The sequence below is a fragment of the Amborella trichopoda genome, chromosome 4 (genome assembly GCF_054954075.1).
Source record: "Amborella trichopoda isolate Santa Cruz 75 chromosome 4, AtrichopodaSantaCruz75HAP2 v2.0, whole genome shotgun sequence".
In the NCBI taxonomy this organism is placed as follows: Eukaryota; Viridiplantae; Streptophyta; class Magnoliopsida; order Amborellales; family Amborellaceae; genus Amborella; species Amborella trichopoda.
The window spans coordinates 40874460-40946548 of NC_142339.1; the positions used below are offsets into that span (position 1 = coordinate 40874460).

Genomic DNA, 72089 nt, shown 5'->3' on the forward strand with positions numbered 1-72089 from the left:
TTAAAATTCTAAAAAATAAAAAATATGCCAAAGCCATCAATAACTAATCCATTCATAAAAACTTTACTAGATTAATATAATTAAATCAATTAATTTAGATGTCTCATTACTCTCTTCCTATCATCCAATATTAATTATAAAATTAACTAGAGATATTTAAAATTAAACATAAGAAAAAAAAAAAAAAGAGTTTGGAAATATGTAATCCCCAAGTCATGTAGCTAGGCATCATCATCATCATGATCACCATATGGGGAGGTGTCCTCATTTTTCACCTCTTTGGAAACCTGTTATGGCAAAAAACCAAGTAGTTCATGACTAATTGCATTACAATCACGAATTTCATTTTCACAAGATACAACCATCATCTTTGAGTTCACTTTTATGTAAACCAAATCGGTTAACATAATTGGTGTCAATCTATTCATTTTTTTGGTTTGAGTCGTCTTAAAAGCACTCCAATACCTTTCGTATGCTTATGAGCTGCATGGTTGATTCAAAATCTGAATGGCAACTATTCAAACTAATGGAATGTTTTTTTTACATACTACCCACCAAACTCTTACATAAGGAAGAATTTTAGCTACTTATTTACGATACAATTAAAAGTGAAATAAAATTTATTTTTTTAAAATATTAAAAAAATAAATAATACAAGAAGATACAAAAAACTAATAGTCAAGAAGATACTTACGAGGATGAGTTATTAACAATAATCCCATTTCAACACTATCAAATATATTTGAATCCCGTGTATGGTACTTTAACAACTCTTAAAAGAATACATTTTTATGTTCAATCTGGATCATTGTATTTAAAATCAAGGTAAAGCAAACCTTCATTTTAGGATTAAGTTTAACAAACCCATCACTCATTAAAGTTGAATTAAGAAATGCGGCTGCAGCATGAATTAGGTGAATTATATTTCTTTTTCGTTTTTTTCAAACATCTTCAACAATTCAAGATATCTAGATTCATTGTCATTACAATTCCTCTTTAGTTCTTCCCTTTCCCTTCACATTGCTTCATATAAATATCCCATGTTGGACCCCTCACTATCATCGAAATGAAGCACTTTGATAAGAGGCTCTAATGTAGTGATTGTATCGGTTACATCATTTCAAAATTTGGAGCTTTGAATTATTTATGTGATTTTTATCCCATTTTTACTCTTGCTATAATTTATAGCTCTCCACTCAAAGGATGCAACCATCAATATCGATTCCTCTTCTACTTGCGATACGGATTGAACCATAAAAAAGTTAGTGGCAAATCTACTTGTACCATATTTTTCAATTCCCTTCCATTATATGTATTCTTATTTTATCTAAAACCATGGTTTGCCGATACATGAAATACACTATTAGCTTAACATCCTTAATGATATCTTGTACCCAAATGACATCCTTATCAATGTCTTCTAAATACCAATCCAACCCATGGGTAGTACACCATGATTTTATGAATACGAGGGAATCTCGATTCTATTAGATCACTAGCAAGTATATAATTTAAACTATTGTCAGTTGCAAGATGAACAATATTATGTGGTCCTAACTCCTCAATGACTTGAATAAGAATTTTTCAATAAATAATTCAGTTATGTTATGCTCAGATACCTCAAATACATTTTTTAAAATTGATCTATTAGGACACGATGCAACAACATTGAAGAATGACTGGTTTTTAATATCTGACAAGTGATCTGACATAAAAGTCCATTATGATTGAACCCATGAATCTTTTATTGAAGCTACATATGTATCGACTCTATCTTAAGTTGTTGTATCAATTTAGTGTGAACAGATGAATAACTTGGCAATGTGTAACAAAATACCAAAATTGATACATATATTTATCATATTAACAAATGATTATGTATTAATAACATTGAAAGTTATATTATTCATGATAAATGCGCAAGTAACTTCTTTGTCAATAAAATCTTTAATTTTCTTATTAAACAATGATGGTAAATAACTTTATTGTAAACGAGAACTAGTAGTAAAGGTACAAAGTGATGCATTATAATTACCTAGGTTTATCGAATCTTGATCAACATTTTGATCATATGATGTAATTTAGTTCTCCTTCTTTGGGGGCTTTGAAGATACCTCGTGTGTCGCAGTGACAGCCAAAGCTTGTACATCATCAAGTACATGAGGGCAAGCTTTTATATCAATCCTTAGTTCTCTTGGCAAGTGATATTTGAATCGTGTTATAGAAAGCATTGAAGGTAAATGTGTGTTGAATTTGCATTATATACAATTTAAATAAAGTTAAGTAGAAATAAAAATAAAATAATAAGTTCATGATAAATACACCATATGAGTTTTTTCATTAAATGCTTTAACAAACATCACACCTATTTAGTACAAAGTAAAACAAAATACACCATATAAATTTTTTCATTAAATACTTTAACGAACATGGAGCTACTTAAGTACATAACCAAAAAAACGTACACCATAAAAATTTTCTCATTAAATACTTTAACAACCATCACACATACTTAAGTACACACCAAAGGAAATACACAATTTTTTTTTCTTTTAATGGTCACTCTATAACTAGGCTAACGGTTGGGTTTATGCTTAATTGAAAATAGGGCTCGTAGCATTTGGGTACTCTGTTTCTAGAGAGAGAAACATTCCATTTGGGTACTACGTTTTTAGAGAAGAAAAACACGTATGTCATTTTCCTCTTTAATTTGCAGGAGCAGGAAGATTCAAAGCATGCGGTTCAATGTGATGTATATGAATTGGGTACAGTGGTTTTGGCAGGAGAAAAGAAAATGGGGGATACACGAATTGCAGGGAAAAGAAGACTCCAGAACCCTAAAATCTGTATGGTTAGGCTTTCTTCTGTAACATCACTCTATTTCTAGGCTTTTCTTTTCCTCTGTAATTTGCAGGAGCGAGAAGATCCCAAAACCCTGAAATCAATCTGGGTATAACCCGTGGGAAGAGTTAGTTATTACTTTGCAAGAAGAATTTGTGATTTCCTCTTTAATTTGCAAGAGAGAGAAGCAGCACGCACGGAGGAACAAGGATTATGTTTGCAAATTGTTTAAGCGTTTTTTTTTAAAAAAGATTTTATATTAAATGCGTAATATGGATGGTCTTTGAGCCTTAATTTTGATTGAAGTTTTGGTGGAATTTTGTCAAGCCAAAATTTTATAATTTTTTATTCAATGGTTTTCATTTTATTATATTCTAATTTGATTCTAATTTGTGATAATCTGGATGGTTTGAGCCCCAATTTGTGATAATATGGATGCTTTTGAGCTGTAATTTATGATAATTTGGATGGTTTCATGCCATAAACAATATTTACATTAAGTATTATCACAAATAATTACATAAATCTCCATCCTTATGATTTTCTTTACACAATGATTTGCCATAAATAGTGTTTCCTTTACATAATGATTTTTCATAATAAATATTGAAATCTGCATCTATATGCTTAAGTTAAAAAAAAGAAAAAAAAAAATCATTCATTCAATCTGCAACTGTGGCTTTGAAGAAGAACATGATTTCAACACAAACCCTAACGATACACAAACCTGTTGGTGATAAAAATTTATATTCTAAGTTTTTTTGGAAATAATATGCTTTTTTAAAAAGTATGAAAATAGCAATACACAAAACAGGAAAAAGTTACTGTTTCTTATGTTTCAAAAAAAAATTTACAGGTAGAAAAAGGATATGCTTTTTTGGTCCAGCTTAATTTGTTTATCTTAAATTCGCATTTTAAATTTTTTTCTAAAAAAAACACTTTTTTTTTGCCGAATTTTTAAAGAACGGTCGGTTTAAAAGTTTTTTTATAAAAATACCATTTATTTATTTATTTAAAAAGCACGTTTTAATTGCCGATTTGCTAACTATGGCTTGAATACACAAGGATAAACTTATGACATAGACAAAGATAGAGCATGCAATAAAACATACTTACACCACCCCATATCTCTCTCTCAAATGCACTTGCAACCCGTAAAAATTTCCCTTTACCCTTGATTCTATTCTTTGTATTTGTCAACCATGCGGGCAGGACCTGCCGTCAACTTTTCCAGCCCTTTTCTCTCTCCACCTTGTTTTAAGCATGGAGCTCTTAAGCCTATAAATTGGCCTGTCTCTCTCTTCACCTTTTTTTAAGCATGGAGCTCTTAAGCCTGTAAATTGGCCTGAATTGCTTCTTGGATCAAAACTACATTAGCAAGGAGACAATAAGGCGAGTAAAGATTCAAATAAAGAAGACAGAGAACAAAACAAACAGGCAAGTGACCTACTTACTCAATGAGAAAGAATGACCTCCTCAACAAGGCCAATGAGCTCTCTGTTCTTTGTGATATTGATATTGCTCTCATCATGTTCTACCAAAATGGAAAGCTCAGTGTTTTCTTTGGGAAAAGTAGGTCACTAAACTCACTCTTTCTTTATTTTCTTATTACATTGAATATTTAGTAAAACATTGGGAAAAATAGGTCACTAAACTCACCCTTTCTTTATTTTCTTATTACATTGAATATTAGTTTCCTCATGACTAAATCTCTTATCTTTATCTTTCTTTTTTTTTCTCTTTGTCTATGCCCTGGGTTGAAGAAATTTTTGGCAATATATGAACATTCCTGTGCATGTATGGGTGAGGTAATAGTTTAATATTTAATGGGTTCTACTTGCTTTTTATTTGTGTCATCTATTAAGCTCTAATGTTTCCTTTTTGTTTTACTCCTAAGTTCATCTGAAGCGCCATTTTTGTTAGATATGCAACTTCAAACACAGAAAGAAAAAACTTCACAAAGGCTTCAGGATGAACAAGTAAGTATCATATCTCTCTTGTTATGTGATTGTGTGTATTAAAATTTGTGGTTTGGTTTACTCTTGAGTCGCACTGATAATGATGTAGAAAAGTATATAAATATGCCATTTATTTTAGGGGAAATGTTTCTTTGGAACCCCACTCACATATATAGCACATGTGACCCTAATCTTAGTTGTCAGATCTGAGTAGATGGCTGAGATATCTTGAGTCACAATATTACAAGCTAGCTCTTAACCATTAGATCTTGATCAGACGACTCAGAGTTTTTTATTTTTAACTTTTATTCTATAAATCATTTTAAGCCAAAATTTGTGACATGCATAAATCTAACAAGGGCGCACATGATTTTTTAAAAAAAATCCGATTATAAAAAATTACTAGAATACCCCTAAAAATGTCTGGGGTATTTTGGTCATTTATTTTTATGAAAAATATTATTCTTAATTTTTTCCAGCTTCACCCTAATTTTTTGATTGGATGCCCAAAATTTTATTAAAAAAGATTTTGTAGAAAAAAATAAAACAGTGTTTGACATGACATTGTGGTATAAACAACCAATGCTGTTTGATTCAGATCAAACGGCTAAGAAGTGGGGTCCCATATAACTTATATGTTCTTGGGGTCACATGGAAAGTTCCTTCTTATTTTAGTACAAGGAGGTCACACTCAATCTTTTCTATCGAATTTTAAATCGGATGGTTGTATGTAATTGACTAGACTCAAAGCTATAAAGAATTTCTCATACTTCATGACGCACTTCAAGCTATCCGATTGATAACTAAGAGCTAGGAGTACTTATAACAATAGTAAACGATCTTATAGTACACAGTCTCAAATGATATTTGCGCTGCTATCGACTTTGTAAAACAACGTGTCCATGAAAACCTTTGGAAGCTGAGGTTTGAAGATAATCTGGCCTCTAAGATAAGCGGGTATCTCTTTCTCTCTCTCCCACTCTCTCTCATTTGGAAATGAAGGGCTTCATTTGTGCTTATCTCATTTGAATGTTTTTCTTTGTTTCCTAATATTGGATTCCTTGTGGACTGAGTTGAATCATCTCAAACAATCTTGACCCACGTATTCAGGTACGCTCACAACTTCTTATCGAAAATTATAGAATATGATTCTTCACTTGTGTTATAACAACATCACAATTCTTCCTAGTTATTAGATGTGAAGTTGGACTTTTAGGAATTTGCATTGAGACTTGCTAAAAGTCCAACAAAAATGTTCTTAAACTTATGATTCATCTTTATTTGTTTGATTTCTAATTTGATGGATATTCTAGTCTTATATTAAAATGATGCACGCCAAGATGCCTAGTACATTTTTAATTTTTATTAAATTTTTTGAATATATTTTGCGATGTTGTAGGTTTTACTATTAAAAATTTTCAATTTATTAGGAAGTTCAAGGCCTTTTAGTGTTTGGAATTTTAGAGGCATTCAACTAGAGTCATTATATAATTATTTATGCTATCAAGGGTATATTTTAATCCGAAGTTATAATTATACTAGAATAAAGATATCTTGAGGGTTAAGGTTTAACAATAAATAGAAGTCTGAAGAAGATTTTGAAGCAGAGTAAAACATTGTTTGAAAGTCTGTGTTAAATTAGAGAACTAAGAAGCTTGGCTTATTATTTCATGATTATTTTTATTCAAATTTTCATTTCTTTGATTTCTTCTTATAAATTATACTGTGTATTATTAAGCTAAATGGTCTAATAACAGACAATCTCTGTAACACACATTTGGTCTTTAATTTTTGTTTGCAATCGTGTGATTCTCATTCCATCTTGTTTTTCTTATGAGAACCAATTACTTTGGAAATTTCAGGAGGTTAAGCGAGAAATTAATGGGGTTCTGTGACAATTGCAAGAAGCACAGAGAAAATTAAGGTACGCCTTTCTTACTAATCGGTAAACAAATCATTAACCAAACAATTAAACTAAATAGCAATAAAAGAAAACAAAATTTTACCTAGCCAAGGGAGCAATTGCAAAGTAAATCTCAATATACATAGCAATCATTATTTGTTCTTATGAAATTTGTTGTCACAGTCTTAATATACCCAAAAAGAAAAAAAATTTAAGCTATATCTTTTTGTTTTGTGCACTGTGAATTTGTATGAATTGGGCTTGCACCTTAAAACCCAACTAATTCACATGTAAAACATTGTTTTCTCAAGCAATAATTCCAAAAACTGAAATAGAAACCCTTTCTTCTATGATTATCGTACTTGCTTGACTCTTGCGGTATAAAAAAAATGCAAACGTACTTTCACGGAGAGAGTTTGAATGCTAATAGATTCTTAACAGTCGATTCGACTCACATTACAAATTGGTTCTCACTTGGGGAAACACACTTCCGACAACATAATTTCATTGATTCTAACTCCCTACTCTCCTTGAAGTACTTTTATAAATAATTGAGAAAGAAATAACTTGTTAAATAATATAAAGCCTAAGAAAAGAACAATATTATGAGTAAAAAAATCAGGGCCAACTCTCTATAACGAATAAATGAATACACAAAAAAAAATGTCATGCCCCAAATAATTTTCTTCCAATACTCACAAAATTTTGATTGACAGAGGCCATTCACAATCAGTGGTTGAATGCTTAGCCAGTTCATTTGTGAGTTCTTTAAATGATGAATGTAGATGCATTGAACCTTGCAGATCAAGTTGAGTTGAACAACGAGATAAATCGAGTAGAAGCCGATGAAGATTTCACTCATGTTCATATTACAACATGTCAACAGCTTGAAATTTACTCCACCACAACACCTGCAATTCATACTCTAGCAATCTCACCCACATATACAGTGAACTGGGTATTGTATTTCATTCCATGCGGCTCGTTTCTCTTGAGGCATTTGATATTTATAGGTTAAGATAGAAGGTTTGTTTGCAATGTTTAGAGTAATACCTTGAAATGATCTCTCGTGAAAAATAAAAAAAAGGCAACAAGATCGAACTAGTCAAAATGATTTAAGGGACACACATAGAGGGCAAACATATAAACAAATGGAAGCTCCAAAATATATATACTTATCTTATTAATTGGAGATCCATATTGTAGACCGGTTACCTATAGTATAAAAAGGTTACAACTATCGTTAGTAGTTAGATGTGGAATTGGGTGGCTAGGATGTGCAATTCTTTTACACAAAGTTCAAAATAAAACAATAAAAAAAATTCAATCGTTGAGGGTTATGAAAGCACACTCATCACGTCTAGATTTTTATATTTGAGAGCTAGAAGTGATTATGACTATCTTATGCAAAAGGTAAATAGTATTGTCGCAGACTTATTCATTATTAACAATATTGTTGTACCTTATCTTATCTTAAACACTTGGATTCTAACAAATTGTTCTTTCTTTTTGGTTAATTACTTCCACAAAATGCTAATAACATGAGACAAAAACTTCTTTGACAAGGAACTGGAGAGTTTAACTTTGGTTCGCCGGTCCAAAATCAAGAGAATTAAATCTCTTCGAAGTTTTATATTGATTATAAAAAGTAACGATAGTAACCCTTTTTGGTTTTTTTATTTCGTAATTTTTTTGGATGTTTGGGTCCGAGAATGAGCAATAGACTTTCTTCTTTTCTATTACAACTGATTCACCAATATGAGTCCGTTATTTTACATTTAAGAAGGGGAACAAAAGAAGCTAGTGTGTGTTTAAGAAAAAAGAAAAAGTTACTTGACGCCACCTCTTAAATTATAATGATAATTGAGAGCAATGGGGCAAATTTTAATAGGAAAAGTATATCGCATATTATTGAATGAAATGATGTCTAATAATTGAAAGGATTTGACTTGCCATTGGGATGCTGCAACCACCTTAAAGTTTCTTTCACTCCCATGAGCTATAACTTTCCTTAGTAATTGAAGCATACGATGCTTATCCTGCTTCAAATAGGTGTAAAAAGTTTCGCTCCCCTGCTCAAGCTATAACCATGCCTCTTGTGCACTTTCGATTGCTCTCTCCTTCTCCAACGCCCCATAATTCTTTTCATATTTTGGGGTGTGTATCATCACCAATAACATTTGAATATCTTGGGTTGAAATCCATGAGATAGGAGAAATTGAAAAAGTCATTTATATGATTAAAGCTGGGTGGATGAAGTAGAGATGTGCTTCTGAAGTCTTATGTCATGGTCACATACGAATGAAACTAAAGGGGAATTTCTATGGGATGGTTGGAAGGCCACCATGTTTTATGGGATGGAATGTATGAGCAGTCAAGAAAAAAATATCCATATAGTAAGTGTAGCAAAGATGAGGATGTTGAAATGGATGAGTGACATGATAATAAAAAATGAAATTCGAAATGAATACATTCGAGGATATTTAAGAATAGATCCAGTAGGTGATAAAATAAAAGAAAGTAGACTTAGGCAGTCTTGGTCATGTGTAGTGTTGACCTAGGACGTAGTGGGTTTGACGGAGAGATTTAGTTCAAATGGAAGGCACTAAAAGGACAAGGGGATGGCCCAAATAGATATTGATGGAAGTGATGAGATTAGATCTAGTGACTAATGGTTTGACTAAGGATATGAAATAAGATTCGTATTGCCGACCCCAAATTATTGGGATAAAACTCAGATGATCAGGATGATTCTTACCATTAACAAGCTCATGCACAACCTTGTTTAAATTAATGAAGCGACTCAAAAGTGGATCTCTCTCTCTCTCTCTCCAACTTTTTCAATATTTTTTCCTAAGTCTTACCTCCTCCTACATACACATCGCTAAGAAGTACTTATCCCCCCACATCTTGGGTCTAACTATTTGGAAGCAACACCCCTTCACCTCTACGTACATGAATGAAAACCAACGACAAAATAGAGAAAAAAAAACATGCAAATACAAATTATCCACAATATAAAAAGAAAAATTTATTAATATATAACTAATTTATCAAATTTTTAATATTTTAAAATTTTTTAAATATTCCAAGATTTGCATTTTGATGAGTTTTTAAATTTATATGAAATAGGTAAAATGTTAAAGAGTTTTGATAAATCTCCCTAGAAAAATTAAACAAAAGAATGGGTAAAGAAGATAATTTTTTTTTAATAAAAAACCTTCACCACTAAGTTGAAAGTAAACTTTTTTTAAAGTGTTGGTTAACAAACACCAGCCAGTTCATGGGGAGTACTTGGAAATGACATCATGTTTGTTAAAGTCCAAAGTTTCTCTGAAGAGAAACTTGGGTTATACGATAGGAATGGAAATGAATCATAGACACCTAGAAGATATTGAGACCTACCATAAAATACATAATATTGCACCTACCCTTCCCATGCATATTAATAACATACACTTTTCATAGTAACCCGGCAGACGTTGTACACTTTCTTGAATAATGTTCATGGGTAAACCATGGAAGTACTTCAACTTTAACTTTGAAATTCTAACCAAACCAAACCTTGTTGACACTTTGTGATTTATCCTATATTTTTTTGAAGGAAAACAAAGCGAAAATTTTATGTGTTGCTATTGTGGTCCTCTTCCCAAAATCTCTCTTAGAGAATGACTTTTGGACTAAACTTTTATAGGCCAATAATCTCGACCACTTTGATTATGAATCTTAAAAATAGAATTTAAATTTGAATTTAAATTTAAATTTAAATTTAAATTTTATGATATTTTATTTTAAAAGAATTAAAATGCATAGTCTATGAAAATTTTAAAACAACATGTTTGTAAAGTTTAAAATATATTTTTAAATTTATGCTTGTGCTAGTTGAGATTATCAACCTGTAGAATTGGAGTTGATAAGAGAGAGTTGGAAAGCCCTCTTTTAGCAGAGTCATTGATTTGAGTGAGTTGTAATGAGTTGGAACCCTCTCTTTCTCTCTCTCTCTCATCAAATAAGTTAAGAGCTGGAGCTTAGCGAATTTATTTTGCTTAAACACACTAGCTTTTCTTTTCCTTGCATAATGGACTTATATTTGTGTTCAATGCATTCAAAAAAGGAAAGAATTTGGGCTTTCTTAGACCCGAGTCATCCAAGAAATATCAAAAAAAAAAAAAAAAAAAAACAGAAAAAGAAATGTCATCCTTATTTTGAGTCGACGAACCATACTCTCCACTTCCATCTAATTTTGAGTCAACGAACTTGAGTCTCCAATTCCCTGTGAATATAATCCCCATGGCATCCAAGTAAGATCGTATATTAAGAGAATTTTGTGAAATAAATTAACCAAAAAGGAAAATACAATATGTGAGAAGTAAAATATTTATGGAGAGACTACGCACACATGTGTTAATAATGAACTACCTTCTGCACAGGAAAATCACAATTATTCTTAGTCATCAAATATGAAATTGGTAAGTTGAAGAGTGTGTCATTCATCACCTTCAATGATTAACATTTTTCGAACTGTGTAAAAAAAGAGTGACACACTCCTTTGCCTGCCTGGTTCCACTTTGACAACTAGAGTTGTAGCCTTCTTATAGCATAGATAAAGGGTCTCACAGTATACAAATCACGAATGAATGAGATAAGTATGGGTATGTTTTAAATTTTAGTTTTATTGAATGGATGGCTATTGATCAATGAAAACTACCTACATTATTTTACATTGGTTTACATATTTTCTTGTACTTATGCCCTTGAGTATGCATATGCATGTCTCCTGAATCATTTAACATAAAATATTTTAACATTTAAGTACAATTTTTTCTTTTTTCCAAATTCATGATCATAGTGGTTGAGATTATTTTCAATGTATAATTTGAAAAAGTTGTAAAGAAATCCTATATCTGAACTTAAAAGTATTGACTGGCCCAAGAGAAACCTTACTAGTATATATAAACATGTAAATTGTATGGAAAGAAAGACCATACCGGGTTCACTGTATTTGGGCTTGAGATTGTGGGAGGATGGATGGCAAGTGTTGTAGCAGTGCAAGTTTTAGGAAGCTCAGATGTTATAGTCTCAACTTGAGCAAACTCTTCATCCACTTCCGCTCGATTGCTCTCATTGATCAACCCAACTTGATCAGTAAGGTTCAATGCATTTACATTCATAATTAAAGAATCTACAAAGGAGTCCGGTAAGCATTCAACCATTGGATGTGGATGATCCTTATAAATCAAAATTTTACAGGTATTGGTAGAAGATTATTTTGGCCTTTTTTTTGTGGTATTTTTATTCGTTCATCATGGAGAGGGTGGTATGGTAGTAGTGATTACCCATTAATTTGGTCTTTTATTTTGTTATATACTTTTTAACCGGTCATTTATTTCTCAACTATAGATGAAAACTACCTCAAGGACAGCTTGGAGTTGGAATCCATGAAATTATGAAGTGGGGAGAGTATTTCCCATTATGAGAACTAATCCTTAATTTGAGTCGAATAAGTTTCTAGTTGTCGATGAGCAATCTGAAATCTCTCCATGAATATATGTTTGCATTTTTTTAATACCACTAGGGTCCAGCAAATCAGCCCAAGAAGAAAAGGTTTATACTTAAATTTTGACAATTTCGGCTTGAGAAAAAAAAAAAAACATGTAAATTAGTTGGGTTGTAAGGTCCAACGCTAGTTCCTTTCAATTCATGCTGCATAAGGCAAACAAATCTGGTTGAGGATACTTTATTTTTAAAATAATATTACTTGAAGACAACAAATTTCACGCAACATAGAAAGAACAAAGAAGGGTAGAATAATTTACTATGTTTTCTATGATCTGACTTTGAGATTGATTAATCACTCGAGTGTATATTGAACGATATGCTCATAGGGTTCTGCCTCTGGTAGTGATGTTATACTATTAGGTTCACCTTAAAAAAGCCTGAAAGCGAAGATAGAGATGTAAAGAATATTATTTACTTTGCTTCTTATTCAAATATAGTTTGGTTAATGGTAAGTTTACCAAATAGTGAAATATGAGTACCTTAATTTTCTCTCTACATCCTCAAGTTGATGTTGGAACCAGTTAATTTATTGTAGAAGCTCCTGATGTTTAAGAAATAATTAGTTCTTGAAACAAGAATCACAAGACTGTAGAGGAAAGGGACATGAAAGATCAACAGTAAGGGGATTGTATATTATAAGGTTATTTATCTTTGCAATGCATTGGATAATTTATATAAAGATCTCCATGAAATAAAAATTTGATTGAGAAATATGGTGAAAGAAAAAGCCAAGCGTCTTAGCTCTCTACTTTAACTATGATACTATGCTTCTAAAATCATATATCGACCTCTATTTATATCTTGAACCTCAACCCTCGTGTTTATATTCGAAATTGCGGGCAAGGGACTTCGGCCCCGCTTTGGTTTCAAGTGCAAACAAATCGATGAATTGGTAGAGTATGAGTTCTGTCAAATTACGCTCCGAGGAAGAATCAGGTCTTAAGACATTCTCCCTCTCGGATCGCCGACAAAGCCGACTTTCCTACTATTTTAACCTTGAAACGCAACCAAGAAAGCTTTTAAAAAGGGGTTTGGGATAAAAAGAGGGTTTTAAGAAAATAGATTTAGGAAGCGAACAAAGAAAGAGAACCACAAATAAACAACTAAACTAGGGAGATGCACATAAACATGGGTGGAGAATCTAACTACAAGATGCAGTAAGAATAACAAATTAGAGAGCATGGAGACAAAGGAAGTGAGTTTAGTCTACACATGTGTAACATAGAATGAAAGAGTATTATGGAAATGCGAGTATGACTATGAAGAAGAAAAGAGATGATGTCCTCATCAACAAGGTAGAGAGATATGAGTATGAAATGCGAATAAAGATAATAATATAACCTGAGAAGAGATAAAATGAGAGAGAGGGACAAGAAAGCTAATACTAGTAAATAACATGCATTGAGAGTAATAAAACTAAATACAAGAAAGAGATAGAAGGAAATAGTATTTGAAAGAGTGTTAATATAAGTGAGATAGAGAGAAATAGAAAATGAAGCATTGAAAAAGAGATAGAGAAGTAGATGAATACAAATTACTAATAAGACAAATAGATACAACAAGAAGAGAATAAGAGATGCTAAACTATTGAACAAAACATAAGGGGAAGGGGAAAAATAAGCATATGAGAGAATGAAGGATGAGAGGGATGAAAGAGATGATAGTTAAACTATGAGATGGAAAAGGAGAGAGAATATATCATTAATAGAGAAAAATAACCATAATAAAGAAAAAGAAATGAATGTTTGATTGAGAGGGTGAAGAAGAAGGCAAGATCTATGCTATCAAGTGAGAAAATGGGAAAAATAAATAAACACAACAAACTAAAAGAGGTAGATATAACGAGAAAAAAGAAAACAACCATGTAATAAAATAGATGAGAGATTGGGGTGAGAGGAGAGAGCCTATGCTATCAAATAAAGAAAACTAGGAGGAAGCATCAATATAACAAACAAGGAGAATAGATACTCATGAAAGATAAATAAAATAAATCTACACTAAAGAGGATGGGAAAAAGGGGGAGATCTACATCACAAAAGAATAAAATGAGAAAAGGAAAAAATGCACCAAACTTAACAAGAGGTAAATGTTACTACGAAGAGAAGTGTGATTATTTAATGAAGAAAATGCGAAATAGAGAGTTGGTGAAGAAGAGAAGATCCATGATACTGCATAAGGAAGCAAAGAAGATGAATAAATACAACACAATAAAAGAAATAAATGCAAGTTATCAAAGGGAAAATGATTATGCAATGAGAAGGAAATAAAAGAGATGATTAAATATAACTTACTATGCATATTAAATACTACATTGAATGACAAAGCAAGGAAATGTAGGTAGGATCATGAATAAGGGAAAATAGGGAAAAACATATATAAAAATAGCTAAGAGAGAAGTAAATGCAAGAATAAGAGAACAAAAAAATAGAAGTTAAATCATGAAATAAAGAAAGGGAAGAAGAAAGCCATCACTTTAAAATAAATGCTAGAAAAATCAATGAAAAGGTAAAGAAAATAATATTTAAGCCGGGTCCTCAGACCTGATGCTCAGAATCAGCACTAATTTAGATTGTAAGGTTGCATAGTCAATCCTGAACTTTCTTGGTTTTTAACGGGGTAAGTAGAAATAGGAAAAAGAGGGCCCGAATGGCCTGATTATCTTGACCGCCTTTGGTTAGTAGTGCAGTTTGAAGGAGTTATAGTTATAATTTTGGATTGAAGGGTTTGGATGGAATCGGGATTGCTCAAGTGGGCTCACCTTGGGGCTTTTCTCATAATCTCAAGTATAATCTTAAGATCAAGAGATTTTTGGGCATAGCCTAGGCTCAAGATTAAGGGAACTCTGACAAAGTTTCGGCTCAAGATTCAGGCAGCTCCCCCACTAAACCTGAGGCAAAAGGGGTTATTTATAGGCAAAATGGACTCATGACAGCCTGTAGGTTGGTTTTGTGCAATTTTTGGACCATCAGAACCTTAACGATACTTGGATTGGCATTGACGCTGGTTGGAATGATGCCATGTCATTAATGTTACAATAATTACGGTCAGCAAATATTAATTACTCATTAATGCGGCTTTGGTATGAGTCTGTCTCGCCTTGTTTGATCTCTTGATGCCTTTAGTCCCATTAGAGCAATAAGGTTGGTGGAGGCTAGATTTACAGAGAAGAGGTTCTAGTGAGGTGAATGGTTTAAACTATTTGCATGGTCTGCCTAGACATTTCAACCTATCCATAACTTCTCCAGTCGTTCTCCAGTCGAGATCAGAGTGTCTATACATGAAGAAATCATAATTCTAGTATAACAAGTACTTCTAATTAAAATAAGATTTGCAATAGAAGTTTTACCCCAAAAAAATTAAGTACAATCTATCAAAATACATATAAAGTTTGAAGTACTTAATACCTACCTTATGTGTAGTTTTCAAAAATTTGAAACCCATTTTGATGTGTCATTTTGAAACCCATTTTGATGAGCAATTTGAAATTAGATAAAAATATATTGGTAAGACGCTAAACAGTCCAAAAATAAGTGTATTTTGATTACATTTCCTTAATATAAATAACTCCATAAAGAAGCATCATTATGCTACAAGAAGATCATCATCACCCCAGCCATTAGATTCAAAACCGAGTTGTTATGGATGTCTTGCAAAGTTCAATAGTTTTTTTCTTGGAATTTGTTCTAGACCAATGGCACACCCCTCGTCTGATTCAACATGTAGTGATTTGGAGTTTTCATGACCTTCTTACATCAAAACTAGACAATCTTAGTATATACTTTCCGATAAATAACTTGTGAGCATACCTCGATGCGTGGATGATGACTATTTGAGATGCTTTAAGACAATCCATAAAGAACCCAACATAGGAAGACAAAACAAAATATTCAAATAAGGGAAGCACAAATAAAGCCTTTCATCTACAAACATGAATTCGCATTCATGTGTTTGTAAGAGAGAGAGATACCCACTTAATTGAGAGGCCAAATCGTCTTAAGGCGTCAGCTTCATGAGGTCTTCTAGGAAACTTTGTTGCAAAGACAATCGTTGTATAAAAATTGTATAAAAATTATAATCAGTCTGAATCAAAAGGTAATAGAATCACAAATTTGAATGCACATAGCACAAGAGAGAGCATACACTTCTTTATTTTGAAGCCTTTAGAGGTTGCATATCAAACATAAATGGTAGAGCAGAGGAACCCAATTGAGAATAAACCAAAAAGTGAACATGAAAACTTAATAAAACACACCATTGAGAAACAAGAGAACCATTAAATTTTAAACTCTTACCTCCCTTGTACAGGCACATCAAGGTTCATATAGCGTTCAAAAGCTTGCTCAAGCATGTAAAAAAGCACAAATAGCACAGACAAAAACAACAAAATATAAGAGACCAAGTCATGATCAAGATCGATGAATACCTCAAAGTAAACAAGAAAAATGTTAGTCTAATTACCTCTTTTTCCTAGAGAAAAAGCAGGCTTGTTATTTTTCAGAGAATATGATAAGAGCGATATCGATGTCACTAAGAATGAAGAGCTCATAGGCTTTCTTGAGGAGGACATTCCTCCCCTCAGAGTAGCTCACTTTTGGTTCGTCTTATTCTCTATCTTTTTAATTGGAAGCTTTTTTGGCCCCATTTTCTCCTTGCTAACGCAGGTTTTATCAAAGAAATGAGAAATTTAGGCTATAGGCTAAAGAGCGGGGTGTTTCTTCTCTTTAGACGTGTTTGATTCTCCAAAGATGGAATTTACATGTTACCATTCATATTCTGTATTTGATAAAAAAAAAAGATAAGACAAAAATAGAAATTCATTTCCTATTCATGTTCCCACTTTTACACATAGAAAAGTTCCATGGTAAACCATGGAACTTAAAAATAGAAGTTATTCCCACCTCGATAACACACCCCTCTTCACACCTGTGCCCTATTTTTTCACCCGTAAGCCGCTCGCTTGCGACAGCTAGCCGCTCACCATTTCTTTGCAACAGCCAGCCGCTTGCCCTTTCTTCGCAACAGCCAGCCGCTCGCCCTTTCTCTTGCTCTCTCTCTCTCTTCTCTTCTATATAATTTACGTTTGCCAATCTCCTACCCTGATTATTTATTTTTGCTTTGTTCGCAATACGAAATGAATTATCATGACCACCTCTAGGTTTTCATTTAGGTGGAAGCAGCACTCCCTCTAGGAAAAATGACTAGATTACCTTTTCCTCTAGCCACTTCATTACATTTCTTTGTCGGTACAAGGGTAAGAACTTTCTACTTATTCCAAACTGGACTATTATATTTAATTAGTTGGTACGTATGACTCAATTAGAATGCACTTATGCCATCGCCTTAAGCTATAACTTTGAAATTACAACAATAATATTAGCAAGAAATAGAAACTATAGACATTGATGATCTTTCAGTATGCAGGCTAAAAGTTGAACCTTTAACCTTGTGTTCCATGCCTTGCCATGAGATGAAAACACCAACATAACTTCGTTACATTTCTTTGGCGGTCTTTTTTCGTAATTGTAGCCGGCTACTATTACGAACAAAACCGCAAACAACTAATCTATGGTGTTCGTCATTAATGTCTTATTAATAACCAACAATGAGCATTTTGGCCACATACCATGGATGTCATAAATAGCAAATATATGGAGTACTTTCTTCGAACGAAAGTTCAACCATTGTGTTAGTTACGATATATAAAAGAGTAATGAGAGGAGAAAAGCATTATGGTCAGTTACTACTTTGCTTGCTTGGCATGCTTACATAGTAACATGTTGTGTAATGAAATTTTTGTATGTGAATGTTGCACCAAAATGCACCTTAGTCCTCTATTGTTTTTTGATGAAACAAGGTTCTACAGTGCTATGGGAATTTAGAATTCATGTGAGAGCAAGTAGAACTATCGGATCGAAAATTGTTGCCATTGAAAATGCAGCTCAATTGAATCTTGGTGCATCTTTTTATTGAAGGGATGGAAAAGATGCATCTTGGCACAATGTGATTGAAGAACAATTTTTTTTTTATTATTATATGGCCTCAATATTGGAATGGCCTAAATAGAACAGAATAGGCACCAGGATTCATGTAGTTGACCCCAATTAGTTAGAAAAAAGTTCCCATGATGATAATATGAGTAGGTTTAGTATGATTATATGATACAATGAAAAATAAATTATGAAAAATAAATATCATTTAACAATGAGGGTAGCTCTGGGTGGTTAAGGGGGGCAGATGTCTCAACGTAATGTCTCATACCCTCATTCCTAGCATCAACATATCATAAACAGAAAAGGAAGAAGAAAAGAAGAAAGTGACATTTTAAATGTTGTTTGGGGCATATTTATTGCTTCACTAGAGAGAAGTAACACTTCTTGTAGCTAGAATCATAGTTAGCAAGTCGGGGACTATCAATAAATCGGTACCATAAAATCAAAAATAACTCTTTTTTATTTTAAAAAGTCAGATGAAAAAATCAGGTAAAAAATATGAATCCACAAAAATGCTTCATGTAAAGATATCATAAATATTCCAGACTACGCTAAAAAAATCGGAGTAAAAAAATGGATAAGTTTAAAATATTAGAAATCTTAAATTCTAAAAAATAAAAAATATGCTAAAGTCATCAATAACTAATCCTTCCATAAAAACTTTACAAGATTAATATAATTAAGTCAATTAATTTAGATGCATCATGGCTCTTTTCCCATTATCCAATATTAATTACAAAATTAACTAGAAATATTCAAAATTAAACATAAGGAAAAAAAAAAAAGAGTTTGGAAATGTGTAATCCCTAAGTCATGTAGCCTTGCATCATCATCATCATGATCATCATCTGGGGAGGTATCCTCATTTTTCGCCTCTTTGGAAACCTGTTACGGCAAAAAACCAAGTAGTTCAAGACTAATTGTATTACAATCACGAATTTCATTTTCACAAGATGCAGCCATCATCTTCAAGTTCACTCTTATGTAAACCAAGTCGGTTAACATAACTGGTGTCAATCTATTCATTTTTTTAGTTTGAGTTGCCTCGAAAGCTCTCCAATATCTTTTGCACACTGATGAGCTATATGGTTGGCTCAAAATCTGAATGGCAACCATTCAAATCAATGGAATCTTTTTTTCACATACTTCCCACCAAACTCTTACATAATGATAAATTTTTAGCCACATATTCAAGATACCATTAAAAGTGAAATAAAATTTATTTTCTTAAAATACCAAAAAAATAAATAATACAAGAAGATACAAAAAGTTAATAGTCAAGAAGATAATTACGAGGATGAGTTATTGACAATAATCCCATTTCAACACGATCAAATATATTTGAATCCCGCATATGGTACTTTAACAACTCTTAAACGAATACATTTTTATGTTTTGTTTGGATCATTGTATTTAAAATCAAGGTAAAGCAAGCTTTCATTTCAGGATTAAGTTTAACAAACCCATCACACACTAAAGTTGAATTAAGAAATGCGGCTGCAACTTGAATGAGGTGAATTATATTTCCTTTTTTTTTTTTTCAAACATCTTAAACAATTCAAAATATCTAGATTCCTTGCCATTACAATTCCTCTTTAGTTCTTCCCTTTCCCTTCACATTGCTTCATATAAATATCCCATGTTGGACCCCTCACTATCACCAAAATGAAGCACTTTGATAAGAGGCTCTAATGTAGTGATTGTATCTGTTGCATCATTTCAAAAATTGAAGCTTTGAATTATTTATGTGATTTTTGTCTCATTTTTACTCTTGCTATAATTTATAGCGCTCCACTTAAATGATGCAACCATTAATCTCGATCCCTCTTTTACTTGTGATACAGATTGAACCATAAAAAATTTAGTGGAAAATCTACTTGTACGATACTTTTTCAATTCCCTTATATTATGTATTTTCTCATTTTATCTAAAACAATGGTATGCCGATACATAAAGCTTAGCATCCGTAATGATATCTTGTACCCAAATGACATCCTTTTCAATGTCTTCTAAATACAAATCCAACCCATGGGTAGCATACCATGATTTTATGAATACGAGGGAATATCGATTCTATTAGATCACTAGCAAGTATATAATTTGAACTATTGTCAGTTACAAGATGAACAATATTATATAGTCCTAACTCGTCATTGACTTAAATAAATTTTTTTTCAATAAATAATTCAGTTATGTTATGCTCAAATACCTCAAATGCATTTATAAAAATTGATCCATTAGAACAAGGTGCAACAACATTGAGGAATGACTGGTTTTTCATATCCGATCAGAGATCTGATATAAAAATGCATCCTGATTGAACCCATGAATATTTTATTGAAGCTACATATGCATCGACTCTATCTTAAGTTTTTGTATCAATTTAGTGTGAATAGATGAATAACTTGGCAATGTATACCCAACACCAAAATTCATACATGTATTTATCATATTAACAAATGATTGTGCATTAATAATACTAAATGTTATATTATTCATGATAAATGTACAAGCAACTTCTTTGTCAATAAAATCTTTCTTTTTCTTATCAAACAATGATGGTAGAGAACTTTATTGTAAACGAGAATTAGTCGTTGAGGTACCAAGTGATGCATCCTAATTATCTAAGTTTATCGAATCTTGATCATCATTTTAAACATATGATGTAATTTAGATCTTCTTCTTTGAGGGCTTAGAAGATACCTCGTGTGGTGCAGTGATAACCAAAGCTTGTACATCATCAAGTACTTGAGGGCAAGCTTTTTTATTATTCGCTTGTTATCTTGACAAGTGATATTTGAATCTTGTTATCCCCGCATAAAAGCGTTCACCTAAAAATTTGTAATACAATTAATGTCATCTTTCTTCACAGTAATCCCAAAAAAGGATCTTTTGACCATCTATTGTTTCTTCTTTCATTTTTTTAATAAAATATAAAATATAAAATATATAAGTGCATACACATTTGGGGTTCATGCTCTTCATATGAACTACCTCAAAGCAATCTACAAGCCTAACTAGTTAATGGGTACATAAAATAGCATGGTAGGCTACTTATAGAAAGCATTGAAAGTAAATATGTGTTTAATTTGCATTATATACAATTTAATAAAGTTAAGTAGAAATAAAAATAAAATAATAAGTTCATGATAAATAGACCATATGAGTTTTTTCATTAAATGCTTTAACAAATATCACACCTACTTAATACATACTAAAAAAAAATGCACCATATAAATTTTTTCATTAAATGCTTTAATGAACATGGAACTACTTAAGTACGTACCAAAAAAAATACACCATATAAATTTTCTCATTAAATACTTTAACAACCATCACACTTAAGAACACACCAAAGAAAATACACAATGTTTTTCTCATTTAATGGTGTCACTCTATAACTATGGCTAATGGTTGGGTTTATACTTCATTGAAAATAGGGCTGGTAGCATTTGGGTACTCTGTTTCTAGAGAGAGAAACATTCCATTTGGGTACTCTGTTTTTAGAGAAGAAAAGCACATCTTTCGTTTCCCTTGGTTTTCCTCTTTAATTTGCAAGAGCAGGAAGATTCAAAGCATGTGGTTGAATGTGATGTATATGAATTGGGTACAATGGTTTAAGCATGAGAAAAGAAAATGGGGGATACACGAATTGCAGGAAAAAGAAGACTCCAGAACCCTAAAATCTATATGGTTAGGCTTTCCACTATAACATCACTCTATTTCTAGGCTTTTCTTTTCCTCTGTAATTTGCAGGAGCGAGAAAATCCCAAAACCCTAAAATCAATCTGGGTATAACCCATGGGAAGAGTTGGTTATTAGGTTGATTTCCTCTTTAATTTGTAAGAGAGAGAAGCAGCACGCACAGAGGAACAAGGATTATGTTTGCTAATTTTTTAAGATTTTTTTTTTTTTTTAAGCTTTTGTGTTAAATGCGTAATCTGGATGGTCTTTGAGTCTTAATTTTGATTGACTTTTTGGTGCAATTTTGTCAAGCAAAAATTTTATGATTTTTTATTCAATGGTTTTCATTTTTTTTTTTTTTTTCTAATTTGATTCTAATATTATTCTAATTTGTGATAATCTGGATGGTTTGATCCCCAATTTGTGATAATATGGATGCTTTTGAGCCGTAGTTTATGATAATATGGATGGTTTTATGCCATAAACAATATTTCTATTAACTATTATCACAAATAATTACATAAATCTGCATCCATATGATTTTTTTTACACAATAGTTTCCTTTGCACAATAATTTGCCATAAACAGTGTTTCCTTTACACAATGATTTTTCATAATAACTATTGAAATCTGCATATGCTTAAGTTAAAAAAAAAAAAAAAAACTCATATATTCAATCTGCAACTACGGCTTTGAAGAAGAACATGATTTCAACACAAACCCCAATGATACATAAACCTGTTGGTGATAAAAATTTCTATTCTAAGTTTTTATGGAAATAATATGCATTTTTAAAAAGTATGAAAATAACAATACACAAAACAGGAAAAAGTTACTGTTTTTTATCTTTCAAAAAAAATTTACAGATAGAAAAAGGATATGTTTTTTTGGTCCAGTTTAATTTGTTTTTCTTAAAATCGCATTTTAAATGTTTTTCTAAAAAAAAACTTGTTTTTTTGCCAAACTTTCGTCTTAAAAGTTTTTTATAAAAGTACTTAATTGCCGATTTGCTAACTATGGCTTGAATACACAAGGATAAACTTACTTATGACGTAGACAAAGATAGAGCACGCAACAAAACGTACTTACACCACCCCATCTCTCTCTCTCAAATGCACTTGCAAACCAATAAAAATTTCCCTTTACCCTCGATTCTATTCTTTGTATTTGTCAACCATGCGGGCTGGACTTATCGTCAGCTTTTTCTGCCCTTTTGTCTCTCCACCGTTTTTTAAGCATGGAGCTCCTAAGCCTATAAATTGGCTTGTCTCTCTTTCCACCTTTTTTTAAGCATGGAGCTCTTAAGCCTGTAAATTGGCCCGAATTGCTTCTTGGGTCAAAACTACATTAGCAAGGAGACAATGGGGCAAGTAAAGATTCAAATAAAGAAGATAGAGGACAAAACAAACAGGCAAGTGACCTACTTACTCAATGAGAAGAATGACCTCCTCAACAAGGCCAATGAGCTCTCTGTTCTTTGTGACATTGATATTGCTCTCATCATGTTCTTCCAAAATGGAAAGCTCAGTGTTTTCTCTGGGAAGGATAGGTCACTAAACTAACCATTTCTTTATTTTCTTATTACATTGAATATTTAGTTTCATCATGACTATATCTCTTATCTTTATTTTTATTTTTTTTCCCTTTGTCTATGTCCTAGGTTGAAGAAATTTTTCTCAATATATGAACCTTCCTGTGCATGTACGTGTGAGGTAATAGCTTAATATTTAATGGGTTCTACTCGCTTTTTATTTGTGTCCTCTATTAAGCTCTCATGTTTCCTTTTTGTTTTATTCCTAAGTTCATATGAAGTGCCATTTTTGTTAGATATGCAACTTCAAAAACAAAAAGAAAAAGCTTCACAAAGGTTTCAGGATGAACAAGTAAGTATCATATCTCTCTTGTTATGTGATTGTGTGTATTAAAATTTGTGGTTTGGTTTACTCTCGAGTCGCACTGATAATAATGTAGAAAAGTATATAAATATGCCATTTATTTTAGGGGAAATGTTTCTTTGGAACCCCACCCACATATGTATTATATGTGACCCTGATCTCAGCTGTCAGATCTTAGTAGATGGCTTGAGTTAACAATATCACAAGCTTGCTCTTAACCATTAGATCTTGATCGGACGACTCAGAGTTTTTTATTTTTAATTTTTATTCTATAAATCATTTTAAGCCAAAATTTGTGACATGCATAGATCTAACAATGGCGCACATGATTAAAAAAAAATAAATCCGATTATAAAAAATTACCAGAATACCCTAAAAATGTCAGGGGTATTTTGGTCATTTATTTTTATGGAAAATATTTATTTTTAGTTTTTTCCAGCTTCGCCCTAATTTTATCATTGGATGCCCAAAATTTTATTCAAAAAGTTTTTGTAGACAATAATTAAAAATAAAACAATATTTAGCATGATATTGTGGTATAAACAACTGTAGTTGCTTGATTAAGAAAGAACGGCTAAGAAGTGGGGTCCCATATAACTCATATGTTGTTGGGGTCACATGGAAAGTTCCCTCTTATTTTAGTACAAGGAGGTCATACTCAATCCTTTCTATCAAAGTTTAAATTGGATGGTTGTGTGTAATTGACTAGACTCAAAGCTAAAAGGAATTTCTCATACTTCATGACACACCTCAAGCTATTCGATTTGATTACTAAGAGCTAGGAGTACTTATAATAATAGTAAATGATGTTATAGTGCACTGTCTCAAATGATATTTGCGCTACGATCGACTTGGTAAAACAACGTGTCCATGAAGACCTTTGGAAGCTGAGGTTTGAAGATAATTTGGCCTCTAAGATAAACATGTATCTCTTCTCTCTCCCACTCTCTCATATTTGGAAATGAAGGGCTTCATTGTGCTTATCTCATTTGAATGTTTTTCTTTGTTTCGTAATGTTGGATTTCTGGCGGACTGAGTTGAATCATCTCAAACAATCTTGACCCACGTATTCAAGTACGCTCACAACTTCTTATCGAAAATTATAGAATACGATTCTTCACTTGTGTTATAACAACATCACAATTGCTCCTAGCCATTAGATGTGAAGTTGGACAATTAGGAATTTGCATTGAAACTTGCTAAACGTCCAGCAAAAATGTTCTTAAACTTATGATTCGTCTTCAGTTGTTTGATTTCTAATTTGATGGATATTCTAGTCTTATACTAAAAATGATGCACGCCAAGATGCCTAGTACATTTTTAATTTCTATTAAAGTTTATGAATATATTTTGGGATATTGTAGGTTTTACTATTAAATATTTTCAATTTATTAGGAAGTTCAAGGCTTTTTAGTGTTGGAACTTTAGAGGCATTCAACTAGAGTCATTATAGAATTATTTATTCTATCAAAGGTATATTTTAATCCGAAGTTCAAATTGTACTAGAATAAAGATATCTTGGGGGTTACGGTTTTAACTAGGGGGTTACGGTTTTAACTATAAATAGAAGTCTAAAGAAGATTCTGAAGCAAAGTAAAACATTGTTTGTCTTGAAAGTCCTTGTTAAATTAGAGAGCTAAGAAGCCTGGCTTATTCTTTCATTGTTATTTTTATTCAAATTTTCATTTTTTTGATTTCTTTTGATAAATTCTACTATTTATTATAAAGCTACATAATCTAATAACAGACAATCCCTGCAACACACATTTGGTCTTTAATTTATGTTAGCAATCGTGTGATTCTCATTCCATCTTGTTTTCCTTTTGAGAACCAATTACTTTGGAAATTTCAGGAGGTTTAGCGAGAAATTAATGGGGTTCTATATCAATTGGAAGAAGCACAAAGAAAATTAAGGTACACCTTTCTTACTAATTGGTAAACAAATCATTAACCAAACAATTAAACTAAATAGCAATAAAAGAAAACAAAATTTTACAGTTTTATCTTTGCTTTTGGAATTTTTGAGGGCGAACCCATTGAGATAACATCGCTATTAGAAGCAAAATACCATTAGCATATCCTTGAAGACGCACCTAGCCAAGAGAGCAATCGCAAAGTAAGATCTCAATATACGTAGCAATCATTCTTTGTTCGTATGAAATTTGTTGTCAAGGTTTTATTATACCCAAAAAGAAAAAAAATTAAGCTATATTTGTTTGTTTTATGCAATGAGAATTAGTATGAATTGGGCTTGCACCTTACAACCCAACTAATTCACATATAAAACATTGTTTTTTCTAGCAATAATTCCAAAAACCTTTTCTTCTGTGATTATTGTACTTGCTTGACTCTTGGGGTATAAAAAAAAATGCAAACTTATTTTCATGGAGAGAGTTTGAATGCTAATGGATTCTTAACAGCCGATTCGACTCACATTACAAAATGGTTCTCACTTGGGGAAACACACTTCCCACAACATAATTTCATTGATTCTAACTCCCTACTCTCCTTGAGGTACTTTTATAAATAATTGAGAAAGAAATAACTTGTTAAATAATATAAAACCTAAGAAAAGAACAATATTATGAGTAAAAAAATCAGGGCCAATTCTCTATAACGAATACATGAATACACAAAAAAAAATGTCATGCCCCAAATAATCTTCTTCCAATACTCACAAAATTTTGATTGATAGAGGCCATTCACAATCAGTGGTTGAATGCTTAGCCAGTTCATCTGTGAGTATGTATATGCATTGAACCTTGCTAATCAAGTTGAGTTGAACAACGAGAGAAATCAAGTAGAAGCCGATGAAGTTTTCACTCATGTTCATATTACAATATGTCAAGAGCTTTAAACTTACTCCACCACAACACCTGCAATTCATACTCTAGCAATCTCACCCCCATATACAGTGAACCGGGTATTGTATTTCATTCCATGCGGATCGTTTCTCTTGAGCCATTTGATACTTATAGGTTCAGATAGAAGGTTTGTTTGCAATGTTTAGAGTAATACCTTGAAATGATCTCTCGTGAAAAATAAAAAGAAGGCAACAAGATCGAAATAGTAAAAATGATTAACGGGACACACATAGAGGAAAAAATAAAAACAAATGGAGGCTCCAAAACATCTATACTTATCTTATTAATTGGGGATCCATATTGTAGACCGGTTACCTATGGTACAAGAAGGTTACAACTATCACTAGTTGTTAGATGTGGAATTGGGTGGTTAGGATGTGTAATACTTTTACACAAAGTTCAAAATATATAAATAAAAAAAATTTAATCAATGAGGGTTATGAAAGCACACTCATCACATCTAAAGTTTTCATATTTGTGAGCTAAAAGTGATTATGACTATCTTATGCAAAAGGTAAATAGTATTATCGCATACTTATTCATTATTAACAATATTGTTGTACCTTATCTTATCTTAAACACTTGGATTCTAACAAATTGTTCTTTTCTTTTTGGTTAATTTCTTCCACAAAATGCTAATAACATGAGACAAAAACTTCTTTGGCAAGGAACTGGAGAGTCTAACTTTGGTTCGCCGGTCCAAAATCAAGAGAATTAAATCTCTTCGAAGTTTGAACTATGCTTATATTGAATATAAAAAGCAATGATAGTAGCCCTTTTTGGTTTTTTTATTTTGTGATTTTCTTGGATGTTTGGGTCCAAGAGTGAGCTATAGACTTTCTTCTTTTCTATTACAACCAGTGTTTAAAAAAATGCCTAGTCGAAGTCCGGTTCGACTCGGGAATCGTCATGGACGGATCGAATCGGCAAAAAAAACGGGAATCGTTCGGTTCTAGAGAGAACCGGATGATTCTGTACAGTGACTCGCCGATTCATTGTACGGAATCAGCGAATCCGTACAATGAATCGGCGAGTCCCGTACGGAATTTTTTTTTTCTTTTTTTTTGTTTTGTAATCCATGATAGATTTTTTTGTAATACTTGATCGATTTTTTTGTAATCCTTGATCGAATTTTTTTTTTTTTTTGTAATCCATGATTGAATTTTTTTGTTTTTTTTTTTTTTTTTGTAACCCATGATAGATTTTTTGTAATCCATGATCGAATTTTTTGTAATCCATGATCGAAATGTTTGTTTTTTTTTCTTGTAATCCATGATCGAATTTTTTTTTTTTTTGTAACCCATGATAGAATTTTTGTAATCCATGATCGAATGTTTTGTAATACATGATCGAAATGTTTGTTTTTTTTTTGTAATCCAAGATTGAAATGTTTGTTTTTTTTTTGTAATCCATGAGCGAATTTTTTGTTTTTTTCTTTTTTTTGTAACCCATGATAGAGTTTTTTGTAATCCATGATTGAATTTTTTGTAATCCATGATCGAATTGTTTTTTTCTTTTTTTGTAATCCACGATTGAATTTTTTGTTTTTTTTTGTTTGTTTTTTTTTTGTAATCCATGATCGAATTTTATGTAATCCATGATCGAATTTTATGTAATCCATGATCGAATTTTTTGTAATCCATGATTGAATTTTTTGAAAATTTGTGATTTTTTTTTTTTAATCCATGATCGAATTTTTTTTTGTAATCCATGATAAAATTTTTTTAAAATTTGTGATTTTTTTTTTTAATCCATGATAGAATTTTTTGAAAATTTGTAATTTTTTTTTTTTAATCCAGGATCGATTTTTTTGGAAATTTGTTTTTTTTTTTTTAATCCATATTATTCAAAGAGAAAATGAGAGAGATGATGATTTTGAGGCCACTCTATCCCAGCCATATTATTTACATATCGAGTCCCAACGGCAACAATGTAGGGATGAGCACGACAGTGCAGGTGAGCATGAAAGATGGACAATCTTCGGGGATTTTAGATTGGGAACACAACAAAACACTAACACTTAGGGATTTGGGAATAGTCAGACGCCTGCTAATATCGATGATTCGTTTTTAGATCGAATCAATGAATTGTTAAACGAATTCAATCAATGGCACCAGCGTGACCAAGAAGAACAATAACGTCGTCTATCATTTTATTTTTAGATCATATGTTACTAATTTTATGCTTTATTGTAGTCCATGTATGTTGATATACTTATTCCATGATAATTATATGTTTATCCTTTTGTGTGATGTAAATTAAATGTTGAATGGCGGTTCATGTAAGGAAAGAACATATCAATATTCGCATATTCATTCAAAAACATGGAAATTCTTAATGGAGTACCTTCATTTCTTATTGAATTCCTAAAAAACAATATTTATAATGAATTTTAATAATTTTTTAGGATTTTTTTTAAGCTTTATTCTGACCGATTCACCCCATTCCTGATCCCGATCGCCGATTCACCGATCCGGATCGGTTTTTTGGTAGCCTGATCCGGGTCACCGATCCGGTTTTTAAACCATTGATTACAACTGATTCACCAAAATGAGTCTATTATTTTACATTTTAGAGGGGGAACAAAAGAAGCTAGCGTGTGTTTAAGAAGAAAGAAAAGGTTGCTTGACGCCACCTCTTAAATTATAATAATAATTGAGAACGATGGTGCAAATTTTAAAAGGAAAAGTACATTGCATATTATCGAATGAAATGATTTCCAATAATGGAGAGGATTTGACTTGCCATTGGGATGCTGCAACCACTTCAAAGTTTCTTTCACTCCCATGAACTATAATTTTCCTTAGTTATTGAAGCATACGATGCTTATCCTACTTCAAATAGGTATAAAAAGTTTCGCTCCCCTGCTCAAGCTGTAACCATGCCTCTTGTGCACTTTCGATTGCTCTCTCCTTCTCCAACACCCCATAATTCCTTTCATATTTTAGGGTGTGCATCATCATCACCAATAACATTTGAATATCTTGGGTTGTGTTTATATGATTAGAGCTGGGTGGATGAAGTGGAGATGTGCATCTGGAGTCTTATGTCATGGTCACATACCAATAAAACTATAAGGGAATTTCTATGGGATGGAATGTATAAGCAGTCGAGAAATAAAATATCCATAAAGTTAGTGTATCTTAGATGAGGATGTTGCAATGGCTCAGTGGTATGATAATAAAAGATGAAATTCGAAATGAATACATTCGAGGAGATTTAAGAATAAATCCAATAGGTGATAAAATGAAAGAAAGTAGACTTAGACGGTCTTGGTCATGTGTAGTATTGACCTAAGACATAGTAGGTTTGACGGAGAGATTTAGTTCAAATAGACAGCACTAAAAGGACAAGGGGATGGCCCAAATAGATATTGATGGAAGTAATGAGATTAGATCTAGTGACTAATGGTCTGACTGAGGGTATGAAATAAGATTCGTATTGTCGACCCCAAATTATTGGGATAAAACTCGGACGATCATGATGATTCTTACAGGTAAGAAGCTCATGCACAACCTTGTTTAAATTAATGAAGCTACTCAAAGGAGGATCTCTCTCTCTCTCCAACATTTTCAATATTTTTTCCTTAGTCTTACCTCCTCCTACATACATATTACTAAGAAGTACTTATCCCCCCACATCTTGGGTCTAACTAATTGGAAGCAACACTCCTTCACCTCTACGTACACGAATGAAAACCCACCACAAAATAGAGAAAAAAAAACGTGCAAATACACATCATCCTCAATATAAAAAGAAAAATTTATTAATATATAACTAATTTATCAAATTTTTAATATTTTAACAATTTTTAAATATTCCAATATTTGCATTTTGATGAGTTTTTAAATTTATATGAAATCGGTAAAATGTTAAAGAGTTTTGATATATCTCTTTAGAAAAATTAAGCAAAAGAATGGGTAAAGAAGATCATTTTTTTTTAATAAAAAACGTTCACCACTAACTTGAAAGTAAACTTTTTGTGAAGTGTTGGTTAACAAATACCAACCAGTTCATGGGGAGTACTTGGAAATGACATCATGTTTGTTAAAGTCCAAAGTTTCTCTGAAGAGAAACTTGGGATATACGATAGGAATGGAAATGAATCATAAACACGTATAAGATATTGAGAACTACCAGAAAATGCATGATATTGCACTTAGCCTTCCCATACACTTTCCATAGTAACCCGGTAGACATTGTACACTTTCCTTAATAATGTTCATGGTAAACCATGGAAGTACATCAATTTTAACTTTGAAATTCTAACCAAACCAAACCTTGTTGACACTTTGTGATTTATCTTATATTTTTTTGAAGGAAAGCAAAGGGAAAAGTTTATGAGTTGCTAATGTGGTCCTCTTCCCAAAATCTCTATTAGAGAATGACTTTTGGACTAAACTTTTATAGGCCAATAATCTCAACCACTTTGATTATGAATTTTAAAAAATAGAATTAGAATTAGAATTTAAATTTGAATTTTATGATATTTTATTTTGAAAGATTTAAAATGCATAGTCTATGAAAATTTTAAAACAACATGTTTTTAAAGTTTAAAATATATTTTTAAATTTATGCTTGTGCTAGTCGAGATTATCAACCTGTAGAATTAGAGTTAATAAGAGAGAGTTGGAAAGCGCTCTTTTAGCAGCGTCATTGATTTGAGTGAGTTGTAATGAGTTGGAAAGCCCTCTCTTTCTTTCTCTCTCTCTCTCATCAAATAAGTTAAGAGCAGGAGCTTAGCAAATTTCTTTTGCTTAAACACACTAGCTTTTCTTTTTCTTCCATAATGGACTTATATTTATGTTTAATGCATGCAAAAAAGGAAAGAATTTGGGCTTTCTTAGACCCGACTCATACAAGAAATATCCCCAAAAAAAAAAAAAAACAGAAAAAGAAATGTCATCCTTGTTTTGTGTAGTTGATATAAGCATAGTGGCAAACGATCTATTCCTCCTTATTTTGAGTCGACGAACCATACTCTCCAATTCCATCTAATTTTGAGCCAACAAACTTGAGTCTCCAATTCCCTATGAATATAATCCACATGCCATCCAAGTAAGATCGTATATTAATAAAATTTTGTGAAATAAATTAACCAAAAAGGAAAATACAATATGTGAGAAGTAAAATATTTAAGGAGAGACTAAGCACACATGTGTTAATAATGAACTACCTTCTGCACAGGAAAATCACAATTATTCTTAGCCATCAAATATGAAATTGGGAAGTTGAAGAGTTTGTCATTTATCACCTTCAATGATTAAAATTTTTCGAACTTTGTGTAAAAAAAGAATGGCACACTCCTGTGTCTGCTTGGTTCCACTTTGACAGCTAGGGGTAGTTGTAGCCTTCTTATAGTATAGATAAATAGTCTCACGATATACAAATCACTAATAAATGAGATAAGTTTGGGTATGTTTTAAATTTTAGTTTTATTGCATGGATGGGGGTTGATCAATGAAAACTACCTATATTATGTTACATTGGTTTACGCATTTTCCTGTCCTTATGCCCTTGTGTATGCATATACATGACTCAATCATTTAAAATAACATATTTTAATATTTAAGTTCAATTTTTTCTTTTTTCCAAAGTCATGATCATAGTGGCTGAGATTATTTTCAAGGTATAATTGGAAAAAATTGTAAAGAAATCCCATATTTGAACCTAAAAGTATTGACTGGCCCTAGAGAAACCTAACTACCATATATAAACATGTGAATTGCATGGAATGAAAGACAATACCGGGTTCATTGTATTTGGGCTTGAGATTGTGGGAGGATGGATGGCAAGTGTTGTAGCAGTGCAAGTTTCAAGAAGCTAAGATGTTGTAGTCTCAACTTGAGCAAACTCTTCATCCACTTCCGCTCGATTGCTCTCATTGATCAATCCAACTTGATCAGCAAGGTTCAATGCATTTACATTCATAATTAAAGAATCGACAAATGAGACCAGTACGCATTCAACCATTGGATGTGGATGATCCCTATAAATCAAAATTTTATAAGTACTGGTAGAATATTATTTTTGCCCTTTTTTTGTGGTATATTTATTCGTTCATCATGGAGTGGTGGCACGGTGGTGGTGATTACCCATTAATTTGGTCTTTTATTTTGTTCTACACTTTTTATCCTTTCATTTATTTCTCAACTATAGATGAAAACTACCTCAAGGACAGCATAGAGTTGGAATCCATGAAATTATGAAGTGGGGAGAGTATTTCCCTTTGTGAGAACCAATCCTTAACTTGAGTCGAATCAGTTTCTAGAAGTCCATGAGTATTTGAAATCTCTCCATGAAAATATGTTTGCATTTTTTTAATACCACAAGGGTCAAGCAAATCAGCCAAGAGGTAAAGATTTATATTTAAATTTTGACAATTTCTGGTTGAGAAAAAAAAATACATGTAAATTAGTTGGTTTGTAAGGTCCAATGATCGTTCCTTTCAATTCATGCAGCAAAAGGCAAACAAATATAGTTTAGGATACTTTCTTTTTGAAATAACATTTACTTGAAGACAACAAATTTCACGCAACATAGAAAGAACAAAGAATGGTAGAATAATTTACTATTTTTTCTATGATCTCACTTTGCGATTGATTAATCGCTCGAGTGTATATTGAATGATATGCTCATAGAGTTCTGCTTCTGCCTCTGCTAGTGATGTTATACTATTAGTTTCACCCTATAAAGGCCTGAAAGCCAAGATAGAGATGTTTACTTTGTTTCTTATTCAAATATAGTTTGGTTAACGATAAGTTTACCAATTAGTGAAAAATGAGTACCTTAATTTTCTCTCTACATCCTCAAGTTGATGATGGACCCTATTAATTTCTTGTAGAAGCTCCTGATGTTTAAGAAATAATTAGTTATTGAAATAAGAATCACAAGACTATAGAGGAAAGGGACATGAAAGATCAACTGTAAGGGGATTGCATATTATAAGGTTATTTATCTTGGCAATGCATTGGATAGTTTATATAAAGATCTCCATGAAATAAAATTTGATTGAAAAATATGGTGGAAGAACAAGCCGAGCGTCTTAGCTCTCTAGTTTAACCATGACAATATGCTTCTAAAATCATATATCGACCTCTATATATATTTTGAACCTCAACCCTCATGTTTATATTAGAAATTACGGACATGAGACTTCGCCCCCTCCTTAGTTTCGTATGCAAACAAATCGATGAGGTTGTAGAGTATGGTGAAACTCAACCAAAAAAGCTTTTAAGAAGGGGTTTGGGGTAAAAAGAGGGTTTTAAAAAAATGGATTTAGGAAGCAAACAAAGAAAGAGAACCATAAATAAACAACTAAACTAGGGAGATGCAAATAAATATAGGTGAAGAACCTAACTACGAGATGCAGGAAGAATAACAAATTAAAGAGCATGGAGACAAAAGAAGTCAGTTTAGTCTAAACATGTGTAACATAGAATGTAAGAGAGAGTATTATGGAAATGCGAGTATGATTACGAAGAAGAAAAGAGATGATGTCCTCATGAACAAGGCAGAGAGATATGAGTATGAAATGCGAATAAAGATAATAATATAATATGAGAAGAGATAAAATGAGAGAGCGGGACAAGAAAGCTAATACTAATCAATAACATGCATTGAGAGTAATAAAACTAAATACAAGAAAGAGATAGAAGGAAATAGTATTAGAAAGAGTGTTAAGATAAGTGAGATAGAGAGAAATAGAGAATGAAGCATTGAAAAAGAGATAGAGAAGTAGATGAATATAAATTAGTAATAAGACAAATAGATACAACATGAAGATAATAAGAGAGGCTAAACTATTGAACAAAATATAAAGGGGAGGGGTAAAATAAGCATACAAGAGAATGGAGGATGAGAGGGATGGAAGAGATGATAGTTAAACTATGAGATGGAAGAGGAAAGAGAATATATCATTAATCAAGAAAAATAACTATAATAAAAATAAATAAATAAATGCTTGATTGACAGGGTGAAGAAGATGACAAGATCTATGCTATCAAGCGAGCAAAAAGGGGAAAAGAAATAAACACAAAAAACTATAAGAGGTAGATATAACGAGAAAAGAGAAAACAACCATGTAATAAAATAGATGAGAGATTGGGGTGAGAGGAGAGAGCCTATGCTATCAAATAAAAAAAACTAGGAGGAAACATCAATATAACAAACAAGGAGAATACATACTCATGAAAGATAAAGAAAATAAATCTACACTAAAGAGGATGGGAAAAAGAGGGAGATCTAAAAAGAATAAAATGGGAAAATGAATAAATGCACCAAACTTAACGAAAGGTAAATATTACTAAGAAGAGAAGTGTGATTATTTAATGAAGAAAATGAGGGATAGAGCGTTGATGGAGAAGAGAAGATCCATGATACTACATAAGGAAGCAAAGAAGAGGAATAAATACAACACAATAAAAGAAATAAATTCAAGTTACCAAAGGGAAAATGATTATGCAATGAGAAGGAAAGAAAAGAGAGGATTAAATATAACTTACTATGCATATTAAAGACTACATTGAATGAGAAAGCAAGGGAATGTAAGTAGGATCATGAATAAGAGAAAATAGGGACAAACATATATAAAAATATGGCTAAGAGAGAAATAAATGCAAGAATAAGAGAAGAAGAAAAGAGAAGTTAAATCATGAAATAAATAAAGGGAAGCAGAAAGCCATCATTTTAAAATGAATGCTTGAAAAATCAATGAAAATAGAAAGAAAACATATTTAAGCCGGGTCCTCAGGCTCGATGCCCAAAGTCAGTGCTGATTCAGATTGTAAGTTGCACAATCAATCCTGAACTTTTTCGATTTTCAATGGGATAAGTAGAAATAGGAAGAAGAGGGCCCGAAAGGTCTGATTATCTAAAGCGCCTTCGGTTAGTAGTGTAGTTTGAAGGAGTTTGTAGTTGTAATTTTAGATTGAAGGATTTGGATGGAATGGCGATCACTCAAGTGGGCTCACCTTAGGGCTTTTCTCTCTCAAGTATAAGCTTAAGATCAAGGGATTTTTGGGCATAGCCTAGGCTCAAGATTAGGGGAACTTGAACAAAGTTTCGACTCAATATTCAGGCAGCTCCCCCCTTAAACCCGAGGCAAAATGGGTTATTTATAGGCAAAATGGACTCATGATAGCCTGTAGGTCGGTTATGTGTAATTTTCGGGCCATCAATACCTTGACGATACTTGGATTGGTGTTGACGCTGGTTGGAATGGCCCCATGTCATTAATGTTGCAATAATAATGGTTGGTAAATATTAATTGCTCATTAATGTGGCTTTGTATGACCTGTCAGAATCTGACGCCATTGGCAATGGCGCTAATGGCATTCCGACTACTTTCAAATATTGTTCTGAATAGGTGTGGCGCTCTAGTGACTTTGATCCGGTTCAGATTGACCAATTATAGCTTAAAGCTATTTTGAGTGGCGCCGACGGCATTTGGACTACTACTAGATACCAGCTAGCACTCCGTCTTGGTTGTACCTTCGTCTGATTATCAACCAATGAGAATTTGACAACCTTGAGCCATACTGAGGTCTGACATGTCAGTACGGGGCCTGTCATTGCGACATGTACAGATTGACATGTTGCCCGTCATCTCAGTCATATCGGGCAAGCTATTTCTCGCCTGGTACAGTTCTCAGAACCTGACACTAATTGAATGGCGCTGACGGCATTGGCATTGGCACTGCCACTAGGCTTCTGAATGTTCTAGAGCTCACCAGGGGCTGGGTTCTACTGGGAGTGGCGCCGAGTCGCACGTTTTGGGACTAAGATGGCTTTGGTACCTTGCCATCAGACTTTTGGTAGGGCTTTGATACCTATTGAGGTAACATCAGAGCCTTTCCTTTGAAATGCTTCATGGTCAAGTCATTCTGAATCTGTCTCCCCTTGTTTCACCTCTTAATACCTTTGGTCCAACTAGAGCAATAAGGGTTTGGTGGAGGCTAGATTTACGGAGAAGAGGTTCTGGTGGGCTGAATGGTTTAAACTATCTGCATGGTTTGTCTGGACATTTCAACCTATCCATAACTTCTCAAGTCGAGATCGGGGTGTCTATACATCAAGAAATCATAATTCTAGTATAACAAGAACTTCTAATTAAAATAAGATTTGCAATGACAGTTTTACCCCAAAAAAATCAAGTACAATTTATCAAAATACACATAAAGTTTGAAGTACTTAATACGTAGCTTATGTGTAGTTTTCAAAAATTTGAAACCCATTTTGATGAGCAATTTGAAATTAGATAAAAATATATTTGAAATACGCTAAACAGTCCAAAAATAAGGTGTATTTTGATTAAATTTCCTTAATATAAATAACTCCATAAAGATGCATCATTGTGCTACAAGAAGATCATCATAACCCCAACTATTAGATTCGAAACCGAGTGGTTATGGATGCCTCGCAAAGTTCAAGAAATTTTTTCTTGGAATTTGTTCTAGACCAATGGTACACCCCTCATCTGATTCAACATCTAGTGATTTGGAGTAATCATGACCTTCTTACACAAAAAATAGACAATCTTACTATATACTTTATGATAAATAAGTTGTGAGCATACCTCGATGCGTGGGTGAGGACTATTTGAGATGCTTTAAGACAATCCATAAGGAACCCAACATAGGAAGACAAAACAAAAGATTCAAAAAAGGGAAGCACAAATAAAGCCTTTCATCTACAAACATGAATGTGCATGCATGTGTTTGTAAGAGAGAGAGATACCCACTTAATCGAGAGGCCAAATCGTCTTCAGACCTCAACTTCATGAGGCCTTCTAGGAAACTTTGTTGCAAAGACAATCATAGTATAAAAATTATAGTCAGTCTAAATCAAAAGATAATAGAATCACAAATTTGAATACACATAGCACAAGAGAGAGCAGACACTTCTTCATTTTGAAGCCTTTAGAAGTTGCATATCAAACATAAATGGTAGAGCAGAGGAACCCAATTGAGAATAAACCAAAAAGTAAACATGAAAACTTAATAAAACACGCCATTGAGAAACAAGAGAACCATTAAATTTTAAACTCTTACCTCCCTCATACATGCTCATGAAGGTTCATATAGCGCTCAAAAGCTTGCTCAATCGTGTAAAAAAGCACAAATAGCACAGACAAAAACAACAAAATATAAGAGACCAAGTCATGATCAAGATCAATGAATACCTCAAAGTAAACAAGAAAAATGCTAGTCTAATTACATCTTTTTCCTAAAAAAAAGGAAGGTTTGTTATTTTCAGAGAATATGATAGAAGCGATATCGATGTCACAGAGAATGAAGAGCTCATAGGCTTTCTTGAGGGGGCCATTCCTCCCCTTAGAGTAGCTCACATGTTGATTAGTCTTGTTTTCTTATCTTCTTAATTGGAAGCTTTTTTTGCCTCGTTTTTTCCTTACTAACACAAGTTTTATCAAAGAAATGAGAAATTCAGGCTACAGGCTAAAGAGCAGGGTGTTTCTTCTCTTTGGACCTGTTTGATAACAAGAGAGTTAGTTCTCAGAAGATGTAACTTGCATTTTACTATTCATATTTGATAAAAAAAAAAAAAAAAAGTAGGATACAAATAAAAGTTCATTTTACTATTCATGTCCCAGTTTTACACGTAAAAAAAGTTCCATGGTAAACCATGGAACTTGAAAATAGAAGTTTTTCCCACCCCGATAAAACACCCCTCTTCGCACCTGTGCCCTATTTCTTCACCCCTCTCGTACAGCCAGCCCCTCGCCTGCGACGGCTAGCCGCTCAGCTTTTCTTCGCAACAGCCAGCCGCTCCCCCTGTCTCTGGCTCTCTCTCTCTTCTCTTTTTGGAGCCTCCCTTCCCTCTGTTCTCTCTCTCACCCTTGCGAGCAAGAGCTTGAGGAACCAGTGCGAGGTAGGGAATTTGCGTCACTTGTCACATACGCCACTTTTTTCTGTCCTTTTTTGGTTTTTTTGATAACAAGAAACTTGCTCTATAGTACAAAATTTGCCCTAATTTTTCCAAAATTGTGCTTCTCAACAAACAGCTCGTGTAACACAAAATTTGCCCCTCATTTTCCAAAAATTTGCCATTTTTTTCAGTTTTTGTTCAGATCTAGGTCCAAAAGCATGGATTAAATATCACCCACCTTGTAGTTTTGCTATGGCCCTTCAAAGATTTGTGGAGGAGACTGAAAAAAAAAATTTGCCCATGGTTACAAAAACAACCTGCAAAAAAACTACTCAGCCATGGCTGAACGCTGAAAAAAAAAAAAAAAAAACAAACAAACAAACCAATATGCCATGATGGCAACTACTCTGCTGAAAAAGCTAAAAACTTGGTATCATATGCCTATGTAGCATGTGTGGGGAGAGAGAGAGCTGAAAAATGAAAAGATTTGAGATCATATACATATGTAGCATGGATGAAGAGAGAGAGGGAGGAGAGCTTGCAAGAAGAGAGAGAGGAGAGCTTGCAAGCTCGTGGTTGGAACGGTGAAGAGAAATAGGGCTGCAGCCCGTGAAAACATTTTCCTATATTATATCCCCATGTAATAAGATTTGCCATATACCATTTTCTTTTAAAAATAAAAATGGTATAAACACCTATTTTATGTTTTTAAAATCTTCAGGCTCTCTAAACTATCATGACCTTTGTACCTTTACATTCTATTATCTTTTTCATTATAGGGCACACTTTTCAACAATATGCTCCAACAGTACAACACTTGTTAATTGTTTCCTAACTACTTTTATTTAATGATGACAAAAAAAAAATTAAGAATTAATCAAATGATATATATATATATATATATAGAAAAATGATTCGATAAAGCTGCAAATCTATCAAAATAAGTTAAGCCTCATCTCATAATTCATTAAAAATTACAACGCCAGTATTGGAAAACCATTATATCAATCATCTATTGTAGTGAAAAAAATTAGGATTTCAAGCTCTAAGATTAGTGTATATTGTAAAAAATTATCTAGACTATCTATTTTGTGATAAAAATAAGTGTTCAAAGATCAGCAAGATCTATACCATTTTTTGAATTTCAAATTTTATTTTTTATATTAAAAATTGATTTTATGTCATCATGAAGATTTTGTTTGCTGAAAAGACGAGGATTTGAAGTGAGGCTTTATTTTGTTTTCATAAAGCGTAGGCCTAATATGAATAACTAGAGTATCTTAATATGTAAGGTTAGTTGATCGCTAGTTTGAGTTTTAAAACACATTTATAGTTAATGTAACAAATGTATGGTTTTTTTTTTTTCTTTTTCAAATACCCATTCTTGCTAACATAATAGAGCTATTGATAACATATGTGGTTGACAAGTGCCCTAATACTTTTTCCCAAATAATTTTGTTTTGCATAAATAATGCCGTCTTTGAAAATAAAATGGTGACCATCCCTTCCATTATGTTTCTATAATTCAAATCATGTAAGATCTCTACTCTACTACTGCCTTCTTCAAAGTTGTGAATACAATACCCTCTGCTTTTCTTCCTCGTCCAAAAATACAAATAATTTTTAATTATGGGCCTTCTTCCTTGCATGAGCACACCCCTTAAGAATCACTTGAGTATATGTAACTTTTAATTGGTTTTTCATTAAGTACATACAATATAAAAGAAGAATATTTTTCACTTAATCAACAATCGAAAATAAGCATGTAAATTACAAGCTTCTGTCCTATTTTCTGTTGTTCAACAACAAAAAATATGACATTTTCGGATGTTGAACCGCCGAAAATTGGACATTTTTGGGTGTTGAACCACCGAAAATTAGACATTTTCGGGTGTTGAACAACCGAAAATAGGATCGCGTATTTCAGCAAGCTTTTGGAATACGCAGTCATATTTTTTGTTGTCCAACAACCGAAAACAAGACATTTTCGGTTGTTCAACAAACCGATAAGAATGCAAATTCGAAGCTTCAGGCTATTTTTGGTTGTTAAAAAACCGAAAAAGGGTAAAAAAAAGTCTTTTTTAAAAAATTTCGTTATAAAGTGAAAAAAACGGATATTCCAGTAACAATGAAAACTATTTGGTACTTTGGTTATAACGAAAACTATAACAGATATATACATAATTTTTCCTATCTTATAATCAATTCAATTCAATAATATCTTTAAAAAACATGGTTATACATTGGCATAATCCTCTACCCAAAAGAGATATACCAATTGTTTAAATATTCATCAAGAAAGTTTTTTGAGCACACCATCAAAAGCGTCACCAACATTTACAATAATAATGGATGACATTGTATAAAATATAACAAGATTTACACCCATGTGTAGAGGACCCCAAAGGATCACCATTAAAGTTGGCACGGATCTCTAGAAAAGTTATCACATGGGTGTGGGACTTGACTTTTCTATAGATCTGTGTCAAATTTAATGGTGATCCTTTGGGGTCCTACACACATCCGTGCCAAATTTATAACTAGAAAAGTTATAAATTCTAGTGAAATTTATTAAACTATTCATGAGAGATGAATAATTTAACAACTTACCTATATTTTATGATTTAATTTAAGAAACACATAATCTTGAGTCGTAATAGTTGTAAATAGATTGAATGTTAAATAGTATTATCTCTTATAAGTATTTTGATAAATTTCTCTAATTTTTATATCTGATGTACTAGTAAAAGCACTCATTTCCATTATAACGCATAATTTTTAACATAGCACTAAACCAATATTATCAAGAGTAGGACTCGAGACAAGTATCTTAGATGGTCATGCCCAAAGCAAAAGTCAGATTTGGTTTAAAACTAACCACATCTAGTATCATACCAACTGAACATGTTGGTTTTGACCCCATAAAAAAGTTTGGATAACCATTTCTTGTAATATATTTAATTTTTATTTTATTTATTTTTAAAAATCGACTGATAAGTTTGACCAATGTCCAATAGATTTTGGCTGGACTACACCCTTCATAGTTCCGTGGCCAGTCCAATTCTATATAATTTACGTTTTCCAATCTCCTACCCTGATTATTTATTTTTGCTTCGTTTGCAATATGAATTGAATTATCATGACCACCTCTAGGTTTTCATTTAGGTGGAAGCAGCACTCCCTCTAGGAAAAATTGACTAGAATACCCTTTTCTCTAGCCACTTTGTTACCTTTATTTGTCGGTACAAGGGGAAGAACTTTCTACTTATTCCAAATTGGACTATTATAGTTAATTAGTTGGTACTTATAACTCAATTAGAATGCACTTATGCCATAGCCTTAAGCTATAACTTTGAAATTAAAACAATAATATTAGGAAGAAATAGAAACTATAGACATTGATGATTTTTCAGTATGCAGGATAAAAGTCGAACGTTTAACATTGTGTTCTATGCCTTGCCATGAGATGAAAACACTAGCATTACTTCGTAACATTTATTAGGAGGTTTTGTTCGTAATATGTAATGATCCTATAAGACCCTCCCATATCCATGTGTAGGACTCCAAAGGATCACCATTAAATTTGGTCCAGATCTCTAGAAAAGTCAAATCCCACACCCATGTGATAACTTTTCTAAAGATCTTAACCATATTTAATGGTGATCTTTTGGGGTCCTACACACATGGGTGTGGGAGGGTCTCACAAGATCATTACTCATTCATAATTGTAGCCAGCTACTATTACGAACAAAACCTCAAACAACTAATTTACGGTGTCCGTCATTAACGTCTTATTAATAACCAACAATGAACATTGTGGCCACATACCATGGATGTCATAAATAGCAAATATATGGAGTACTTTCTTCGAACGAAAACTCAACCATTATGTTAGTTACGATATAGATATAGAAAAGAGCAATGAGAGGAGAAAACTATTATGGTCAGTAACTACTTTGCTTGCTTGGCATGCTTACATAGTAACTTGTTGTGTAGTGAAATTTTTGTATGTGAATGTCGCACCAAAATGCACCTTCGCCCTCTATTGTTTTAGATGAAACAAGGCTTTACAGTTCTATGGGGATTCATAATTCTTGTGGGCGCAAGTAGAATTGTCGGATCGAAAATTGTTGCTATTGAAAATGCAGCTCAATTGCATCTTGGTGCAGCTTTTTATTGAAGGGATGGAAAAGATACATCTTGGCACAATGTCATTAAAGAACAATTTTTTTTTTATTATGTGGCCTCAGTATGGGAATGGCTTAAATAGAACAGAACCGGGACTAGGATTCATGTAGCTGACCCCAATTAGTTAGAAAAAAGTTCTCATGATGATGATATGAGTATGTTTACTATGATTACTTGATACAATTAAAAATAAATTATGAAAAAAAGTGTCATTTAGCAATTAAAAATAAATTATGAAAAAAGTGTTAAGGGGGGCAGATGTCTCAACGTAACGTCTTATACCCTCTTTCCCACCGTCAACAAATCATAAAAAGAACAGGAAGAAGAAAAGAAGAAAGTGAAATTTTAAATGTTGTTTGGGGCATTTTTATTGCTTCACTAGAGAGAAGTAACACCTCTTGTAGCTAGAATCACTGTTAGCAAGTCAGGGACTACCAATAAATCGGTCACCAAAAAATCGAAAATAAATGTTTTGTATTTTAAAAAGTCGAATGAAAACATCTGGTGAAAAATACAAATCGATAAAAATACTTCATGTAAAGATATCACAAATATCTCAGACTAGGCTAAAAATCGGAGTAAAAAGATGGATTTAAAATATTAGAAATTTTGAAATTTTAAAAAATAAAAAATATGCCAAAGCCATCAATAATTAATCCATCCATAAAAGTTTTATTAGATTAATATAATTAAGTAAATTAATTTAGATGTCTCATGACTCTCTTCCTATCATCTAATATTAAATATAAAATTAACTAGAAATATTAAAAATTAAGCGTAAGGCATAGTAGAGTCAATAAAAAACTAGGAGTTTGGAAATGTGTAATCCCCAAGTCATGTAGCCTTGCATCATCATCATCATCATCATCATCATTTGGGAAGGTGTCTTCATTTTCCGCCTCTACGGAGACCTCTTATGGCAAAAAACCAAGTAGTTCAAAATTATTTGCATTACAATCATGAATTTCATTTTCACAAGATGCAGCCATCATCTTCGAGTTCACTCTTATGTAAATCAAGTCAGTTAACATAATTGGTGTCAATCCGTTTATTTTTTTTGTTTGAGTCGCCTCAAAAGCACTCCAATTTCTTTTGCACACTAATGAGCTACATGGTTGGCTCAAAATCTGAATGGCAACCATTCAAACCAATGAAATGTTTTCTCCATATACTTCCTACCAAACTCTTACATAATGAAAAATTTTTAGCCACATATTCAAGATACAATTAAAAGTGAAATAAAATTTATTTTCTTAAAATACTAAAAAAATAAATAATGCAAGAAGATATAAAAAACTAATAGTCAAGAAGATACTTACGAGGATGAGTTATTGATAATAATCCCGTTACTACACCATCAAATATATTTGAATCCCGCGTATGGTACTTTAACAACACTGAGAAAAATACATTGTTATGTTAGGTCTGGATTATTGTATTTCAAATCAAGGTAAAGTAAACCTTCATTTCAGGATTAAATTTAACAAACCCATCATACATTAAAGTTGAATTAAGAAATGCGGCAGCAGCATAAATGGTGTGAATTATATTTTTTTTTCACTTTTTTCAAATATCTTCAACAATTCAAGATATCTAGATTCATTGCTATTACAATTTCTATTTAATTCTTCCCTTTCCCTTTACATTGTTTCATATAAATATCCTATGGTGGACCCCTCACTATCACCAAAATGAAGCACCTTGATAAGATGCTCTAATGTGGTGATTGTATATGTTACATCATTTCAAAATTTGGAGCTTTGAATTACTCATGTGATTTTTATCCCATTTTTACTGTTATTATAATTTATAGCTCTTCACTCAAAGGATGCAACTATCAATCTCGAACCCTCTTCTACTTGCGATACAAATTGAACCATAAAAAAGTTAGTGGCAAATCTAGTTTTACCATACTTTTTCAATTCCATTCTATTATGTGTTTTATCATTAAATCTAAAATAATGGTATGCCGATACATATAATACACTATTAACTTAACATCCTTAATGACATCTTGTACCCAAATGACATCTTTATTGATATCTTCTAGAAGGAAATACAACTCATGGGTAGTACACCATATTTATATGAATATGAGGGAATCTCGATTCTATTAGATCACTAGCAAGTATATAATTTGATTCATTGTCAGTTACAAGATAAACAATATTTTGTAGTCCTAACTCCTGAATGACTTGAATAATAATTTTTTCAATAAATAATTCAATTATGTTATACTCAGATACCTCAAATGCATTTATAAAAATTGATCCTTAAAGACAAGATGCAACAACATTAAGGAATGACTGGTTTTTCATATCCGACTAGAGATCTAACATAAAAGTGCATCTTGATTGAACCCATGAATCTTTTATTGATTCTTCATGTGCAGCGGCTTCTATCTTAAGTTTTTGTATCAATTTAGTGAGAACAAATGAGTAACTTGATAATGTGTAACCAATACCAAAATTGATACATGTATTTTTCATATTAACAAATAATTGTGCACTGATAACATTGAATACAGTATTATTCATGATTAATGCACAAGCCACATCTTTGTCAATAAAATCTTTATTTTTCTTATTAAACAATGATGGTAAAGAACTTTATTGCAAACGAGAACTAGTGGTAGATGTACCAAGTGATGCATCAAAATTACCTAAGTTTATCGAACCTTGATCACATTTTGAACATATGATGTAATTTAGTTCTTCTTCTTTGGGGGCTTAAAAGATATTTCGTGTGTCGCAGTGACAACCAAATCTTGTACATCATCAGGTACTTGAGGGCAAGCTTTTATGTCATTCCCTTGTTCTCATGGTGATATTTGAATTTTGTTATCTCGTAGAAAGTTTTCATTGTAAAATTTGTAACACAATTCATGTCCTCTTTCTTCACAATAATCCCAAAAAATGATCTTGACCTAACCATTGTTTATTCTTTCCTTTTTAAATAAAATAAAAAATATAGAATATATAAGTACATTAGGGGTTCATGTTCTTCATATGAACTACCTCAAAGGAATCTACAAGCTTAACTAGTTAAGGGGTACATAAAATAGCTTGGCAGGCTAGTTAACAAAAGCATTGAAAATAAACTATGCGTTTAATTTGCATTATATACAATTAAAATAAAATTAAGTATAAATAAAAAATAAAATAATAAGTTCATGATAAATACACCATATTAATTTTTTTCATTAAATTACACCTATTTAGTACATACTAAAAAAAAAAATACACCATATAAATTTTCTCATTAAATACTTTAATGAACATCGAAATTACTTAAGTACATACCAAAAAAATACACCATATAAATTTTCTCATTAAATACACTAACAAACATCACACTTACTTAAGTACATACCAAACACAATTTGTTTTTCTCATTTAGTATATACACTTCTTTAATTGAAAATATGGCTCGTAGCATTTAGGTACTCTGTTTCTAGAGAGAGAAACATACCATATGGGCACTATGTTTCTAGAGAAGAAAAGCGGTCTTTCGTTGTCTTGGGTTTTCCTCTTTAATTTGTAGGAGCATGAAGATTCAAAGCTTGTGGTTCAATGCGAGGTACAAGAATTGGGTATAGTGGTTTTAGAGTGAGAAAGAAAATAGGGGATATACGAATTGCAGGAGCAAGAAGACTCCAAAACCCTAAAATCTGTATGATTAGGCTTTCTTCTGTAACATCACTCTATTTATAGGCTTTCTTTTTCCTCTGTAATTTGCAGGAGCAAGAAGATCCCAAAACCCTAAAAACAATCTGGGTATAACCTGTGGGAAGAGTTGGTGATTAGGTTTGCAAGAAGAATCTATGATTTCCTCTGTAATTTGCAAGAGTCAGAAGCAACAGGTACACAGAGGAACAATGATTAGGTTTGCTATTTTTTTAAGCTTTTTTTTTTTTTAAGATTTTGTATAAATTATGTAATCTGGATGGTCTTTGAGCCTTAGTTTGGATTGAATTTTTGGTGGAATTTTGTCAAGCCACAATTTGATAGATTTTTTATTCAATGGTTTTCATTTTTTTTATTCTAATTTGATTCTAATTTGTGATAATCTGGATGGTTTGAGCCCCAATTTGTGATAATATGGATGGTTTTGAGCCGTAATTTATGATAATCTGGATGGTTTTATGCCATAGACAATATTTTCATAATAACTATCATCACAAATAATCACATAAATCTACATCCATATTATATTTTTTACACAATGATTTGACATAAACAGTGTTTCCTTTATATGATGATTTTCCATAATAACTATTGAAATTTGCATCTATATGCTTAAGTTAAAAAAAGAGAAAAAAAAATCAGACATTCAATCTGCAACTGTGGCCTTGAAGAACAACATGATTTCAACACAAAGTCTAACAATCCATAAACCCATTGGGGATAAAATTTTTCGATTTTAGGAGTTTTTTGGAAATAATATGTTTTTCTTAGAAAGTATGAAAATAGGAAAAAAGCTTTTATCTTTCAAAAAAAAAAAATACAGGTAGAAAAATGACATGGTTTTTGGGTCCAATTTAATTTGTTTTTCTTAAAATCGTGTTTTAAACGTTTTTTTGAAAAAAACTCATTTTTTTGCCGAAGTTTTCAAAAAGTGGTTGTTTTAAATGTTTCTTTTATAAAAACACCTTTTTTTAAAAAAAATGCATTTTAATTGTCAATTTGCTAACTATGGCTTGAATACACAAGAATAAACTTATGACGTAGACAAAGATAGAGCATGCAATAAAACGTACTTACACCCCCCCCATCTGTCTCTCTCAAATGCACTTACAAACCCGTAAAATTTCCCTTTACCCTCGATTCCATTCTTTGTATTTGTCAACCATGCGGGCAGGACCTGCTATCAGCTTTTTCAGCCCTTCTCTCTCCACATTTTTTTAAGCATGGAGCTCTTAAGCCTATAAATTGGCCTGTCTCTCTCTCCACCTTTTTTAAGCAAGGAGCTCTTAAGCCTATAAATTGGCCTGAATTGCTTCTTGGGTCAAAACTGCATCAGCAAGGAGACAATGAGGCGAGTAAAGATTCAAGTAAAAAAGATAGAGAACAAAACAAACATGCAAGTGACCTACCTACTCAATGAGAAGGAATGACCTCCTCAAGAAGGCCAATGACCTCTCTGTTCTTTGTGACATTGATATTGCTCTCATCATATTCTGCCAAAATGGAAAGCTCAATGTTTTCTCTGGGAAAAATAGGTCACTAAACTAACCCTTTCTTTATTTTTTTATTACATTGAATATTTAGTTTCATCATGGCTAAATCTCTTATCTTTATCTTTCTTTCATCATGACTAAACCTCTATATCTCTATCTTTCTTTCTTTTTTTTCCTTTGTTTATGTCCTGGGTTGAAGATATTTTTTCTCAATATATGAACCTTCCTGTGCATGTACGAGGGAGATAATAGTTTAATATTTTATAGGTTCCACTCGCTTTTTATTTGTGTCCTCTATTAAGCTCTCATGTTTCCTTTTTGTTTTACTCCTAAGTTCATTTGATGTGCCATTTTTGTTTGTTATGCAACTTCAAAAACAAAGAGAAAACTTGACAAAGGCTTCAAGATGAGCAAGTATCATATCTCTCTTGTTTTGTGATTGTGTGCATTAAAATTTGTGGTTTGGTTTACTCTTGAGTCGCATTGATAATAATGTAGAAACGTATATACAGATGCCATTAATTTTAGGGGAAATGTTTCTTTGGAACCCCACCCACATATATAGTATATGTGATCCCGATCTCAGCTGTCAAATCTGAGTAGATGGCTGAGATGGCTTGACTTACAAGCTAGCTCTTAACCATTAGATCTTGATCGAATGACTCAGAGTTTTTTATTTTATTTTTATTCTATAAATCATTTTAAGCCAAAATTTGGGGCATAGATCTAACAAGGGTGCACATGGTTAAGAAAAAAAAAAAATCGGATTATAAAAAATTAGCAGAATACCCTAAACATTTCAGGGGTATTTTAGTCATTTATCTTTATGGAAAATATTTATTTTAATTTTTTCTAGCTTCGCCCTAAGTTTATGATTGGATGCCCAAAATTTTATTTAAAATGGTTTTGTAAAAAAAATGAAAAAAAAAATAGTGTTTGGCGTGACATTGTGGTATAGACGTAGCTGTTTGATTTAGATCGAATAACTAAGAAGTGGAGTCCCATATAACTTCCCTCTTATTTTAGTATAAGGAGGTCACACTTAATCTTTTCTATCAAATTTTAAATCGGATGGTTGTATGTAATTGACTAGGCTCAAAGCTAAAAGGAATTTCTCATACTTTATGACACACCTCAAGCTATTCGATTTGATATCTAAGATCTAGGAGTACTTATAACAATGGTAAATGATCTTATAGTACACAGTCTCAAATGACATTTGCGCTACGATCGACTTTGTAAAATAGCTTGTCCAAGAAGACCTTTGGAAGAAAAGGTCTGAAGATAATCTGGCCTCTGAGATAAGCAGGTGTCTCTCTCTCTCTCCCACTCTCTCTCATTTGGAAATGAAGGGCTTCATTTGTGCTTATCTCTTTTGAATGTTTTGTTTTGTTTCTTACTGTTGGATTCTTTGTGGACTTAGTTGAATCATCTCAAACGATCCTGACCACGTATTCAGGTATGCTCACAACTTCTTATCGAAAATTATAGAATAAGATTCTTTACTTGTGTTATAACAACGTCGCAATTGTTCCTAGTCATTAGATGTGATGTCGGACTATTAGGAATGTGCCTTGAGACTTGCTAAAAGTCCAGCAAAAGTGTTCTTAAACTTGTGATTCATCTTAAGTTGTATGATTTCTAATTTGATGGATATTCTAGTCTTATACTAAAATGGTGCACTCCAAGAGGCCTAGTACATTTTTAATTTCTATTAAATTTTATGAATATATTTTGGGATGTTGTAGGCTTTACTTTTAAAAACTTTCAATTTAATAGAAAGTTTAGGTTTTTTTAGTGTTTGGAATTTTAGAGGCATTCAACTAGAGTCGTTATAAAATTATTTATTCTATCAAGGGTATATTTTACTCCGAAGTTCTAATTATACTAGAATAAAGATATATTGAGGGTTAAGGTTTTAACTATATTGAGGGTTAAGGTTTTAACTCCGAAGTCCGAAGAAGATTTAGAAGCAAAGTAAAACATTGTTTGTTTTGAAAGTCCTGGTTAAATTAAAGAGCTAAGAAGCTTAGCTTATTCTGCCATTGTTATTTTTATTCCAATTTTCGTTTCTTTGATTTCTTCTTAGAAATTCTACTATGTATTACAAAGCTAAACGGTCTAATAATAGACAATCCCTGTAACACATATTTGATCTTTAATATTTGTTTGCAATCATGTGATTCTAATTCCTTCTTGTTTTCCTTATGAGAACCCATTACTTTGGAAATTTCAGGAGGTTTAGCGAGAAATTAATGGGGTTCAGTGTCAATTGGAGGAAGCACAAAGAAAATTAAAGTACGCCTTTCTTACTAATCGGTAAACAAATCATTAACCAAACAATTAATCTAACTAGCAATCAAAGAAAACAAAATTTGACATTTTTATCTTTGCTTTTATAATTTTGAGGGTATCTTTGCTTTTATAATTTTGAGGGCGACCCCATTGAGATAACGTCGCCATCAGATGCAAAATACCATGAGCATATCCTCGAAGATACACCTAGCCAAGAGAGCAATGGCAAAGTAAGATCTCAATATACATAGCAATCATTCTTTGTTCGTATGAAATTTGTCGTCAAGGTCTTATTATACCCAAAAAGAAAAAAGCTTAAGCAATATTTGTTTGTTTTATGCAGTGTGAATTAGTATGAATTGGGCTTGCACCTTACAACCCAACTAATTCACATGTAAAACATTATTTTCTCAAGCAATAATTCCAAAAACTGAAATAGGAACCTTTTCTTCTGTGATTATCATACTTGCTTGACTCTTGTGGTACATAAAAAAATACAAACTTATTTTCATGTAGAGAGTTTGAATGCTAATGGATTCCTACCAGTCATTTCGATTCACATTACAGATTGGTTTTCACACTCGGAAACACACTTCCCACAACATAATTTCATTGATTCCAACGCTATACTCTCCTTGAGGTACTTTTATAAATAACTGAGAAAGAAATAACTCGTTAAATAATATAAAACCAAAGAAAGAACAATATTATGCGTAAAAAAATCAGGGCCAACTCTCTATAACGAATAAATAAATACACACAAAAAAAATGTCATGTCCCAAATAATCTTCTTCCAATACTCACAAAATTTTGATTGACAGAGATCATTCACAATCAGTGGTTGAATGCTTAGCCAATTCATCTGTGAGTTCTTTAATGATGAATGTAGATGCTTTGAAACTTGCTAATCAAGTTGAGTTAAACAACGAGAGAAATCGAGTAGAAGCCGATGAAGATTTCACTCATGTTCATGTTACAACATGTCAACAGCTTGAAACTTACTCCACCACAATACCTGCAATTCATATTCTTGCAATCTCACCCCAATATACAGTGAACCAGGTATTGTATTTCATTTCATGCGGCTTGTTTCTCTTGAGCCATTTGATACTTATAGGTTCAGATAGAGGGTTTGTTTGCAAGTTTTAGAGTAATACCTTGAAATGATCTCTCGTGAAAAATAGAAAGAAGGCAACAAGATTGAAATAGTCAAAATGATTTAAGGGATACACATAGAGGGGCAAAAATATAAACAAATGGAGGCTCCAAAACATATATACTTATCTTGTTAATTGGGGATCCATATTGTAGACTGGGTACCTATGGTATAAGAAGGCTACAACTATCGTTAGTTGTTAGATGTGGAATTGGGTGGTTAGGATGTGCTCTTCTTTTATACAAAGTTCAAAAAATAAAAAAATTCAATCACTGAGGGTTATGAAAGTACAATCATCACCTCTAGATTTTTATATTTGAAAGCTAGAAGTGATTATGACTATCTTATGCTATTATCGCATACATATTCATTATTGACAGTATTATACCTTATCTTATCTTAAACACTTGGATTCTAACAAATTGTTCTTTTCTTTTTGGTTAATTACTTCCACAAAATGCTAATAACATGAGATAAAAACTTTTTTGACAAGGAATTGGAGTCTAACTTTGGTTCGCTGGTCCAAAATCCAGAGAATTAAATCTCTTCAAAGTTCGAACTATGCTTATATTGAATATACAAAGCAATGATGGTAACCCTTTTTGGTATTTTTATTTCATGATTTTCCTGGATGATTTAGGTCCGAGAATGAGCAATAGACTTTCTTCTTTTCTATTACAACAGATTCACCAATATGAGTCCATTACTATACATTTAAGAGGCGGAAAAAAAAGAAGCTAGTGTGTGTTTAAGAAAAAAGAAAAGGTTACTTGATGCCACCTCTTAAATTATAATGATAATTGAGAGCGATGCGGCAAATTTTAAAAAGAAAAGTATATTGCATAGTATCGAATAAAATGATGTCCAATAATGGAGAGGATTTAACTTGCCATTGGGGTGCTGTAGCCACCTCAAAGTTCATTTCACTCCCATGAACTATAATTTTCCTTAGTTATTGAAGCATACAATTCTTATCCTGCTCTAAATAGGTATAAAAATCATCGCTTCTTTGCTCAAGCTGTAACCATGCCTCTTGTGCATTTTTGATTGCTCTCTCTTTCTCCAACACCCCCATAATTCCTTTCATATTTTAGGGTGTGTATCATCACCAATAACATTTGAATATCTTGGGTTGAAATCTATGAGATAGCAGAAATTGAGAAAGATGTTTATATGATTAGAGTTGGATGGATGAAGTGGAGATGTGCTTCTGAAGTCTTATGTCATCGTCACATACCAATGAAACTAAAGGGGAATTTCTATGGGATGGTTGGAAGACCACCATGGTTTATGGGGTGGAATGTATGAGCACTCGAGAAATAAAATATCCATAAAGTTAGTGTATCTAAGATGAGGATGTTGCGATGGCTGAGTGGCATGATAATAAAAGATGAAATTCGAAATGAATACATTCGAGGAGATTTAGGAATAAATCCAGTAAGTGATAAAATGAAAGAAAGTAGACTTAGATGGTCTTGGCCATGTGTAGTATTTACCTAAGACATAGTGGGTTTGACGGAGAGATTTAGTTCAAATGGAAGGCATTAAAAGGACAAGGGGATGGCCCAAATAGATATTGATGGAAGTAATGAGATTAGATCTAGTGACTAATGGTCTGACTGAGGGTATGAAATAAGATTCATATTGTCGATCCCAAATTATTGGGATAAAACTTGGACGATCATGATGATTCTTACCGGTAACAAGCTCATGCACAACCTTGTTTAAATTAATGATGCTACTCAAAGGAGGATCTCTCTCTCTCTCTCCAACATTTTCACTATTTTTTCCTAAGTCTTACCTCCTCCTATGTACACATTGCTAAGAAGTACTTATCCCCCCACATCTTGGGTCTAACTATTAAGAAGCAACACTCCTTCACCTCTATGTGCACGAATGAAAACCAACCACAAAATAGAGAAAAAACAAAGCAGCAAATGTAAATCATCGACAATATAAAAAGTAAAATTTATTAGAACGTAACTAATTTATCAAATTTTTAATATTTTAACCATTTTTAAATATTCCAAGATTTGCATTTTGATGAGTTTTTTAATTTATATGAAATAGGTAAAATGTTAAAGAGTTTTGATAAATCTCCCTTGAAAAATTAAAAAAAAGAAATGGTAAAGAAGATAAAAATTATTTTAATAAAAAACCTTCACCACTAACTTGAAAGAAAACTTTTTGTGCCAGTTCATGGGGAATGCTTTGAAATGACATCATGTTTGTTAAAGTCCGAAGTTTTTTGAAGATAAACTTGGGATATACGATAGGAATGGAAGTGAATCATAAACACATATAAGATATTGAGACCTACCATAAAATACAAGATATTGCACCTACTTTTCCCATACATATTAATCACATACACTTGTCATAGTAACCCTGTAAACAATGTACACTTTCCTTAATAATGTTTACTGGTAAACTATGGAAGTACATCAATTTGAACTTTGAAATTCTAACCAAACCAAACCTTATTGAAACTTCATGATTTATCCTATGTTTTTTTGAAGGAAAACAAAGCGAGAAGTTTATGTGTTGCTAATGTGGTCCTCTTCCCAAAATCGCTCTTGGAGAATGAATTGTGGACTAAACTTTTATAGGCCAATAATCTCAACCACTTTGATTATGAATCTTAAAAAATAAAATTTGAATTTAAATTTAAATTTTATGATATTTTATTTTAAAAGAATTAAAATGAATAGTCTATGAAAATTTTAAAACGACATGTTTTTAAAGTTTAAAATATATTTTAAATTTATGATTGTGCAAGTCGAGATTGTCAAGCTGTAGAATTTCATATCCAAATCCCATCTCTAAGAAATATTTTTGGAATGAGACCACACTTGAATAGGTGCCTTAGTTCATCATCACTAAAACCGTTTCTAACTCTACTATTTGAAAAAGACTATGTAAATCAAATAAAAAACGTAACTATATTATGCTTAGTCCTGTAATTTTTTAGGGATATTTTGGTCATTCTCATATGTTAAAAATATTTGTTTTATATATTTTTGAACCACCGATGAAGATCTGACATCTGTGATTTCACCTCTATTATTATTCATTATAGCTGTCAAATGTTTGTTAGTTTTTTCCCTATATATATATAGAAGAGAGAGAGTATTGTTCACGATCGTAATGGTTGAGATTATTGACTTGTAAATTTTTTTATCCAAAATCCACTTCTAAGGTGGACTTTTAGAAGGCGATCAAATTTGAACAAAAGTACATTTGATTTTGTTAGAAGTTCAAAGTTAAAATTGATGTACATCCTTGGCTTACCCTTGAACATGAAGCCACTTCCAAGTTCCCCATAAAAATGGTCGTTGATTGTTACAACGAGCTGTCAAACTTTTTAAAATTGGTGTTCTCTTCCTCACCCTTTTTCTGCTTATATTTGTTTGTTTGGGATGAATTGTGTTTGTTTGTTTCTTTTTGTCTATTTTATTGATGTGCTTCATTAAAGCGTATAGTGGAAAAGGAATGTTGCCTCCCAATAGTTAGATCCAAGAGTTGTGAGAGATCCAATTCTTATCAAAAGTTAGAGTTGATAAGAGAGATGAAGTTGAAAAACCCTTGTTTAGCAGGGTCATTGATTTGAGTGAGTTGTAATGAGTTAGAAGGCCCTCTCTCTCATCAAAGAAGTTAAAGAGCCGGAGCCAAGCAACTTTCTTTTACTTAAACACAATAGCTTTATTTTTCTTGCATAATGAACTTATATTTGTGTTTAATGCATACAAAAAAGGAGAGAATTTGGGTTTTCTTGGACCCGACTCATCCAATAAATATCCAAAATAAAAAATAAAAAATAACAGAAAAGTAATGTCCTCATTGTTTTGTGTAGTTGATATAAGCATAGTGGCAAAAGATCTAATCGTTCTTATTTTGAGTGGATGAACCATACTCTCCAATTCCATCTAATTTTGAGCCAACGAACAAGAGTCTCCAATTCCCTGTAATATAGTCCCCATGCCATCCAAGTAAGGTCGTATATTAACAAAATTTTGTGAAATAAATTAACTAAAAAGGAAAATACAATATGTGAGAAGTAAAATGTTTAAGGAGAGACTAGGCACACATGTGTTAATAATGAACTACCTTCTGCACAGGAAAATCACAATTATTCTTAGCCATCAAATGTGAAATTGGGAAGTTGAAGAGTATGTCATCCATCACCTTCAATGATTAAAATTTTTCTAACTTTGTGTAAAAAAGAATGGCACACTCTTTTACCTGCATGGTTCCACTTTTGACAACTAGAGGTAGTTGTAGCCTTCTTATAACATAGATAAATGGCCTCACGATATACAAATCACCAATGAATGAGATAAGTGTGGGTATATTTACATTGGTTTATGCATTTCCCTGTACTTATGCCCTTGTATATGCATATGCATGTCTCCTTTATCATTTAAAATAAAATATTTTAATACTTAAGTTCAATTTTTCCTTTTTTCCAAATTCATGATCATAGTGACTAAGATTATTTTCAAGGTATAATTTGAAAAAGTTGCAAAGAAATCCTATATTTGAACCTAAAAGTATTGACTGGCCCAAGAGAAACCTAACTACCATTATACATATGAATTGTATGGAATGAAAAACCATACCGGGTTCACTGTATTTGGGCTTGAGATTGTGGGAAGATAGATGGCAAGTGTTGTAGCCGTGCAAGTTTCAGGCAGCTAAGATATTGGAGTCTCAAATTGAGCAAACTCTTCATCCACTTTCGCTCGATTGCTCTCATTGGTCAACCCAACTTGATCAGCAAGGTTCAATGCATTTACATTCATAATTAAAGATTCCACAGATGAATCCGGTAAGCATTCAATCATTGGATGTGGATGATCCCTATAAATCAAAATTTTCTAAGTACTGGTAGAAGATTATTTTGGACTTTTTTTTGTGGTATATTTATTTGTTCATCATGGAGAGGTGGCATCGTGGTGGTGATTACCCATTAATTTGGTCTTTTATTTTATTTTATATTTTTTAACCAGACATTTATTTCTCAAATATAGATAAAAACTACCTCAAGGACAGCCTGGAGTTGAAATCCATGAAATTCTGAAGTGGAGAGAGTATTTCCCTTTGTGAGAACCAATCATTAATTTGCGTCGAATCAGTTCCTAGGAATCCACGACCATTTGAACTAACTTCATGAAAGCATTTTTTTAATGCCACAAGGGTCAGGCAAATCAGCCCAAGAACAAAAGGTTTATATTTAATATTTGATATTTTCTTCTTGAGAAAAAAAAATTATATGTAAATTTGTTGGGTTGTAAGGTCCAATGCCAGCTCCTTCCAATTCATGTTGCATAAGGCAAATAAATATAGCTTAGAATACATTTTTTTAAAATACTTGAAGAAAACAAATTTCACCCAACATAGAAAGAACAAAGAATGGTAGAATAATCTACTATGTTTTCTATTATCTCACTTTGCGATTAATCGCTTGAGTGTATATTGAATGACATGCTCATAGTGTTCTGCCTTTACTAGTGATGTTATACTATTCGGTTCACCTTAGAAAAGCCTGAAAGTGAAGATAAAGGTGTAAAAAATATTATTTACTTTGCTTCTTATTCAAATATAGTTTGGTTAATGATAAGTTTACCAATTAGTGAAAAAGGAGTACCTTAATTTTCTCTCTACATCCTCAAGTTGATGTTGGACCCTATTAATTTCTTGTAGAAGCTCCTAATGTTTAAGAAGTAATTAGTTCTTAAAACAAAAACTAACAAGACTGTAGAGGAAACGGACATGAAAGATCAATTGTAAGGGGATTGTATATTATAAGGTTATTTATCTTTGCAATGCATTGGATAATTTATACAAAGATCTCCATGAAATAAAAATTTGATTTAAAACTATTGTGGAAGAACAAGCTAAGTGTCTTAGCTCTCTGGTTTCACCATGACACTATGATTCTAAAATCATATATCGACCTCTATTTATATCTTGAACCTACCCTCATGTTTATACTTGAAATTGTAGGCAGGAGACTTTGCCCCCGCCTTGGTTTTGGGTGCAAACAAATTGATAAATTGGTAGAGTATGGGGTCCCGTCAAATTATACTCCGATGAAGAATTACTCCGATGAAGAATCAGGTCTTTAAGACCTTCTCCCTCTCGGATCGCCGACAAAATCGACTTCTTTGCTATCTTAACCTTGGAACTCAACCAAGAAAACTTTTAAAAAGGGATTTGGGGTAAAAAGAAGATTTAAAGAAAATAGATTTAAAAAACGAACAAAGAAAGAGAACCACAAATAAATAACTAAAGTAAGGAGATGCAAATAAACTGGGGTGACGAATCTAACTACAAGATGCAAGAAGAAAAAGAAATTAAAGAGCATGGAGAAAAAGGAAGTGAGTTTAATCTAAACATGTGTAACATAGAATGAAAGAGAGTGAGTATCATGGAAATGTGAGTATAATTACAAAGAAAAAAAAAATGAGGTCCTCATCAACAAGGCAGAGAGATATAAGCATGAAATGCGAATAAAGATAATAATATATAACATGAGAAAAGATAATATGAGAGGGAGGGACAAGAAAGCTAATACTAGTAAATAATTGTGAGAGTAATAAAACTAAATACAAGAAAGAGATAGAAGGAAAGAGTATTAGAAAGAGTGTTAAGATAAGCGAGATAGAGAGAAATAGAGAATGAACCATTGAAAAGAGATGAAGAAGTAGATGAATACAAATTACTAATAAGACAAATAGATACACCAATAAGAGAATAAGAGATGCTAAAATATAGAACACAATATAAAGGGGAGACGTAAAATAAGCATACGAGAGAATGGAGGATGAGTGGGATGAAAGAGATGAGATTTAAACTATGAGATGGAAGAGGAGAGAGAATATATTGTTAATCAAGAAAAATAACCATAATAAAGAAAAAGAAATGAATGCTTGATTGAAAGGGTGAAGAAGAAGACAAGATGTACGCCATCAAGCGAGCAAATAGGGGGAAAGAAATAAACACAACAAACTAAAGAGGTAGATGGTCGGGGCCTGGTTTTCGTTTTGGCCCTCGTGCAGATGGGGTGTACGCGTGTGGGGGAGGAAACCCTATCTTAAACAACCACGGGGATCTACGCGTGTTGTGCACCTATGGGTGCATGTATGCGGGCCATCCTGTGAGAGGATAGGAACCAACAACGAGAGAGATTTTTATGGTGGAGGTACGTTCGAATGCTTAACTCGCCGTTTGGGGTTCAGGAGACACACCCAGGCGGTTCGCCTACTTAGAATAATCACGAAGCCCTCTGGTTGTCTGCCAGTGCGGTTTGGACAGGGACTCTCTTCAGGTTTTCAAATGATCTCTTCTCTCTCGTGCTTGCAATTGAGATGGGGGATCGATTATCCCTCAAAGAGGTTGACTGGCTAGTGGAAAGGTGCGGGAGGACCCGAGTTTTGGAACCATTGGGTTCGCTTGGGACCGCGCGTCTATTGCGGATGTGTCAATCGTAGACGCGGGTTGCTGTGCGGGGCAGATGACGTGTAGAGAAGAAGAGAGAGGGCTCGGGATGTGGCTCGACTTAGGAAAGCAGGAGAATGGGTCCGCACACTCGGGGGTATTTTCTCTCTCTGAAAGCAAATGAGACCGCGTACTCAGGGGTATTCTTTCTCTCTGGGAGGGAATGGGATCATGTACTCAGGCTAATTCTCTCTCTGAAATTGTTCTCTCTCCTCTCAGTGGGATTAAGGGTTTAGAAGCAAAGAGGAGTGGGAACGAGCGTTATGCCACTATTTTTAGTGACGAATAATCCACCTTTTTACAAATGACTTAAGCATGTTTATATAGAGAACTCACCGAACAGAGGTGAATGCTCAAAATCTAAGTTTAATTATAATTAAATAAATTAGAATAAAATACTAAAATTAAGTACAATGACCAAAATGCCCCTAAAACTTTTTATGCAAATGACGAAACCATCCTTGCTTGAGGGTCCTTCTGCCATTGCCAGTTCTTGGAAGCTTTTCTGGAACCTTGCAGCGATGGTTCAGTCGATTTTCCGTTATATGCTTAATGCTTATTCGATTCTGAGCATTTTGATGCCCTTTAATCATGCTATGGCAGTCTTTTCCCACGGGGTGGAAGTTCGGCCAGATTTGTGAACTTTGATCATCAATGTCATTCGACTTGTGATGCTCTAAGTCTTTTTTTTTATTACAGATGAAAGAAGAGACTGTCACAATCGTTTTACATCAAGTTTGGTTCATTTTGGTCTTCATTTGCAGCATTTCCTAATTTGAGAGGGCACCAGAAAAAGGGATTCTGACTACCGAACGGACCTGATTTTCCTATAATCTTGGGATTTGTACTTATCGGACCTTGGATCAAGTACAACAGTTATACCAGTTTGTAGCTTTTCGAGACGTGGTTGCGTTGAACTCGGTTTCATGATGATCCGATGCACGGATCTCGGGCTGTGCTTCACAAGGTTCGAGATTTCTTCTTCTTAAAACCCTGATTTTTCTGGTTTTGTGGTCACCTTCTTTCTAGAAAAATGCTGACTTTGAGTCACACTATGGTGCATGCCCTAAATCAAAATGACGAGGTTGTCATGATTTAGAACATGTCTAAGTTTGAGTTTTTTCTGGTTCTGGTCGAAGGTCCTGTGGGTCTTTGAAATCCATCTCGAGATGTGACGTTGCAATCTCCATGCTTGGGGACTGGTTCAATGAAACTGCACTGCAATCGTATAAAACATACCCGTTTTGAGGCAGTTTGGGCGTATACCCCTTTTGGGTGGTCCGATTGAGCCCAAATTTGGTGCTCAGGGGCTTTTCGACGTTCTGAATGCGACAACGTTGGTCTGGTATTATTTTGAAGCCGCTAGCGCAGGGCTACAGTCTTGAGGTGTTTCCTTGTTACGACTACACTCTTCTTAGGTTATCCAGTTTGAGGCTTATTTCATAATACAACTTTCGTTTGTCAGGGTCTTGAGTACTAGCAGAACCGACTTGTCACTAGCTCTTTCTCTATTCGTGTGAGGGGCATAAGTACGTCAAAAATGACATACAACAACTTGCCCCGACGGATGTTGTGCTTCGAGAGAAGCGAGAAGTGCAATATTTAGAATGAAAACTTTGTCATCGAAGTTCATCTTTTTTAATCCTCAACAAGACATTTTTATTATCTCCCAACAGATGTTTTTCTTCTTCATCACCGGCATCAACACAATCCTTGAGGGGTGGACTTTGCTGAGCGTTTTCCCTGAGCGGTGACCAAAGCGGTCTCTGGCAGACTGGAGCCTTGCTTAAGGGCTTTTACCAATTTTGCCGGAGTCTGTTTTCCAAAAAAACGTGCTGATAAGCTGAGATTCCATGTCAACAGAACCTCCTGATGGCCCAACTAGCAAGTTCCCTTATCGAGCGTTGATCCCAATCTAGCTGATAAGAAAATAAATTTTGTTTTGGCCATTTGACAGGAGATTTGTTTTATCCTTTTAGCCAGAGATTTGTTTTGGCCTTTTGGCCGAAGATTTGTTTTGGCCCTTTGACCGGAGATTTGTTTTGGTCCTTTGGCCGAAGATTTTTTTTGGCCCTTTGACCGGAGATTTGTGTTCGACCCTTTGGCCGGAGATTTGTGTTCGGCCCTTTGGCCGAAGATTTTTTTGTGGGAGCTGGGGCTGAATTTTTGTTGACCCTGGGACCGAAGATTTGTTTTGGCCCTTTGGCCTGAGATTTTTTTTGTTTTCGCTGGGGCTGGATTTTTGTTGGCACTAGGGCCGAAGATTTGTTTTGGCCCTTTGGCCGGATTTTTGCGTTAGTGTTGGGGCCAAAAAAAAAATTTTGTTGACGCTTGGGCTCGAAGTTTTTGTTAGTGTTGGGGCCAGAGTTTTTGTTGGCGTTGGGGCCAAAGATTTGTTTTTTGGTGCAGGGGTCAAAGATTTGTTTGTTTTGTTCAAGCGCCTTTGTAGGTTTTTACTTGAACTCGATGGAAGTGGCGCCACAAGGGTGGTTTTCACCAAGTCCTTTTGTTGAGGCATTTTTGCTCTCGACGTCATGGTCACGTCCGCCTTTTGATTTTCATTTTTACTCATGACACCTTTGTGGATTTTCGTCATGCCCGGTTTCCTTGTTTTCATGACAGTTTTACTCATGGCTTCATAGTCATGCCCGCCTATCATTTTTACTCATGGTGCCCTCGAGGGTTTTCATCGTGCCCATTTTTTAATCATTTTTGTGATTTTTCCCATAGCATTGGTGGCTATGTCCGCCTGAAGCTCTTTTTTTCTGACGCACAATGATTTCCATCACGCACAGCTTCTTCTTTGGTGGAGGCTCACTAGAGCAGCGAACCTCTCGGGTGATGTGTTGGAGGAGGTGAGTGTGACTTGGTTGCGCTCCCGTGTAGGCACGCAGAGTGCTTGTCTTTGTCATCCGTTGATTGCTGAAGACGGCCCTTGGAGGAATCAGAATGGACCCGCGTGGAGGTCCCTTGACGCTGGGAAAGCGGGTCTGGCCTGCATATATAGGGAATGTTGCCCGAAAAGTGTGATTGCCCAGGGATTAATGCATGGGTAGGAAGACGGCGATTGGAAGACGAGGTGTCTGGCGACTGACACGTGGTCAGAGAAAGAGACGCCCGGAAGGCAAAGAGGTGGGAGATCCGTCTTATGATCCGTTGATAATGATGGTTGGGAGGCGAAGCGGCTGAAGATTTGACCGGTGATTCCTTGAAAGTAACGCCAGGAAGGCAAGGCTACATGAGACTTGAATGGAGGTCAAACGAGGCACCGTTGCAATGACACGTGTCTGTGTGGTTGGGCAGCATGTCGCTTGGGAAGCGAAGTGCTTTGATGGAGGGCCTATACGAAGGCTAGACAGAGCGAGTGGGAAAACAGTTCCTCCTGTTGTTTTGAGAAACATTTCTTTCCTGCTTTGTTGTGTATAGAGAACAGACCCCACCCTTTCTATAGCGTCCTCCCGAGAGGCCATATCCTTAGTTGAGGCTGGCTCTTGGGTCCCGGATCCTAGAGTGAACCCAAGTGTTTAGCTTCTGGGTGAAGGTGTTCGACGATGCGAAGGTGCTGACAGACCCATGCTAGATGGGGAGTCCATGCCTTCAGGTCCCTTCTGCTTGCTTGGGCTTCGGAGTGTAAGGTCCAAGGTTGTGTGCAAGATGGCGAAGGTCAGCCATCCTGAATCCCGTCATGCTCATTCAGATAGGACAACATATTGTGATGGTCTTCGCTGGCTCATCATCTTATTCATGACGGTCAACCAATTGGATGATTTGGTCAACTTGTTGGTTCAACGCCTTGGTGGGGCTACTGGTATGTGAAGCAAGGGTCTTTTTGCTTAGGCTTCTGCTCCTGTAACCAGCATTCGGCTCTTTGCCTACTTCGTCGAAGGTGGGAAAGAGCAAGGGGTTATGTTCATTCTTCTCAAGTTCTTTGAAAAGAATGGCCCATCGTCTTGGAAGACACTACCGCTCTGAGAAGTCAGCGGTGCCTTGGAAGGCAAGAGACTCGTTTCAGAATGGATGTACTTCTTTGTAGCTACTTCTTTGCCTCCAGTGCTTCCATTGATGACCATGGTTGACACCAGTTCGACTGCTCCTTTAGGTAGTGTCGCTTCTTTATTCATTCTGGTGTGTCTTTAGCATGGCCATGGTGTTGTTTTCTTTGAGCTAACTCTTTTTCTTTCCCCTCTCATTTTTTTTTTACTATCCTCTGCAATGGAAATCCTAGACGTTGACCATCTGCCCCGAGATCAAGGGCTAATTCCCCGTGTTGACATTTCTCTTGTTGGGGGAACTTCTCTTCTCCTAAGGCCATCACATCCTCTTGCGGGACGGAAAGGCTCTCGAAAGCCATTCATGCCAAAGGATCCGCTCACCCCAGTAGTCGTGAGGATGCTTCGGGGGACACGGCAGGAAGTGGGTTAAGCTCTAGCCCAGCTATCAGAGAACTCTTGCAGGTGCAGGGTTGCAAAATGTTCCCTCATGAGCAATAGAGGAGAGGCGTGAGGGATAAAGGAGCAGGGGAACTAAGGATCCCCAGTCGGTCTCCTCCTTTTAAAAGAAGAGCACCAGTTCAAAAAGGAGGGATTCATTGGTTGCGGGTGCATCATTGGCGACTCTTGCCGAGCGTGTGAAGTTTGGTGCTGGTGCAGTTTCACCCCACCTCCTACAACGTCGATGCTGATTGATGTCGAGGCTAAGGAGAGGTCGGGCGGTTTGGCACGGCAAATCCAGCAACTTCTACTTCGGTTGTTTCAGAAGCGAAGTGTAGGTCAGAATCTGGCTATGAGGTTCCTTCCTCGGTGCCGGTGGGCCATCGGGTCCGAAGGTGTCCGCTTCAGGGACACGAACTGGAGAGCCCTCGTCTGAACGTTGTGTCGTCCCCTAAATCCTTGGCTCTTGTGATCAGGGGTTCAGCTCTTGATATTCCCCCGCTTGCTTCCATTGGTTCCTCAACCCCGTCCTCGTCAATGTCGAATTTTAAGGCGCTCACCGTGAAGCGTATGCTTCGGTCATGACTTCAAGGGTTTAAGGAGTGTGCCCTTTCTGATCTCAAGGAAAAGATCGAGGCTATCAAGGCCTGCATGGCTAGATTATAGGCTGTGCATGATGCTGAAGGGACCTTCGTCCTGCTAGAAGAGTTGTTGTGGAATCTAGCGGATTGGGGAGCTGAGGCCCTTTTACGCGAGGCTTCGATACAGGCAGCTCATGAGGCACGCCTGGCCTCTTTGAGGGTGAGGCTGGTTAACCAACAAGCTCTCGTGCAGGGCCACGAGGAAAGGAAGAAGCAGATCGCTTCTCGCCAGGCTAGCCTCATGGAGGAAGAGGCGAGCATATCTCGAGAGATTCTGAATGCGGAAGACGAGATCGCTCTATTGCAAGCCCGTGTGGCTAATTCGAAAGCCCGTTGACAGCGGTATCGGGAGCTAATGGCCACGAACTCTCACAAAATGGAGCGATTGAGCTCTGAAGTGAGGGCAGTCATTGTTTTGTCTGAGTCAGTCGCTCAGGACATTGCCCATGGCTAGGAGCGGGAATAGGCTGCATTGGAGGGTGTGCAGGAGCTGAAGGCGAAAATGCATGAGGCTCTCGACCATTTTTTAGGATTTTTTATTCTGTTTGCAGCGTTTGAAGCTTGCCAAAATTTTGTAACCCTTTGACGTATATATGGAACGATTCTTCTTTTCTTTTTATGCTTAGTCCATTGATGGTTATTTTCTCACGCTCTCGCCTCAAACCGTGTCTCTTACCTTCTTTGAGAAGGAAAATGAGGGGATGAACCCAAAAGCCTATTGAGAAGGTGTTTGAATTTCTCAGTGGTTGTCTTGGACGCCCGACAGGGTTTTCGTTCAAGACCCTTTGCATTTTTTTTTGTTTTTTTGAAGGTAATTTTAAGGTCATACTGTCGTGAGCATAGGGGGGCCCATTTAAAGTCTTGCCTTCGAGACTCCTAGTGCGGGGTGCTTTTAGGGTTTCTCACCCGTATGGGATACACCCTGGATGGTCCTTGCAGTGATGTATTGACTTCCCTCAGCATGGAGATTTGCTTTGGGATGAAGTCAGAGAAGGTAGGAAGAGGGGGGAAGGATCCCGCCTCAAAAGGGTGTCGAGGGGATTCGAAATTGCGACCTTGCGCTGTTGTGGTCTTTTGATTTTTCTCACTTTCCTCGTACGAACGAGGTCCCTGAGCTAGGGTCGTGGGTGTCGCATCTACTTGACGAGCAACCTCCCTTCTGAGGCTTCTCATCTTGCCGCAACCATGATACACCTCCCACCTCCCACGGTGCAGGCTTTCTTGTTGGAACGCGGGGAGTGAGTGCTTTCGAAGTACTGGGGACAGGACTTCGAGCCTGTTCGGCTTCCTTGTGTTGTGGGGCTTCAGCTTCATGGATTTCTCCTAGAGGCGGAGATTGCCCATCGGTTAGGACTATCCTACCACTTTATAGGCACCTTTCCAAGATGGATTGGAATCCGAAATAGTAGGACAAATCAAGCCCTTTTAGTTGATGATAGAGACACCAAGAGTCTTGATTTCTTTCACCAGTTTGTCTTCATTTCTTAGTTGTAGAAGGCGCTATCATCTCATGTTGCACCATTATGTCAAAGAGGGCGGGCAGCAAATGCGGAGCTAGTTCAGTCACAAGGGCGTTGTCAGTCAGATCCTCTTGGATTGTGATCATATGGGAAGCTTTTGGAGTTTTGAAAGCCTTCTTAAGGTCTTCCAAGTTAATTTGCCCCTTTTGGATTGAGGCCTTGATGTGCTGCTTTAGCTTAATGCAGTCTTGCATCGGGTGACTTAGCGTTCGGTGGTAGGCACAGTAGCTAGGGTAGTTTACTTGTTCCAGCCTTTTGAAGGCAGGAAGGACCATCGTATCCTATTCGAGTAGCATCCTCAAGAGAGTTGGTACCCACGCCTTGTTGAAGCTATATTGTTGGTTCAATCTTCGTTCTTCTATAATAGCTTTGTGGTGGGGGCACTTTGTTATATTTTTGTTTTTGAGGCAGTAGCTCTTGCGTCCCCCTTCATTTTTGGGCGGCAGCCCACGAGAGGTATCTAATGTTGGCAAAGGAGCAACATTAGCTACAGGTTTAGAGGTGGTCGTGACCACCGCGCTGATTAGGTTCTGTTGTTGGTTAGCACAGGGGTTAGACCTGCTGTTACGAGCTTGACCCCCCCCCTCCCCCTCCCCCCCCCCCTGAGGTTTGGGCTTGGTTTCCTCCATGATGCCTTAGCAAGCTTTCAATCTTAGTTGCTTTTATGATCATATCAGAGAAAGTGGTGGGGTTGGAGGCTTCAACATGTAAGGAAATTTCTTTCTTCATGTTCCTTATACATGTTTGTACGGCCTCAATCTCGCCCATGGGATTGCTCTAGCACATGGCAATATCTCTTCACCTCTAGATGTACTCACCCACTGACTCATCCACATCTTGAGCCATTGTGAGGAGCTTTATGGTTTGGACATCCAGTTCTGCTTTGTAAAAGCGTTTATAGAACAACTGGTCTATTGCTCACCAGGAGTCGACTGAGTTGGGTGGCAGGCGAGCGTACCACTTGAAAGCGGGCCCAATGAGAGTTTCTACAAACTACAGGAGCAGCAGTCTAGGGTCGGAAGCCGACTCTAAACATGCGGACATGAAATGGGCCACGTGCTACTGGGCGAGCCCATGCCAGCGAAGACTGGTAACCTCACTTTTTGGTACCCAATAAATTCAAATCATGTAAGATCTTTTACTCCACCATTGCCTTTCTTTCTCATCCAGAAATACAAAGAATTTAATTATAGGCCTTCTTCCTTGCATGGGTATACTACTTGGCCTGTTTGGGCACATAGATTTTGAGGCGGATTTTTAATATCTTTGATATTATGAAAATCTACTGTTTGGTTTGCTCAATTGCTAGGATATTAAAATTCTATGGAAATTAAATATTGGAAAATCACTTAACATTTCCATGATTTCACTTCTACACGGAAACATGTTTTTTTTAATTTCCAAGGCTCATGGATTCCGCTTATCTGCCCTCTCAACCCAAAACATAGGGCACATTGGTAGATATAAAAACTTTTAGATAGAGAAACTACCAAAAAAATTTAAAGATAGAAAGTATTTCAAATTTTAACTTTTAGAGAGAGAATATGTTAAAATTTTAGAAAGATAAACTATCTCAAAAATTTTAGAGCAATAAAAACTATCTCAAATTTTAAATTTTAGAGAAAGAAACTATACCAAATTTTAGAGAGACAAAAAGCATGAATATTTTTAGAGAGTTAAACTATCTCAAATTTTGAGAGAGAGATAGAGACTATCTCAAATTTAAAGTTTTAGAGAGAGAAATTATATCAAATTTTGGAGAGAGTATCTAAAAAAATTTAGAGATAGAAACTATTTGAAATTTTAAAGAGAAAAACCATCTCAAAGCCTAAGTTTTTGAGAGAAAAGGTATATTAAAATTTTAAAAATAGACACTATATCAAATTTTAGAGGGAGAAACTACCTAAAAATTTTTAGAGATAAATATCTCAAAGTTTTCAGAGAGAGAAACTATATCAAATTTAAAGTTTTAGAGAGAGAAAGTATATTAAAGTTTTGGAGACATAAACTATATCAAATTTCGAAATAGAAACTACTTGAAAAATTTATCGAGAGAGAAACTATCTCAAATTTAAGTTTTAGAGTGAGAAAGTACTTTAAAATTTTAGAGAGAGAAACTATATCAAATTTTAGATAGGGAAAGTACTCGAAATTTTTAGATAGAGAAACTATATCAAACTTAGAGAAAGTACATAAAACGTTTTAGAGATAGAAACTATTTAAAAAAAAATAGAGTGAAACTATTTGAAATCTTAAGTTTTAGAGAGAGAAACTGTCAGAAAATTTTTAGTGAGAAATATCTCAAATTCTCTTGAGAGAGAAACTATTTCAAATTTTAAGTTTTAGAGAGAAAATATATTAAAATTTTAGAGATAGAAATTACATCAAATTTTAGAGAGTGAGAAAATATCTAAAAAATATTAGAGAGATAAACTATCTCAAAAATTTTAGAGAGATAAACTATCACAAATTTTATGTTTTAGAGAGAGGGAGAGAGTATCTTAAAACTTTAAAGAGAGAAACTATATCAAATTTTAGATTGAAAAGGTACCTAAAATTTTAAGAGAAACTATCTCATAATTTTTAGAGACAAAAACTATATCAAATTTTAAATTTTAGATAAAGAAATTATATTAAAATTTTAGAGAGATAATCCATATCAAATTGTAAAAAGAGAAACTATTTCAAATTTTAAGTTTTAGATAGAAAAAGTATCTTAAAATTTAGGAGAGTGTAGCTATATTATATTCTAAAGAGAAAAAATACCTAAAAACTTTTAGAGAGAAACCATCTCAAATTTTATCTTAAACTTTAGAGAGAAACACTATATCATATTTTGGAAAGAAACTGTCTAAAACATTTTAGAAAGAGAAACTATCTCAAAATTATTAGATGGAAACTATCTTAAATTTTAAGGTTTAGAGAGAAAGTACCTTAAAATTTTAGATAAAAAAATATATTAAATTTGAGGGAGATAAGAACCTCAAAATTTTAGAGAGAGAAACTATCTCAAAATTTTTAGAGAAACAATTTCAAATTTTAAGTTTTAGATATAAAGTATATTAAAATTTTAAAGATAGAAACGATATCAAAATTTAGAGAGAAAAACTATCTCAAAATTTTTAGAGGGAGACTCTCAGATTTTTAGTTTTATATTAAAATTTTAGATAGAGAAACTGTATCAAATTTTGTTACCAAACAATGAAAATGATTGTAAGGAATCAAAAAATTTTCTATAGTTTATCCAAATAAGAGATTTGAGAAATTCATGGCAAGAATCCTTATACTAAAAGTCCATAGATTTCTTTGGATTTCAAATATCTTGGATTGCTAATATTCTACCTATCCAAATGGGTCACTCAATATATTTAACTTTTGGAAAAATATCTTCATACCTCTTATTTTTAAGTTTCATTTCACAATAGATTCAAAGGTTTAAAAGATAATAAAATTTGTAGTTTTTATTTTGTCTAACCCCCTTTAGCTAATTTAAACTTGTTTTTTAGGCCAAACAAATCTTAAAAGACATGCTTTTTCTAAAATTGAATACATGGGGCCATAATAACTTACATTGGGCTTATAATGACTTTCTAAAATTGAATGCATGTACTCCAATTTTTTGGGGACACAATCTCAATGTCAACTCAAAATGTACATTTTGTTTTTTGAAAATAATCACATTTCCTTTTAAACATATTAAAAAAATTCATATCCAAAACGTCCTATCACTTTTTCACCCAAGGGAGTAAGTAGATAGTACGCTTATCAAGTAATTAGATAGTACGCTGCCAACCAGAGATGCTCCAAGTATACACCAGATGATTTAGTTGTCCTCTTAGGCTCACTGGAAAAGGTGGGACATACTTGTATTATACAGAATAAAAGTGGAGAAATTTTGGCAATTTGAGGAGGTCGTTGAACTTTACATTATGCAAGAAATGTTGATAGATTTGCTTTGGAGTGTTCATCAATTTGGTGAGAAAAATAAGCAATTCGGAGGAATATTTCAAACTTTTTTAAAATTTAATTTAAATCATTTAGATATTTATATATAAAATTAAAATAAATTTTTTAAAAAAAGCTTTTATATAGATATTTCTTTGCTTCAATCAAACCGGTTTGAAGCAGACTTGAAGAGAATCGAAGTGGCATCACCAGGTTTCGCTTCGCTTCAATCTAGAGCTAAAATCTGAAGACTTCTACCTCTTCGACAGAAGCGACAATATTGGATGCCAATATTATTGTGAGCGGTAGCTCTAAACTCGATAGGTTGATTTTTGAGACATAAAGTATGAGAAATAAAATACAAAACACGTACTACAATAACACAAAAATTTACCGAGGGGTAAATCCAAAGGCCCGACAAGTTGAAATCCACTATATCAATAAAAGTTATATAATATATTTTCGGATATAAAGTTACCTCTTTAACCCTCGACAAAACCCAATCGAACAAAACCCTTTTAGATCTGTTCTCCCAAATGACACCGCCTCTTTAACCCTCGACAAAACCCAATCGAACAAAACCATTTTAGATCTGTTCTCACAAACGACACCACTGCTGATCTCTCATCTTTATTTCATAACCAAACCATTGTCTAAGAAGAGACCATAATTAAACCACTGTCTAGGAAGAGAACTTTGAGAACAACTAAGACTTTCTCTCACTAAAAAAGGAAACCACCTAAAATCTTTATGAGAATCTCAATGTTTCTCTCAATAGAAAGTGATCTTCTCTTTAAGAGAGATGTTGCATCTCATGCACAAGAATCTCAATGTTTCTTTCAATAGGAAGCTGTATTCTTTTCAAAGGAGATCTTGCATCTCATACACGAGAGGTCTGCCCCCTTTCTAAAGGAAGCCCACTTTTCCCATATGGTGACCCAGCTAGGGCACACTTATCCTCTGATCTTTCATCTTTTATCGATATGGGCAATGATTTCATACAACCGTTGTGTAGTAATATGATGCAACCACTTTTTATGGCCATTTGTTTGATCCAAATTTTGAAATATACATTATTTTCATTTTATTGAACAATCACAAAAAAAAAAAAATTGAAAATACAACCTCGAAAGTAGTTTTTTAGCCTAATTAACATAGGCCATTCATTTTGGTGAGATGCTTAAATCTAGGCCTTAAAAGCATTTTTTCATTTTCAATTTTTTTGGAAGGATTTATTATCATTAAATGAACAATGTTAGAAAAGAAAAAGAATAATTTTGAGTTGATAAAGGCGAAGATCTTAAAATTCATAAAATGAATGGTCTAGATTCGTTTTTAGAGGGAACTTATTTTGACCATAAGGTTCAAATTGAACTCTTTTTTGAACTTTTTTTGTTGGGGGAGATTGATTAATTGAGATGAAGAGTGTGTATGCAAAATTTGGGGTCATATAAATACCACAAACATGGTTTTCTAGAAGTGTCGTTGCATTATACTATGATATAACTATTGCATTTGGTCATTGCTTTCTCTCTTTCTCTCTTTATATATATATATATATATAAATATATATATATATTGCTCTTTATATGGCAATGATATCATGCAACCGTTGTATAGTAATATGATGCAACAACAATAAAAAACCATCTTATGGCCATTTGTTTGATCCAAAATTTAAAATATACACTCTTTTCATTCTATTGAACAATCACAAAGAAATAAAAAATTGAAAACACAACCTAGAATGCTAAAAAAGAAAAAAATGATTTTGAGTTTATAAAAGCTAAGATCTTGAAATTCACAAATGAATGGTCTAGATTAGTTTTCGGAGATGACTCATTTTGACCATATTTAGGGTTCAAATCGAACTTTTGTCTTTTGGGGCGATTGATTCTTGAGATGAAGAGAGTGTGTGTGCAAAGTTTGAGGTCATACAAATACCACAAACATGGTTTTCTAGAAGTGTCATTGCATTATACTATGATACAAACGTTGCATTGGATCATTGCTATATATATATATATATATATATATATATATATATATATATATATATATATATATATATATATATATATATATATATATATATATATATATATATATATATATATATATATATATATATATAGAGCAATGATATCATGTAACCGTTGTATAGTAATATGATGCAACAACAATAAAAGACAATCTTATGGCCATTTGTTTGATCCAAAATTTAAAATATACACTCTTTTCATTCTAATGAACAATCACAAAGAAAGAACAAATTGAAAACACAATCTAGAAAGTATTTTTTTAGCCCAATTAACATAGGCCGTGCATTTTGGTGAGATGCTTAGATCTAAGCTTTAGAAGGATTTTTTCATTTTCAATTTTTTTGGATGGCTTTATTATCATTGGATGAACAACGCGAAAAAAGAATAAAATGATTTTGAGTTCATAAAAGCTAAGATCTTGAAATTCACAAAATGAATGGTCTAAATTAGTTTTCGGATATGACTCATTTTGGCCATATTTAGGGTTCAAATCAAACTTTTGTTTTTTGGGGGGATTGATTATTGAGATGAAGACAGTGTATGTGCAAAATTTGGGGCCATACAAATACTACAAACATGGTTTTCTAGAAGTGTCGTTGTATTGGATCATTGC

The 72089-nt window shown here is 33.7% G+C and overlaps 1 protein-coding gene and 3 long non-coding RNA genes across 18 annotated transcripts; 3 read left to right on the plus strand and 1 right to left on the minus strand.

Moving 5' to 3' along the window:
- The first annotated feature begins 2560 nt into the window (after positions 1-2560).
- On the plus strand, positions 2561-13823 carry LOC110006446 (uncharacterized). 12 transcript variants are annotated; one of them, XR_016054499.1, is made up of 6 exons: positions 2561-4413; positions 4605-4649; positions 4739-5909; positions 6662-6723; positions 7506-11952; positions 12103-13823. It is a non-coding gene; the product is annotated as an uncharacterized LOC110006446 (long non-coding RNA). The 12 variants fall into 12 exon arrangements; XR_016054504.1 differs by having other exon boundaries at positions 4739-4820; XR_016054502.1 differs by having other exon boundaries at positions 4765-5909.
- Positions 13824-21627: 7804 nt separating this feature from the next.
- Positions 21628-26006, plus strand: LOC148782452 (agamous-like MADS-box protein AGL66). 2 transcript variants are annotated; one of them, XM_088865255.1, is made up of 4 exons: positions 21628-23484; positions 23596-23647; positions 23763-23818; positions 25683-26006. In XM_088865255.1, the coding sequence occupies exons 1-4, from the start codon at positions 23297-23299 to the stop codon at positions 25741-25743; spliced, it is 357 nt and encodes a 118-aa protein (XP_088721381.1). In that variant the 5' UTR covers positions 21628-23296; the 3' UTR covers positions 25744-26006. The 2 variants fall into 2 exon arrangements, with proteins under 2 accessions (XP_088721381.1, XP_088721382.1); XM_088865256.1 differs by lacking the exon at positions 25683-26006 and adding an exon at positions 24646-24844.
- Positions 26007-31441: 5435 nt separating this feature from the next.
- Positions 31442-37874, minus strand: LOC110006444 (uncharacterized). The gene is made up of 5 exons (XR_016054512.1): positions 37746-37874; positions 37436-37491; positions 37271-37301; positions 33483-33544; positions 31442-31724 (listed from the first exon to the last, which is right to left on the minus strand). It is a non-coding gene; the product is annotated as an uncharacterized LOC110006444 (long non-coding RNA).
- Positions 37875-38376: 502 nt separating this feature from the next.
- Positions 38377-51011, plus strand: LOC110006443 (uncharacterized). Of its 3 annotated transcripts, XR_016054510.1 has the most exons (5): positions 46200-46347; positions 46509-46630; positions 49147-49256; positions 49371-49406; positions 50184-51011. It is a non-coding gene; the product is annotated as an uncharacterized LOC110006443 (long non-coding RNA). The 3 variants fall into 3 exon arrangements; XR_002279411.2 differs by lacking the exons at positions 49147-49256; positions 49371-49406; positions 50184-51011 and adding an exon at positions 47791-48191 and having other exon boundaries at positions 46199-46347; XR_016054511.1 differs by lacking the exons at positions 46200-46347; positions 49147-49256; positions 49371-49406; positions 50184-51011 and adding an exon at positions 38377-38583 and having other exon boundaries at positions 46509-46815.
- Positions 51012-72089: the final 21078 nt, after the last annotated feature.

Coding starts and splice junctions, on each gene's coding strand:
- LOC148782452 (XM_088865255.1), top strand. CDS start 23,297: ATGGGGCAAGTAAAGATTCAAATAAAGAAGATAGAGGACAAAACAAAC. Junction 23,648..23,762: donor CCTGTGCATGTACGTGTGAG/GTAATAGCTTAA, acceptor CATTTTTGTTAG/ATATGCAACTTCAAAAACAA. Junction 23,819..25,682: donor AAAGGTTTCAGGATGAACAA/GTAAGTATCATA, acceptor TGGAAATTTCAG/GAGGTTTAGCGAGAAATTAA.